This window comes from Phocoena sinus, chromosome 8 (genome assembly GCF_008692025.1).
Source record: "Phocoena sinus isolate mPhoSin1 chromosome 8, mPhoSin1.pri, whole genome shotgun sequence".
Taxonomy (NCBI): Eukaryota; Metazoa; Chordata; class Mammalia; order Artiodactyla; family Phocoenidae; genus Phocoena; species Phocoena sinus.
The window spans coordinates 19,991,871-20,053,134 of record NC_045770.1 but is presented as its reverse complement, the minus strand read 5'-3'; the positions used below and the strand labels follow the sequence as shown (position 1 = coordinate 20,053,134).

The window sequence follows — 61,264 nt, the reverse complement described above, 5'->3', positions numbered from 1 at the left end:
GGACGCGCAGGCTCAGCTACCATGGCCCACAGGCCCAGCCGCTCTGCGGCATGTGGGATCCTCCCAGACCGGGGCATGAACCCGCGTGCCCCGCATCGGCAGGCAGGCTCCCAACCACTGTGCCACCAGGGAAGCCCCAGATAGGTAGATTTTGAAATGGGTTTTTGAAAAGGAAAGAGGGAGGATATTTCAGGCAGGGAAAAATTTGATCAGAGGCACAGAAAAAAAAAGCGTGGTAAGTCATTTTACTGGGCTGAGAATTCACAAAGGGGAATAGTGTATCATCTAAACTGCTAGAGAGCAGGACGGAATCTGTTCTCAATTTGTAGCACAGTATTTGATACATTGGAGCTCAGAAATGTTTGTTAAATTAATAAATTATTTATGGTTATTAGTTTTTTAAGGGTATACCTTCACAGGGCTTTAGTCATACTAGATTGTTAGAGAATGTTTTGCAAATTAAATGAATAGAAAAGGAAAGGTGAGATGCTAGAAAGGCAGAGAGACAAAGGATGAAAGGTAGGTTGTGGCCAGATTGTAAAGTCCTTTGTTGACAGATTAAATTTGGACTTTATTCTGTAAAGGAAGAGGAGATCTGAATCATTCAGAGGAGAGGAGTGGCGTAATGAAATTGATCCCCTGGATCAGCTGAATTGTAGTGTGAGGACAGATTTGAAAGAGGAAAGTTTAGGGAGGGAGACCACTATTGGTGGTCCAATTTCAGTATTTCTAACAGCAACTTACTATAGATAGGTTGTTGGGATACTTGTTCTGGAAATGAGACTAAGAGTGGTTGCAGGCATTTTGAAGTCCTGCCCTTTAATCCCCACCCCCTTCTATTCTGTCAGTGAGCCAGGGACAGCCCAGGAAGTGAGCGTTTCACTGCCAGTCGGTGTGAGGATTTGGGAATCACAGGATCTGCTGCTACTGAACTCGATACAAAGATGTTTTTTCAAATCTTTCTACGTTTCGTCAGCAATCTTTCTACCATTGTAACTGGTTTCCTTTCTGTGGTAGTACACTGGATTCCAGGTAGGGGATTTGCCCCTTCCTCTTTCTCTTTCTCTTTTTTCTACCAGCCTGAACTTAGATCTCTCTGCCTCTTTCCTGAAGAATACTAGGGGCTTCTGAAGTTTTCCAATCTGTGTAGAGCAGATACAGGCGGCAGCACTGCAGAGCTGGGAGTTAAAGGAGATTGAGTCAGGATTTGTTTACTTGTTTTCAGGGAAACAGCCTTTCTGTTTGTATATTTTATACAACATAAAGGGGTGGGATTCAGGGTTTAGGAATTCTCTTGGATCTGCAATAGGAAGAATATTCACTATTTAGAATTTTCTCATTTGAAAATCACTGCTACATGTTCTAATGTAAATGTTTGGTTCTTCTGTTTGCATTCTGGGGGACTGCCTTAAAACCTCTGTTTATTGTTTTGTAGCTTTCTGTTGTATCTACTAACTGTTACATGATTTTATTCTTGAAATTGGCTGATATAGAGCTATTAGACATCATACTGATATGCACTAAAAACTTTAAAGTTATTTAATTCGGGGGTGGTGGTGATGGTGTGACGAACTGGGAGATTGGGATTGACATATATACACTAATATGTATAAAATGGATAACTAATAAGAACCTGCTGTATAAAAAATAAATAAGATTCAAAAACAAAACAAAACAAACGAGAAAACCTCATTGTCCTTCAACCACACATTCCCATTGTTCTTGAAACCTGCTTTATGGGGGGATGGCACCTGAAGAGGGAAAATAACAACCACCCAGGCTCTTATATCTTTCTGATAAATATCAGGCTGCAGTCACTTGTGAACATTTCCCTCATTAGGTTTGGATAATTAATTGCTGAGTCTTGCTGCTTTCTTCTGAGAAAGGGGCAGTATATAAAATATATCTTATAAAAAATATGCTGCATCTGATTTAAGAATAAATGCTCAATTTCAGGGCTGCAAAAAAATGAAAAATAAAAAAATAAATTAATTCAGTAATGTAGTGCTTGCTCTATGTAAGGCAATGTGTTAGGTAATGGGGTGGAGACAAAAACAAGACCCTGTACTCAAGGAGTACTGGTAGTAGAAGTCATAAACTATATTCATCTTTATCACACTAGGTGGAGTAAGACAAATGCCGTAAGAGAGCTAAAACATGCTGTGTGATTTCAGGCTAAGGAGAATCAGTTCTTACTCTATGAAGTGGGAATATTGTGTTTATGAAGCTGGTGACATGGGCACTGCATCTTGAAGGATGCACCACCTTAAGTAGATGAGAAATATCCTAGGTGAAGACAGGTATACGATAATGATGAGAAGAGACTGGAGAGTGGTCCAGTTTGGCTGGAGGAGAAGGTATTAGTGAGAGGCATTACTGGACAGGTAGGTTGGTGTGAGACTGTACAGTGCCTTCATCAATGCCTGGCCAAGTAGTTCAGACCTTATTTGGTAGACAGTGAGGAGTCATTAGTAAAGGTTTTATAGAGGAATATACAACACAATCAAATCTGTGCTTAGAAGATGAATTCAGTAGCAGTGCTCCCTAATGCTTTTACGTTATAGCTCACATAGAAAATGATAATATTTTTACTGCATAGTGGAGTAAATTGGATGAGATCTGGAACCCCATGAGCTGTGTAGAGCTGGAGGTGATTGACATGGGGCCTCAGCCATCCTAAGGACTAAGGGGATCAAGAGGCCCACCAATTAGGAAGCTCTGGCATAGATGATAGCTTCCCTATCTAGTTTCAATTAAGAGGCTGTGATAATATCCATCTAAGAGGTTGTGAGGACCTAAATTATGACAGTAGAAAGGAAGTTACTGCTAGGCAAGAGAATATGAAGCATCAGTGCTTATGAGAACAGGTTCAGGGTGCAAGAAAAATTGGGGGAGCTACCCAGGAGAGGTGGACTGGTAAAAGTCTTTACAAAGGATTTGTCCCAGGCACCCTTGCAAACTTCTGAGCCCTAGTAATATATAATGGCTACCCTATATCATCCCCTTGTCCTCTTCCTGGCCTTGTGTGGGTATAATCAGCAGAATTTAACCACTTATTGAATGTTAGGGGGACAGTGAAGGAAGACAAATTCAAGGCCCACAGAGATTTTGAAGCTATGTTATTTAGCAGGTGGGAAAATTGATTTGGAAGGGGGAAAATGAAAAATTCTCTTTTGACATGTTGAGAGTCACCTGCAAGAAGTAATTGGTGAAAATAAGGGACTAGATGAGATTACCAAGGGAGAGTGCTGAGGTTAAAGAGTAAAGGTCCAAGGTCAGACTTTAGGAACACATTCATGAGGTGATAAGAAGAGGAACCAATAAAGGGAATTACCTTTTGGAAATTATCTATTATTATTATATTTAATTATGATGATGGACTTGAACAGGAAGTTTTATCTGCCTTTTATTCTCATTATCCACATTTTATCATTGAAAAATCTGAGGCTCAGAGTGATTAGTAACTTGCCCAAGGTTGCTAGCTAGTAAGTAGGAAGCTGGCATAAAGCAAACAGAGGAAGCAGGAAAGTTAGAAAAGTGCAATGTCTCAGAAGCTAAGAATAGAAAGGGGTTTAAGGAGCTGTTGCCTACAATATCAAGCACTATGGGAAATATGAAGAATATATAATAAACTGCCACCAGGATGCTATGGAGTACAGAACATATAAACATGTAAATGTTTTCTAAAATGTAAACTGTTTTAAGTTCATGAATCTCTATTAAGACAAATACCCAATCAGGGTATTCAGTTTACTTCTACTTAAGTAAGAGGAGTAAAAGATGTGACCTCAGGGAACTTATTTTAATCTAAGAGTGAAAATAAGATAAATATGCATAATAATAACAAAAGTAGTAAGATAAATACCAGAGGGTTTCCTTTTCTAAGTTTTCAAAGCATCCTCTTTATACCTCTCATCTTGGTGGTTCTCAAATTTTGTAGTATGCCTAAGAATACCTGCTTGCCCTACCTCAGAGATTCTGATTTCTTAGGTCCAGAGTGGGGTCCATGAATCTGCTCATTAGCAATAACACCAGGTATTTCTGTTACAAGTAGACCCCAGGCCAGACCTTGAGAAATAATGCTCAAACAAAACGCTGACTACAGTATAAATGATCTACTTATATGTCTGTTTCCTAGGCAGTGAGTTCCTTTACATCTGAGTTCTAACAATTTTTATCCCTCAGCAGTGCCTATCACTTTGTTGAATGAATAAATAATTCAAAGAAAGAAGATATTACATCTTGTTGATTGGTCATTGAAAGCTACATAAATAATAATAGGTAACATTGTTTGAGGGACTTCCCTGGTGGCGAAGTGGTTGGGAATCCGCCTGCCAATGCAGGGGACACAGGTTCGATGCCTGGTCTGGGAAGATCCCACATGCCATGGAGCAACTAAGCCCGTGCGTCACAACTACTGAGCTTGTGCTCTAGAGCCTGCAAGCCACAACTACTGAGCCCCGTGCCACAATTACTGAAACCCAGGTGCCTAGAGCCTGTGCTCCACAACAAGAGAAGCCACCGCAATGAGAAGCCCATGCACTGCAATGAAGAGTAGCCCCTGCTCACCGCAACTAGAGAAAGCCTGCATGCAGCAACGAAGACCCAATGCAGTCAAAAATAAATTTAAAAAAAAATTTATAAAAAAAGACTCAAAAAATTGTTTGAGTATTTACTATGTTCTAAAAACTTATTATAACCTAACCTGTTTATTATTTATAGCCTTAGGAGCAATAAGGATTATTATTATTCCCATCTTAGGAGGAGGAAGCAGCACAGAGAGGTGGTCTTCCTTAAGGATAATTATTTGGAAAATGGGAGGCCAAGATTTGAACCCAAGCATTCTAGAGCCAGTCAGAGCCTGGGCCCACACTCTTAAGTATTACACTATGCTGCTTCTTAAAGGAAATGGCATTTCAGATAGACTTTGAACAATAGATAAAATTTCCTTAGGGATAGATTAGTGGGAAGGACATTCAGGGTGAAAGTGAATTTTCTTTGGGAAATCAGGAAATAGTTGGGTTTGACCAAATTGTTACTTATAGGAAAGTAGAAGGACTCAAGTGCTCTAAACTCAATTTTTGAAAGAGTTGAAAGAAGTGGGATAATAGATACAATATTATAAAATGTTCTGCTAAAACAATAGTGTCCCTATGTTTTAGTTAGGTTTTCTAGTTTAGACTTCATCACTGTTAAAGTTTTATGAAATAAAATAAAATACTATATTTTGTAGTATCTAATTAATTATGTACTTGACCACCCCTCTGTGTTAGGAAATACTGCCTGTGAACACTGAATAAATATGAAATAAAGGGATAGTTTTCAGCTCTATTATAAAATAATGACTTTTTTGTGGCTTTTGAATTTCAGGTAATTTCAGACCAGGTTTCACTGCATAATTTAATTTATGATACCTTTTTCCTAGAAAATGCCATGTTCATTCATGTGTGTACCATTAAAATAGCAGAAATTAGGGGCTCCCCTGGTGGCGCAGTGGTTAAGAATCCGCCTGCCAATGCAGGGGACATGGATTTGAGCTCTGGTCTGGGAAGATCCCACATGCCGTGGAGCAACTAAGCCCGAGCGCCACAACTACTGAACCCACGTGCCACAACTACTGAAGCCCACGCGCATAGTGCCTGTGCTCCGCAACAAGAGAAGCCACCGCAATGAGAAGCCCACGCACTGCAACGAAGAGTAGTCCCCGCTACCCACAACTAGAGAAAGCCGCGCAGCAACGAAGACCCAACGCAGCCAAAAATAAATAAAAATTTTTAAAAATGGCAGAAATTAAATTGCAGATCCTATTAAATTCTCATAAATCACTATAAAATCTTTGGGATCACATTCTGGTGTACCTAAAGTACTGAGGTCAATGTAATTATGATAATATTGAATGGTGGGTATTTTTTATTATAACAATGATGTGTAGCTATTAGTAATCTGCGCTTAGCATGTAGATTCAGTGTTGTGAAAAGACCAGCGTTGTTCAACTATGAGAAATGACAATAGTGGTAACTAAAGTCCTGAGTTAATTCTTAGGCAGATTTGTACTGCAAGAGCACAAAAAGGATTATTGTGGTTCAAAAATGGAGAACCAAAGAGTTGGTGGTCTGAGAATGAGGAAGGAGAGGAATTTGGGGACTATATTTGGTGTTAGGTTTATACTTCTCTTACCAGTAGATGAGATTATTGTCTATGGAGAAACAGGAATGTTCATAGAAGATTGGTAAAATTTTTGTGCTTTTGATTTCCTCTTCACAGTGTTGAAGAAGTACATGGAAAATACTCATCAGAAAAAAGTGATTTTCAGTAAGCGGAAGAGCCTTCCGTGTATTGCACCACTTTTAACCACGGTGGAGGAGACTCCGCAGATCATCTCTGCTCGAGTCCGGGGACATTTTCCTAAGTGGCTCAATGGCTGTCTGCTTCGAATTGGACCTGGGAAGTTCGAGTACGGGAAGGATAAGTAAGCCTTGATTTTGGAGAACAATTTGGATTTCTTAGCATGGACTGGTTCTATGGAATATGCATTAATATCTGCTTCCTCTCTGAGGCTAACATTGCCATGCACTCCCTTTGATTACAGATGAGGAAACTATAGTCTACAGAAAAAAAATGGAGATTTAATTCTTTTTTAAAAGTTTTGACTTTTCTGCTTTGCAGAATATTGTAAATTTTAAGTCATCTGAAAATTTATGCTAAAAGAGAAGTGTCAGGAACTATCTATAGGACTAGCAAGCTCTATTTCATCACAAGTTCCTGAAGGAAGGGGCAATGTCTTCACCTCATACCACTCCCTTACCCAGTACTCCCCAGACACAATGGCTCTTTCAGTTCCTCAAACCAGGCATGTTTATTTTTGCTCAGGGTCTTGGCATTGGCTTGCTCATCTCTCTTCCCAAGTCTGATTCTTGTCATTCAGATATGAGCTCAAATTTCACATCCTTTGAGCCTTCCCTGATCTCCCAATCTAAAAATGCTACTATTTTTTATATTACCTATTTTAATTCTCTGCATTATCAATATCCAGTATATTTTTGTTTGTTTATTTATTTATTAGCTGTGTTTCCTCACTAGATGGCAGTCCCATGACGGTGGGGATGTTTTCTTGTTAAACCCATATCCCCAATATCTAGGATAGTGCCCTGTACTTAAATAGCACTCGATAAATATATGTAAATAATTGAAAAAATCCAATAACTCTTTAGTGAATTATTTCTCTGTGTGTCTACAGGGGCATAAAGTGATGTGAAGAAACCACTATGGTCAGGAAGAAATCTACTAATCTACTAATTACTAATCTACTGGCTGTACTAATTTACTTTTTCACCAACAGTGCGTGAGTGTTTTCTTTTCTGCACATCCTCCCCAACACTTGTTATTTCTTGTCTTTTCAATAATAGCCATTCTAACAGGTGTAGGGTGGTATGTCATTGTGGTTTTGATTTGCATATGCCTGATGACTAGTGATGTTGAGCATATGTTCATGTACCTGTTGACAATCTGTATGTCTTTTTTTGGAAAATGTCTATACAGATCTTCAGCCCATTTTAAAACCAGGTTTATGTTTTTTTGCTATTGAGTGTATGAGTTCTTTATATATTTTAGATATTAACTGAGTTTGTTTGCCCTCATTTAAAAAAATTTCATACTGTCATAAGCCTTTTTATCTGTGTTGCTACAAAATCTGAATGACTATTACTTTTAATGGCTGGATGATATTCCAGAAATCACTGCCCTTTAAAAAAATATGATAAAATACACATTACATAAAATTTTCCACCTAAAATTTGCCAACTATTTTTGAGCGTACATTCATTAGCATTAAGTACATTCACACTACTGTGCTATCATCACCACCGTCCATCTACTTTTCATCTTGCAAAACTGAAACTCTGTACCCATTAAACAGTAATTCCCCATGCTCCCCTTCCCCAAGCTCCCAGAAACCACTTAATTGTACCTTCTATTAGTTATATCATTCCTATGGGCCTAGTGGGGATCTGATTATGGTCCTGTTGTGTTTCTCCAGCTGTTGTTAGAAACATATCAAGAATTAGGGGGATGTTTAAGATATATTTCTTAATAACCCAGATATTTTAATTTGCTGAACCTGTTGCATCTTGTCTTTACTGAATATTAGACTTTTAAAATGCCACCGCTAGAAGGAAACAAAATGCAATGTTCTTCCACTGCCCTACCCCTCCCCAACCAGCTGCTGCAAGCAGCCCTTAAGATGTTACTTTAAATGCTTAGGGTAATGGCTGGGGGACTGGGAAGGCAGGGGACTGATTTGGAGGTAGAAAAAAAGAAAATGACTGAACTGACCTATGGACACCCACCCTTAGCCCTAACAGAGAAGCTCTACTTTTCCCTATTTTTATCTGGATTTCATGAAAGTTATAATTTGAAAAAAGATTATGAAGCAAAAAGGAAGAGGAGGAGGAAAAGAAAAATAAAACTACTAGTCCACTGCCCAGAGGGTAACAGCCTCTTACAAAAAGCACATGGTATTTCATCTGCTACAGGAGCAGCTTTAGTCAATTGTAAAGCTAAGCAGCAGAGCTACTCAGGGCCTGGGATTGCACCACAGGCCTCTTTTAATATAAAGATCTTTGTGGGGGAAGGAAAATGGGTGGTGTGGTTGGTCCTCATAAGTGTCTACTTTGTCCTTCAAATCAATTTGTTTTCAGAGCCAGCAGTAGGCATTTATAGCAAGAACAAGGTCTTGCCTGCCTCTTGGGTGAGAAGTACAGGTATCTTCAAGTTGAAGAGAAAACAAGTTGAGGCTTAGTTTAGTGGTTTGGCTCCCAACTTAGATTTACTTATTTATTTTCATGGGAGACTTTTCTTTTTTATTTCTAAGAGGCATCATCAGTTATTTTTGTTATCATAATATACAACTTTCTCTTTTGTGGACCCCTAAGTCTCATTCATATCTTTCATGCCTTTTCAATAGAATTCACTTGCAAACACTTTGGGAGGCATTTCTTTAACTTTTTATTTTATATTGGAAAGTAGTTGATTAACAACTTTGTGATAGTGATAGTTTCAGGTGTACAGCAAAGTGATTCAGTTATACGTATACATGTATCTATTCTTTTTCAAATTCTTTTCCCATTTAGGTTGTTGCATAATATTGAGGATAGTTCCCTGTGCTATACAGTAAATCCTTGTTGGTTATCCATTTTAAATATAGCAGTGTGTATGTGTCAATCCCAAACTCCCTAACTGCCCCTCTTGCCCACCCTTCCCCCCTGGTAACTATAAGTTCATTCTCTAAGTCTGTGAGTCTCTTTCTGTTTTCTCAAAAAGTTCATTTGTTTTTAGATTCCGCATATAAGTGATATCATACAATGTTTCTCTTTCTCTGTCTGACTTACTTCACTCAGTATGACAATCTCTAGGTCTGTCCACATTGCTGCAAATGGCATTATTTCATTCTTTTTAATGGCTGAATAATATCCCATTGTATGTATGTACCACCTCTTCTCTATTCATTCCTCTGTCGATGGACATTTAGGTTGCCTCCATATCTTGGCTATTGTAAACAGTGCTGCAATGAACATTGGAGTGCATGTATCCTTTTGGACCATGTTTTTCTCCAGATATATGCCCAGGAGTGGTATTGCAAGATCAAATGGTAGCTCTATTTTTAGTTTTTTAAGGAGCCTCCATACGGTTCTCCATAGTGGCTGTACCAATTTATATTCCCACCTACAGTGTAGGAGGTTTCCCTTTTCTCTATATCCTCTCCAGCATTTATTGTTTGTAGTCTTTTTTTTTTTTTTTTTGCGGTACGTGTGCCTCCCACCGCTGCAGCCTCTCCCGCTGCGGAGCACAGGCTCCAGACGCGCAGGCTCAGCGGCCATGGCTCATGGGCCCAGCCGCTCCACGGCATGTGGGATCTTCCCGGACCAGGGCACGAACCCGTGTCCCCTGCATCGGCAGGCGGACTCTCAACCACTGCGCCACCAGGGAAGCCCTGTTTGTAGTCTTTTTGATGATAGCCATTTTGACTGGTGTGAGGTGATATCTCAGTGTAGTTTTTATTTGCATTTCTCTAATAATTAGTGATGTTGAACATTTTTTCATGTGCCTTTTGGCTATCTATATGTCTTCTTTGGAGAAAAGTCTATTTAGGTCTTCTGCACATTTTTTGACTGGGTTATTTGTTTTGATGATATAAGCTGCATGAGCTGTTTGTAAATTTTGGGGACTAATCCCTTGTTGAGCACATCATTTGCAAATATTTTCTCCCAATCTGTGGGTTGTCCTTTTGTTTTGTTTATGGTTTCCTTTGCTGTGCAAAAACGTTTGAGTTTAATTAGGTCCTATTTGTTTATTTTTGTTTTGATTTCTATTTCTCTGGAAGATGGATCGAAAAAAATATTGCTGTGATTTATGTCAGAGAGTGTTCTGCCTGTGTTTTCCTCTAAGAGTTTTATAGTGTCCAGTCTCGCATTTGGGTCTTTAATCCATTTTGAGCTTATTTTTGTGTATGGTGTTAAAGAATGTTCTAATTTCATTTTTTTACATATAGCTGTCCAGTTTTCCCAGCACCATTTGTTGAAGAGACTATCTTTCCAGGATTGTATAGTCTTGCCTCCTTTGTTGTAGATTAATTGACCATAGGTGAGTGGATTTATTTCTGGGCTTTCTATCCTGTTCCATTGATCTATATTTCTATTTTTGTGCCAGTACTGTACTGTTTTGATGACTATAGCTTTGCAGTATAGTCTGAAGCCAGGAAGCCTGATTTCTCCAGCTCCATTTTTCTTTCTCAAGATTGCTTTGGCTATTCAGGGTGTTTTGTGTCTCCATACAAATTTTAAGATTTTTTGTTCTAGTTCTGTGAAAAATGCTATTGGTAATTTGATAGGGATTGCATTGAATCTGTAGATTGCCTTGAGTAGTATAGTCATTTTCACAGTATTGATTCTTCTAATCCAGGAACATGGTATATCTTTCCACCTGTTTGTGTCATCTTTGATTTCTTTCATCAGCGTCTTATAGTTTTCAGAGTACAGGTCTTTTGCCTCCTTAGGTAGACTTATATCTAGGTATTTTATTCTTTTTGATGCAGTGGTAAATAGGATTGTTTCCTTAATTTCTCTTTCTGGTCTTTTATTGTTAGTGTATAGAAATGCAAGAGATTTCTGTGTATTAATTTTATAACCTGCAACTTTACCAAATTCATTGATGAGCTCTAGTATTTTTCTGGTGACATCTTTAGGATTTTCTATGTATAGTATCATGTCATCTGCAAACAGTGACAGTTTAACTTCTTCTTTTGCAATTTGGATTCCTTTTATTTCTTTTTCTTCTCTGATTGCCGTGGCTAGCACTTCCAAAACTATGTTGAATAAAAGTGGCGAGAGTGGACATCGTTGTTTTGTTCCTGATATTAGAGGAAATGCCTTCAGCTTTTCACCATTGAGTATGATGTTAGCTGTAGATTTTTTGTATATGGCCATTATTATGTTGAGGTATGTTCCCTTTATGCCCACTTTGTGAAGAGTTTTTATCATAAATCGGTGCTGAATTTTGTCAAAAGCTTTTCCTGAATCTATTGAAATGATCATATGGTTTTTATTCTTCAGTTTCTTGATGTGGAGTATCATATTGACTGATTTGTGTATACTGAAAAATCCTTGCATCCTTGGGATAAATCCCACTTGATCATGGTCTATGATCCTTTTAATGTGTTGTTGGATTCTGTTTGCTAGTATTTTGTTGAGGATTTTTGCGTCTTATGTTCATCAGTGATATCTTTGTCTGTTTTGTGGTATCTTTGTCTGGTTTTGGTATCAGGGTGATGGTAGACTCATAGAATGAGTTTGGGAACTCTCCTTCCTCTGAAATTTTTTGTTTCAGAAAGATAGGTGTTAGCTCTTCTCTAAATGTTTGATAGAACTTCTGAAGCCATCAGGTCTCGACCTTTGTTTGTTGGGAGTTTTTAAATCACAATTTCAACTTCAGTGCTTGTAATTGGCCTGTTCATATATTCTGTTTCTTCCTGGTTCAGTCTTGGGATAATGTACCTTTCTAAGAATTTGTCAATTTCTTCCAGGTTGTCCATTTATTGGTATACAGTTGTTTGTAGTAGTTTCTTATGATCCTTTGTATTTCTGTGGTGTCAGTTGTTAACTTTTCCTTTTCTAATTTTATTGATTTGAGTCCCCTCGCTTTTTTCTTGATGAGTCTGGCTAAAGGTTTATCAATTTTGTTCATCTTTTCAAAGTACAAGCTTTTAGTTTCATTGATCTTTGCTATTGTTTTCTTCATTTTTATTTCATTTATTTCTGTTCTGATCTTTATGATTTCTTTCCTTCTACGAACTTAGGTTTTGTTTGTTCTTCTTTCTCTAGTTCCTTTAGATGTAAGTTTAGGTTGTTTATCTGGGATTTTTCTTGTTTCTTGAGGTAAGATTGTATTGCTATAAACTTCCCTCTTAGTACTGCAGGATTGGTTGGAGCATTTAATTCATTTACATTTTAAAAAAATTTTATTTATTTTTGGCTGTGTTGGGTCTTCATTGTTGTGTGTGGGCTTTCTCTATTTGCGGCGAGTGGGGGCTACTCTTTGTTGTGGTGCACGGGCTTCTCATTGCAGTGGCTTCTCTTGTTGCGGAACATGGGCTGTAGCCTTGCGGGCTTCAGTAGTTGCAGCACATGGGCTCAGTAGTTGTGGCACACAGGCCCTAGAGCAAACGGGCTCCAGTAGTTGTGGTGCACAGACTCAGTAGTTGTGGCTCGTGGGCTGTAGAGCACAGGCTCAGTAGTTGTGGTGCATGGGATTAGTTGCTCTGCGGCATGTGGGATCTTCCCAGACCAGGGCTTGAACCCACATCCCCTTCATTGGCAGGTGGATTCTTAACCACTGTGCCACCAGGGAAGCCCCTTAATTCATTTACATTTAAGGTAATTATTGATATGTATGTTCTTATTGCCATTTTCTTAATTTTTTTAGGTTTGTTTTGTAAGTCTTTTTTCTTCTCTTCCTCTTTTGTTCTCTTCTTTTCTGGTTTGATGACCATCTTTAGTGTTGTGTTTGGGTTGCTTTTTCTTTTGTGTGTGTCTATCTATTGTAGTTTTTGGGCTTGCTGTTCCCATGATGTTTTGATATAGCAGTCTATATGTGTACAAGGTTATTTTAAGTTTCTGGTCTCTGCCCCGACTAGAGGAGTTCCTTTAGCATTTGTTGCAAAGCCGGTCTGGTGGTGCTGAATTCTCTTGGCTAATGGCGGCCTCCAGGAGGGCTCACACCAATGAGTACTTCCCAGAACTGCTGCTGCCAGTGTCTTTGTCCCCACAGTGAGCCACAGCTGTCCCCTGCCTCTGCAAGAGACCCTCCAATACTAGTAGGTAGTCTGGCCCAGTCTCTTATGGGGTCACTGCTTTTTCCCCTGGGCCCTGGTGAGCAGAAGACTTTGTGTGTGCCCTCCAAGAGTGGAGTTTCTATTTTCCCCATTCCTGTGGAAGTCCTGCAATCAAATCCCGCTGGCCTTCAAAGCTGGTCTTTCTGTGGACTCCTCCTCCTATTGCTGGACTCCCAGGCTGGGAAGTCCAACGCAGGGCTCAGAACCTTCACTCAGTGGGAGAACGTCTGTGGTATAATTGCTTTCCAGTCTGTGGGTTGCCCATCCAGCGGGTATGGGGTTTGATTCTATTGCGATTGCACCCCTCCTACCATCTCACTGTGGCCTCTACTTTGTCTTTGGATGTAGGGTATCCTTTTTGTAGGTTCCAGTGTTTTTCCATCGATGGTTGCTCAGCAGTTGTGATTCCAGTGCTCTTGCAAGAAGGGGTGAATGCATGTCCCTCTACTCCGCTATCTTTGAGATCCCAAATTAGATTTAAAGGGAGAGGGAGAGACCTGAAGTCAATGGGACTCTTAATCTGTGGACAAGAATAGCCCCACATGGTTGTGAATCTCTGATTTCTTTGTTAGATGCCACTCAAAAGATCAATATGCAGACATAGTAGTGACATGACAAAGGCCTTTCTTTAATTAAAAACTTTTATCAAGGATTGCATTGAAGGCATGCTTATCAGTTTTAAAAATCACATGACTCTGGGCAGAGTAGTAAATATCCTCAGCATTTTACTATTTACCACTCTTCTGGAATGACTTCAGGATCCATGATGAAGACACTCCAGCCTTGCAATTCCTTGACCGTCCCCACTGCAATGATTTTTCCCCCTCTTTGCCAGTTCACTAAGGCCACGTACTGAGGCCACATCCTGCATCTTATTCCACAGAATTGCCCTACCCCTGAAATCTTGAACTCTGAAACTCCACTCGGTGCTCAAAGCCCCAATTTCCATACTCCTCCATTCCCATGAAACTTATTTTCAATCGCATCAAGTTCTCTTCTCCTTACTCTTCTCCATCTTCTCAGTTTATCAGCTTTCATTTAGTTTCTTCTCCCAGGTGCAGATTCCACGATCAATCCCTTCAAATACACTGTCATCACCATCCTCACTTCCTTTGCCTTGGTGATCTCTGCCTCTCCTCTGACCAGTTCTTGTCCTACATTAGCCTCCACTCAGGGCTACTCAGGGCCCAGGCCTGCTGAGCACTTCTAGAGGAAACACAGAACCTTGCGGATTGATTCAATTACAAAATTATAATTTCCAGCCCCAGCTGAGTCCTTGGTACTGCCAGGAAATCTTTAGCTCTTTCCAGCTTCCCACAGGGTCCCTTTCCTGAAGCCTCCGTCACTCTCCCTGTCCCTTTCACTCTCAACAGGTAGACCTGCCTACTTTATAATGGATAGAGGGGCATTTGGATTTGAGCTCCTTCAGCTGCCGTCTTCCCCACCTCCCCGTCTCCCCACAGAGGTACCTATTCCTGGCTCTCATCATCATCAGAGGAAGTGGCCCTCTTCCCTCCTCATTCATGCTCCTCCCCTTGTATCTGTTTCTCCTTCACTAACCCCTCATCTCAGCCTGCAAATGTCCTCTCATCCTAAAAAACCCTCATTCCTTCCCACCTTCCTCTCCAGCAAATACCCTCTCTCCTCCTCTCACCATTTCTGTTTTCCTCCTTCCTGAGGTCTTCTCAGTTCACTGCCATCTGACTTTTCACCCCACCGTGCATGCTATCAGTTCTCAAAAAGGTCACCAAAGCCTCTTAAATGTAAATGAAATGGGTTTTCCAGTCCTCAGCCTGACTTTTCTATAGCATTTGACCTTCCTGACCACCCGTCTTAACATTCTCTGGTCCTGGATTCCCACATAACACTTTCTCTTGATTCTTCTTCTGTCTCTATGATAGCATGTTCTAAAATAATTTTTTTTGCTGCTCACTTCACTTGCCCCTTTGATGTTGATATACCCCAACTTCTGACCTGAGCATTCCTTCCTTTTCTCTCATTGTATGCTTTCTTTGCTATAGTAGAAATAATACATTCTTTAGAGTAAGATGGGGTGGGTTCAGATTTCATTTTCACCACTTATCAGCACTATGATCTTGAGCAAGGTTTTCCACATGAAAAATGGGGCTAATAATATCGATTTTAATGACTGGATATGATGATTAAAGGAGATAATGCATACAAAGAGCTTCATTCAGTGGCTGACAGGGATGGGGACTCAGTGCATTTTCATTCTCTTCTTTCCCTCAGTGCCCTCTCTCTCCACTCCCTTTCCTGCCAGAATAACTTCTTATGGTTCACCTTACTTTTGTGGGTGTTGTAGATCCCAGGATTTGGAGTCAGCACTGGGTTGAGATCCTTGTTCTGCCACTTACCTGTCCTGTGACCCTGGGCTTGTTGTTGCTCTGAACCGTGGTTTCCACATCTGTAATATGGTAATAGTAGTTCCACATCTCTAATCAATGTGAAGGGGGGGATAAATATTTACATATTTGACCCTTGAACAACTTGGGGGTTAGGGGCGCCAGCCCTCTGCATAGTGGGAAAACTGTGTATAACTTATAGTCAGGCCTTTATACCCATGGTTGCTTCACATCTGTGGTTCTGCATCAACCAACTGCAGATCATGTAGTACCATAGTATTTACTGCTGAAAAAATCTGTGTATAAGTGGACCCACGCAGTTCAAAGTCATGTTGTTCAAGGGTCAACTCTATACACACACACACTATATATATATATATATATATATGAAAAGATGTGGTAAAGTGCCTAGCACAGTACCTGGCATGTAGTAAGTGTTCAGTAGATGGTGTTATTATCCCGTTTGCAACTATGGCTATGTCTGTCACACAGAGATACTCTCAAATATCTCTCCCACCCCACACCCATCTCTTGTGCTCTAGACCTGTATTTTCCCAACTGGCGGTGGAACATCTCTACCCTGATGGTTTGCAAATGGCTCAGACTCTTGTTCAAAACTGAACTGTTTGCTTTTCCCCAATACTTGCTCTTCATGTATTCTCTGTCTCGGTTAAAGCATCACCATCCATTCAGGTGTGACATTTTGGACTCTCTCTTTTTGTCACTGTCTACCTCCTGTCAGTCATCTCTGACTTATTTCTGCTATTTGTTCCACTCTAACTGTACTGCTTCAGTTTAGTCTCTTATCTTTTCTCACTTGTATTATTGCCTGAATGCTCCTCTTTCTGTCCCATATTCTACTCTGTGTCCATAGTGACCTTCTTTTTTTTTTTTTTTTTTGTGTTACGCGGGCCTCTCACTGCCGTGGCCTCTCCCGTTGCGGAGCACAGGCTCCCGACGCGCAGGCCCAGCGGCCATGGCTCACGGGCCCAGCCGCTCCGCGGCACGTGGGATCCTCCCAGACCGGGGCACGAACCCACGTCCTCTGCATCGGCAGGCGGACTCCCAACCACTGCGCCACCAGGGAAGCCCCATAGTGACCTTCTTAAGATACGAGTCTCACAGTTTCACTTTCCTGCTCCAAAACTTCATGCTTTCCTGTTGAAGTTCTTTAAGCCTTAAATTTAAGTGCTGGTAGGTCTTGTGCTGACTTGTTTCTCCATCATCATCGCCTGCCACTGATGGCTCTGTCTACACACTAATTTGTTTACTGGCTGTTCCTCCAAGATACCATATGCCTTCAGGCTCTTCCTTTTTTTAAAATTACTTCTCACTAGGATACCCTTCTACTCTTCTCCAGTTGGCAAACATCCTTAAAGGACCAGCCAAATGTCTTCTTTCCTCTTGATCTCTCCCTGATAACCTCATCCTTCCATCCTGTTGCTCCTGTGCATAGGTAACGTTTTTGAACACTTCTCTATTGTTGCAGCAATCATTTTGTATTAGAGTTATTTACATGCCTGTAATTGCTGGGCTTGGACAATGCCTGGCAGATAGTAGGGACTCAAAAAGTGTTGGTTGATTTGAATAAATGAATGCATAGAATGACAGGGTCTAGAAGGATCTTGTGAGATGGAATCTAACAAGTTAAAATTTATTAAAGGTAAATATGGATCAAGAAAACCAGTTATGGGCTTCCCTGGTGGCGCAGTGGTTGAGAGTCCGCCTGCCGATGCAGGGGACACGGGTTCGTGCCCCGGTCCGGGAAGATCCCACATGCCGTGGAGTGGCTGGGCCCATGAGCCATGGCCGCTGAGCCTGCGCGTCCAGAGCCTGTGCTCTGCAACAGGAGAGGCCCCAGCAGCGAGAGGCCCGCGTACCACAAAAAAAAAAAAAAAAAAGAAAAAGAAAAAGAAAAAAGAAAACCAGTTATTACAAGAATGAAGATGGAAGAGATTGGTTTAACAGCAGAATGTGTTAAAAATTAGGGGTTTTGCTTGACAGCTCAGTGCAAGTCAGCAATTTGAGGTGGTAACAAATAAAAACAAGAAAGAAAGAAAAGAATATGAAATATCTTAAATGAGGAAGTTGAGTGTCTTAGTTTATACACAGGGTATTGTGTTTGGCTCTACGTATCATGATTTTATTGGTATTTAGACCAGAATAACAATAATTATTGAAACTATTTTGTTTTTAATGTTTTTTGATAAAAAATTACCAAAATAGAGTGAGAAACCACTAGCTAACATTATCAAGGAAAAAGGGAGAAAGCAATGACAATGAAGGAATTCCCTGGCTGTCCAGTGGTTAGGACTCTGCACTTCCATTGCAGGGGACACGGGTTCGATCCCTGGTCAGGGAACTAAGATCCCACAAGCCGCATGGTGTGGCCAAAAAAAAAAAAAGAAAAGAAAAATAGAAAAGAAGAAAAGAGAGAAATGACAGTGAAAGAGAAGCCATTGAAACAGATAAAAAATTATAGAAGATTTTGTGGGCCTCTATGCAAATACATTTGAAAACCTCAAGGAAATGGATAATTCCCTGAGGAAATACAGATTACCAAAATTGATAGAGGTAGAGAGTTTAAACAGACCAATTTCTGTTGAAGAAAACAAGAAACTTATTGTGAAACTGCTTCTTAAAAAAAGCAGTAGGCCCAGATTATTTCACAGGGAAATTCTACCAAACCTTCAAATATCAGATAGTTTCAGTGTTCTATAGATTATTTTAAAGGATTGAAAATGAAGGGAAGTTTCCCACTACTTTTTATGAATAAAGTATAATATTAATATCTATACATGATAAAGTTGTTACAAAAAAGAAGACAATTATTCATATTATTTATGAATATCCATAAAAAAGTACAAAATATATAGTACTAATATAATACTAATAAATATTTTCTTAACAAACAGAATCCAACACTACATTAAACATATAATTCACTATAATTAAGTAGGATTAATTTCAAGAATGCAAGATAGGTTCATTATTTGGAAATCCATTACTGTCATATACCATATTAATAGATCTCAAGAAAAATAATCATAATCATAGTCATAATCATAATCTTCTCCATAAATGCTAATAAAATGTTTGTCAAAATTCAACATCCATTCCTCATAAAAATACTCAAGATAGTAGGACTTGAGGGATACTTTCTTAACACGATTTTGTACATATATATATATATACACATACATACATATTTATATATGTATTTTATATATACATATATTTATATATGTGAGTATATGTGTGTGTATATATATACATGTATACATATATATACACGTATATATCTACACACAGATATAAATTCATATATTTTCATTTTAGTCCTAAAACCAGTAATATTAATTGGGAAACATTACAAGTTTTTTTCTAAAGCAGAAACAAGGAAAGGATGGCTACTATCTTCACTTCTATTTAATCAGATGTAGCCAATACAATTAGACTAAAGAAATTAATTAGAGGCACACGGATTAGTAAAGTAAACCTGGAAAGCCGCAGAGAATTAATGACAAAATAACACAAACAAATAAAAGGTGAGGTAACAGGATGTAAAATTAACATACTGAAATCACTAGCTTTCATATACACAAATAATAACCAGTTAGGGGGCATAATGGTAGGAAAAACCTCATTTAAAATAGCAACAAAGAAGAGTAAATGCTCAGAAATGAGTTTAACAAGAAATGTGCAAACTTTCAAACACTCCTAAAAGACACAATTAACTAGAAAGATCCTCTGTTCTTGAATAGGATGGATGATTCAACATCACAAACATGTCAGTTCTCCCCAAGTTAATTTTTAAATTTAATACAATCTTAATAAAAATTCCAGTTTTTAAAGGAAGTTAGACAAATGAATACTAAAGTTCATGTGGAAAAATAAATATGCAAGAATAGTCAAGAAAACACTAAAAAAGAAAATTCTCAGAGAGGGGTGGGGACTAGCCCTATCAGATGTTAAAATATACTATAAAGACTCTATAATTAAAACATTGTGATATTGATGCATGAATGGACAAATAGACAAGTGATACAGAATAAAAAGCCCAGAAATGGACCCAAGAACTTACGGAAATTGAGTTTATAAACTCAATAAAATTGAGGGAGAAGGCAGTTTAAACATCCTCTCATGTCAAAAATGATAAAATTATAAAGATGTTATCTCAAATCACTGCATAAAGAGGGCCTTAAAAAAAAAACACCTTTATTTCCTGCAGTTTAAAAAAAATTGTAAAAAACACAGCTCAACCATATTTAAATGTACAGGTTAGTGTTGTGAAACAGATCTTCAGAACTTTTTCATCTTGAGAAACTGAAACTCTATACCCATTAAACAATAGCTCTCCATTTCCCCCTCCCCTGAGCCCCTGGTAACGACCATTCTACTTTCTGTTTCTGTGAATTTGACTACTTTAGATATCTCATGTAAGTGCTATCATATAGTATTTGTCTTTTGTGACTGGCTTATTTCATTTAGATGGTGTCCTTAAGGTTTATCCATGTTATAGCATGTGACAGAATTTCTTTCCTTTTTAAGGCTGTATAATATTCCGTTGTATGTTAAATTTTGTTTATCCTGTTTTTCAGCTGATGGACGCTTGGGTTGTTTCCACCTTTCGGTTATTGTAAATAATGCTGCTGTAAGATGGGTGTACAAATATCTCTTTGAATCCCTGCTTTCAAGACCGTAGCCTTTTAAGACAAGCCTTTAAGAGAAGACCAAGCCTTTTAGCTTGTTATTCATGCTGAAGACATTAAGCATTCACTCTGTCAAGCATATGAGAGAAAATACTAAATAATATTAAACCCTTTTAAAAGCAAAGCACAAACTTTCCTTACAGTGTTTTGATGTTCCATCATTTAGATACATCATTTCTATAGTGTAATTATATGGACGAAAATGATTATCCAGTAAGGATAGTCATCTTACTTGCTTACTTTAGCATAGTTCTGATAAATTTGAAAAAATTTTAAATAAATAGAAAATGTAATATGTATAAGATATGAAGATAACTACCTCTAAAAGTTTTGGAATCCATTTTAATTTGAGAAATGTCAAGCATTCCATATGCTGATATCTTGGCTATAGGTTAAAGACAGAATTATCTTAGGTGTCACCAGCTTAGGGTTTTTCTTTAGCCCTCTGATGTGTGAGCTTTTTGATAAGGGGTAAGGGTCAAGAGAATGTAAGTTGCTCTTTCATTGTTGTACTCCAGGATATACTCAAAAGCTATCAACGCTTAATTTCAAGTTCTTTGACTGAGCAGGTTCTGCTGGGAACCCATCCCATTTCCTTATTTCTGTATTTGAAATCTCTCATTTTGGCCCCATGTTTATCTTCCTAATATTTATTTTTGTATTTTTGCTCCTGTTTAAAGGTACAATCACTGGTTTGATGGAATGGCTTTACTTCACCAGTTCAAGGTGGAGAAGGGCACAGTGACATACAGGAGCAAGTTTCTACAGAGTGATACATATAAGACCAACAGTGTTCATGATCGAATTGTGATCTCAGAATTTGGCACATTGGCTCTCCCTGATCCATGCAAGAATGTTTTCGAACGTTTCATGTCAAAATTTGAACCGCTTGGTAAGCAGCCTTTAATATGCTCAGAATTTGCAGGGGATAGTGATGATTCTTTAAATTATTATGATATATGTCAAGCTATATAAATATTGAAATATATATATTTTTGATATGAGAGGATGTTTAAACTGCTTTCTCCCTTGAGAAAGTTGTGGTGTTTAAATAACTCTGGGGTTTGATTTCAGCAATTACTGACAACACCAATGTCAACTATGTGCAGTACAAGGGTGATTACTACATTAGTACAGAAACCAACTTCATGAATAAACTGGACATTGAAACCCTGGAAAAAACAGAAAAGGTAAACTATAGGTTAAAAACGAATATAATAAACCCTAAAATTTCTCTCCATTCAAAATACTTTTTAGAGTAGCTAATATCTGAAGAAAAAATTGGATCCTTAAACAAAATCAAAGTTACCCACTAATTCACGTCATTGTGTACCCTCTGTCCTGGTTAGAATGGCCTGTGGGGTTGGGGTGTTCCTTAAAGATAGTTCTAGACTTCTTCTTCCTTAGTCCTAATGTCTGAAAGCTAGGGCAAAGGAGAAATAGAGTAGTACAGACTTATTTCTTTTAATCTTTTTTTAAACATCTTTATTGGAGTATAATTGTTTTACAATGTTGTTTTAGTTTCTGCTGTATAACACAGTGAATCAGCTATATGCATACGTATATCCCCATATCCCCTCCCTCTTGCATCTCCCTCCCACCCTCCCTATCCCACCCCCTAGGTGGTTGCAAAGCACCAAGCTGATCTCCCTGTGCTATGCAACTGCTTCCCACTAGCTATCTATTTTACTTTCGGTAGTGTATATATGTCCATGCCACTCTCTCACTTCGTCCCAGCTTATCCTTCCCCCTCCCCGTGTCCTCAAGTCCATTCTTTACATCTGTGTCTTTATTCCTGTCCTGCCTCTAGGTTCATCAGAACCATTTTTTTTTTTTAGATTCCTTATATATGTGTTAGCATGAGGTATTTGTTTTTCTCTTTCTGACTTACTTCACTCTGTATGACAGACTCTATGTCTATCTACCTCGCCAGAAATAACTCAAGTTTCGTTTCTTTTTATATTCCTTTGTATATATGTGCCACATCTTCTTTATCCATTCATCTCTTGATCCATTAGGTTGCTACCATATGACCCAGCAATCCCACTACTGGACATATACCCTGAGAAAACCATAATTCAAAAAGAGTTGTGTGCCACAATGTTCATTGCAGCACTATTTACAATAGCCAGACTTATTTTTGCCAATTCATTTTCTGCCTAGCTACAGGGAGAACTGGACTGGAGATTATCTAGACCCATACTGCCTTCACATTACACATTAATTAGAGATAAAATAAAACTTTGGGCCAGAATTTTAATTCTTATTCTTTTGATCTTTCCTGTGATCTTGTGATCTTGGGCAAAATAAAAAATTCGTACTGGATAATCATTTTTGTCCATTTTTTGTTGGTGGTGGTGGTAGAGTTTTTGTTTGGTTTTGTTCTTTGGTCTTAGTTTCTTTTTCTTTAGTAGGAAAAATAATTTTGATTTCTCAGAGGTGAGACATTAGGACTTAAACTGTAGTTTTTATATCTTATTTTAAAAATATTTGACACATCCCTACTGTCTATGCATCTAAATAGAGATCTTCCCATGTAACATTTAAGTCTCTGTATGGTCTTAAATTTGCAGGTAGACTGGAGCAAATTTATTGCTGTGAATGGAGCAACTGCACATCCTCATTATGACAAAGATGGAACAGCATACAACATGGGGAACTCCTATGGGCAACATGGTAAAGTTGGGATGGGGGTCTTTTAAAAAATAATTGGGAGTTAACTATCTTCCCACACTTCCGTTATGGCCAAGACGTTAACATATATGAAACTTCATTTGAAAGGTTGAGAAAGAAATCTCCGAAGTAGCATTACTGAACTTAAAATATATAATTTATAATTAAGTTCTGTTGTCTTTTTGCACATATGCTTGGAAGCTGATTTTCTATTTGATCTTTTCAGCATGACTCACATTTTTATGTTCCATTATGCTTTTTGGCTCACAAGCATTGTAGGGATGAGTAATGTATTTCTCAAACTTGAATTTTTAGGAAGTACCATATTGTAAGTATAAGAAATTTAGAATGCTACAGCAAAGAGATATAGAGAAGGTATACTGTATATTACATAGGAAGGAATTTATTATTACCATGGGAGTAAAACACTACAAAGTAAGTTAAGGTTAAAGTTTGGTTGCATTCACAACCACTTACATCACATCTCTTTCCTGGTCATCCATATACTTCCCCAGCTGCCTATTATTCTGTTCCAGAAGGTTCTAACGGCTAATAACGATAACCAGCATTTATTGAGTGCCTAGTATGTGCTGGTGTTAACCGTATTTTCCATATATTTTCTCATTTAATCTTTATGAAAGTCTCTGAGAAAGGTACTATTATTTTTATTTTTTTTAAATTGAAGTATAGTTGATTTACAATGTTGTGTTAGTTTTTGGTATACAACAAAGTGATTCAGTTACATATATATGTATATTCTTTTCCATTATGGTTTATTACAAGATATCGAACATAGTTCCCTGTGTTATACGGTACAACCTTGTTGTTTATATTTTTTTAATTAAAAAATTTTTTTTTCTGGTACGCAGGCCTCTTACTGTTGTGGCCTCTTCCGTTGTGGAGCACAGGCTCCAGAGGCACAGGCTCAGTGGCCATGGCTCACGGGCCCAGCTGCTCCGCGGCATGTGGGATCTTCCCGGACCGGGGCGCGAACCCGTGTCCCCTGCATCGGCAGGCAGACTCTTAACCACTGTGCCACCAGGGAAACCCTGTTGTTTATTTTATATATAGTAGTTTGTATCTGCTAATCCCAAGCTCCTAATTTATTCCCCACCCCTTTCCCCTTTGGCAACCATAAGTTTGTTCATTTGTATCATGTTTTAGATTCCACATATAAGTGATATTGTATGATATTTGTCTTTCTCTGTCTGTCTTACTTCACTTAGTATGATAATCTGTATGTCTATCCATGGCATTAAGAAAGGCGGTTATTACCCCCATTTTATAGACAAGGGCAGTGAACCTTGAGAAGATTTAAGATGCTTGCTTAGGCAAGCTTCGGGTGTCTAGTCTGAGTAACACACAAAAACTTGCTACTAGTCACTCCATAAGATCATCTTAATTATTCATCACTGACTACAGAGGATCCTTTCAGGGCATGCACATGAATTATCCTGTACCCAAGTACACATCTCTCTCTGTTTGAAAAGGAATGTGTAAGTGTAAGCGTTAGAAGTTTCTGACTATCTTGGCTGTCATTCTGTCATCTATAACCTACGAATCTTTTTTTTTTTTTCTGTACTCGGGCCTCTCACTGTTGTGGCCTCTCCCGTTGCGGAGCACAGGCTCCGGACGCGCAGGCTCAGTGGCCACGGCTCACGGGCCCAGCCGCTCCGCGGCATGTGGGATCTTCCCGGACCGGGGCACGAACCCATATCCCTTGCATCGGCAGGTGGACTCTCAACCACTGCGCCACCAGGGAAGCCCTACTACGAATCTTTTGTATGGGTTAACTTTTGAATAGGTTAATATATACCTTTGGTAAGTAATTGACTTTGTGGATTGTTCATCTCTACCTCTCCATATTTACATGTATGAGTGTATATGAAAATGAATACTGCAGGTTTGCTTTTTACCAGCTCAAGAAGAGATAGGGTACCCTGGAAACTTCATCACTCAGCCCTCTCTCTTCTTTGTTACCTGACCTCGGGTTGGGATGTATTCTTCAAAGCTGTTATAGGAGACAGCAAACATCTTTTTAGGTAAAATCTTTCAGCAAATGGGTAAACTGACTCAGCAGTATTTTGTCCATGCATCTTTTTTGATCATAAAAAATTTATTTCTGGGGCTTCCCTGGTGGCGCAGTGGTTGAGAGTCCGCCTGCCGATGCAGGGGACACAGGTTCGTGCCCCGGTCCGGGAAGATCCCACATGCCGCAGAGTGGCTGGGCCTGTGAGCCGTGGCCGCTGAGCCTGCGCGTCCGGAGCCTGTGCTCCGGAATGGGAGAGGCCACAACAGTGAGAGGCCCGCATACCGCAAAAAAAAAAAAAAAAAATTATTTCTTAATAAATTAACTCTAATACCCAAGTAGATAACTTTGTAACTAGTTCATAATATGAGAAATACTGTTTAACCATTCTTAGTTATTTTTCTAAAATAAATAGTCATTATATCAGTGATTCTCAGCCTTTAGAGCACCTAAAAACCATCTGGAATGCTTCCTAGCAATGTAGATCACTGGGCTTCATCTTCAGAGATTCTGGTTCACTAGACCTGAAAAAGGGTTAAGAATCTGCATTGTAACTACACTTTCACTCCTTATCTTGGTACATTTTAACAAGATCTCCAGGTGATTTTGGTGCAAGTGGCCCATGAATCTTTGAGAAACCTTGCCACGAATCATCAGAGGCTGTGCTTGTTATTTTGCCTCAATTTGATGTTTATACGAAGTCCTGAAGAGTCTCCCAGAGTTAGGCTCACAGTATTGGGCAGGTCATTCCTTTAGGCATTCAGTTCTCTGCTGGGTGTTTCCTGGGTGTCTGTCTGATTTGCTCATGCCTTCAAGACTTGAAGTTAGGACAGTTCATTAACTAGCAGTGTTCAAATTTAGTGAATCGAGTAATTGTCACTTAATCCAATTGCTGAGACAGAACTTTTTTCTCTTGATCTTCTAATCTCAACTAAAACTGGATTTACTTCTTTCTTACTTGATTATTTGGTTCAGTGATGAATTTTTAAACTGGAATGCAAATGTACATGTAGTTGCAGGGAGCTCTACTAGATAGTATGCGTTTGGGGGAAATTTAGTGATTTTCTTTGTAAATAAAGTGCTTGCTAATAATTTCTACCTTTCCAGGTATTTTAAAAAGGCTTTTTAAAGTTAAAAAAATCCTCTAAACATTAATCCAGCTAGTTTTAAGTACTAATTTAAAATACATAAACAGTTAGATAGTAGTATGGTACTCTTGGAACTCTAGAGTTTGTCTTTCATTTCTTTTATAACTCATCACTGTATAAAGCATGGTGTTTTATTTATAATTGGTTCTCAAAACATATAATGTCCTAACCTAGACCTCCCCATCAGTTAGTTGCTTACTCAGTGTTTTTACTAAGATGTCTGATAGATGTTACAAAATTAATTTTTTAAAAACCAAACTCTTGATCTTTCCCCCTAAACTTTCTCTGCTTAAAATGTTCCCTATGTCAGTTGATGGTAACTCTGTCCTTCCACTTGCTTAAGATGATAACTTTGGAATCATTTTTTATACCTCTCTCACATCCACATCTAATGGGTCAAAAAGTAATTTCAATAATGCCTTCAAAATATATCAAAAATCCGACTACCTCGTATCACCTCCATTGCCACCACTCTGGTTTAGGCCACCATTCTTTCTCATTTGAATTATTGTAGTAGCTTCTTAACTAGTCTCCTTACTTCTCCCCTTGCCCCACTTCAGTTTATTCTTAGCATATCAGCCAGTTATCCTTTTAACCCACCCCACCTCATCTAGAATTTTCTCTTTGCTTACTATGGATAGGGCCACGCTGGCCTCATTGCTCTTATTTGAACACTCCAAACTAATTCTTGGCTGAGAATCTTTGCATCTGATCTTCTCTCCACCTGAAATGCGTTTCTCCCAGATATCCTTAAGGCTATCTTCCTCACTTCTTTCAGGTCTTTACTCAAATGTCACCTTCTTAGTGAAACCTTCCCAGACCACCGTAATTAAAATTGCAAACAGTAGCCCCCATCCTTATACACTCACTTCTAATCCCCATTCCCTGGTTTATTTCTCAATATAGTCCTTCTCATCATCTGATGCATTATATTTTTACTTATTGTATGATTTTTTTTTAGAATTTGAGCTTTATAAATGAAGAGCCTTTTGTCTATTTTGTACACTGCTGTATACAAGTGTTTAGGATATGGTACTTAGGACTCTTACAAGAGTGCCTAGAACATAGTTGACACTCAGTAAGTAGTTGCTGATAATGAGTAGGGAACTGTATGGTTATCTTGTTCCAGAGGAAGCTTAGTGATTGCGAAGCTCTATAAGTTACCTAAGTTCTTCAGGACCTACATTGGCACTTCTAACACTAGGAAGATAATTCAATATGACCTCAATATTTGTTCATTCATTGAGTGATTTAACAAACATATGTTGTTAGTTAATCTGTCAGTAGTTATTTATAGTGTACCTACTAAATGCCAAGTCATTTTTTGGTACTGAAGATGCAAAGATGTATCAGACACAATTCCTGCTCCAGAAGAGCTCAGTCTACTAGGAAACAGATAAATAAGCAGAAAATTATAGTACAATGAGATAAGTACTATGATAGTATAGGATATAATTAAAGCATAAAGGAGGGACACCAAATGCCTTTGGGTGGGGAAGAGTCAGGAAAGGCTACTAGAGGAGTGGGTAACTTGAGGAAGTAGTAATAGTCAGATGAATGATGGCATGAATGAATGTTGATGAGACAGGATGAGGTGGGACCCAAAGTGACCCCAGGGATCTAGAACACTGAAAGGAAGGAGTTGGACATGGGTACAAATGGAGATTGTTGTTTATGGAGCTGGGGAGTGGGAAGAAGGACAAATAGAATTTGAGGATATTCCTAGCTGCTACCTTATCGTTTCCTATGAAGATGGGATTGAGTTCAACTTCAGAGAGCTAGGGGGGAACCATTTGTGGACATTAAAATACAATAGCTGGAGGCAAGAATATACAGTGGAGAAAGGACAGCCTCTTCAATAAGTGGTGCTGGGAAAACTGGACAGCTACGTGTAAAAGTATGAGATTAGAACACTCCCTAACACCATACACAAAAATAAACTCAAAATGGATTAGAGACCTAAATGTAAGGCCAGACACTATCAAACTCTTAGAGGAAAACATAGGCAGAACACTCTATGACATAAATCACAGCAAGATCCTTTTTGACCCACCTCCTAGAGAAATGGAAATAAAAACAAAAATAAACAAATGGGACCTAATGAAACTTCAAAGCTTTTGCACAGCAAAGGAAACCATAAACAAGACCAAAAGACAACCCTCAGAATGGGAGAAAATATTTGCAAATGAAGCAACTGACAAAGGATTAATCTCCAAAATTTACAAGCAGCTCATGTAGCTCAGTAACAAAAAAACAAACAACCCAATCCAAAAATGGGCAGAAGACCTAAACAGACATTTCTCCAAAGAAGATATACAGATTGCCAACAAACACATGAAAGAATGCTCAACATCATTAATCGTTAGAGAAATGCAAATCAAAACTACAATTAGATATCATCTCACACCAGTCAGAATGGCCATCATCAAAAAATCTAGAAACAATAAATGCTGGAGAGGGTGTGGAGAAAAGGGAACACTCTTGCACTGTTGGTGGGAATGTAAACTGATACAGCTACTATGGAGAACAGTATGGAGGTTCCTTAAAAAACTACAAATAGAACTACCATATAACCCAGCAATCCCACTACTGGGCATATACCCTGAGAAAACCATAATTCAAAAAGAATCATGTACCAAAATGTTCATTGCAGCTCTATTTACAATAGCCAGGACCTGGAAGCAACCTAAGTGTCCATCGACAGATGAATGGATAAAGAAGATGTGGCCCATATACACAATGGAATATTACTCAGCCATAAAAAGAAACGAAATTGAGTTATTTGTAGTGAGGTGGATAGACCTAGAGTCTGTCATACATAGTGAAGTACGTCAGAAAGAGAAAGACAAATACCGTATGCTAACACATATTTATGGAATCTAAGAAAAAAAAAAAAGGTCATGAAGAACCTAGGGGTAAGATGGGAATAAAGACTCAGACCTACTAGAGAATGGACTTGAGGATGTGGGGAGGGGGAAGGGTGAGCTGTGACAAAGTGAGAGAGTGGTATGGACATATACGCTACCAAACGTAAAATAGATAGCTAGTGGGAAGCAGCGGCATAGCACAGGGAGATCAGTTCGGTGCTTTGTGACCACCTAGAGGGGTGGGATAGGGAGGGTGGGAGGGAGGGAGATGCAAGAGGGAAGAGATATGGGAACATATGTATATGTATAACTGATTCACTTTGTTATAAAGCATAAACTAACACACCATTGTACAGCAATTATACTCCAATAAAGATGTTAAAAAAAAAGAAATATGGGTGTCATGCATATTGTATAAATCTCTTAACTGCTCTTGCCTAGTTCACAAGTGCAAGGCTTATCTTTTTTCTTAAAATGAATGTAAAACAGTTAAGACAGGACTTTCCATTTTCCAGGTTCTTGCTATAATGTTATTCGGGTTCCTCCAGAGAAAGTAGACCTTGGGGAGACAATCCATGGAGCCCAGGTGATATGTTCTATTGCTTCTGCAGAGAGGATGAAACCTTCTTACTACCACAGCTTTGGTGAGCCCAAAAATAAGGCAAATTTTATTGGGGGCTGCCTTAATGTTTCTGTTGCAGAGGGACTAATTTTGGCAAGTACTGTGTTAATACAGTTTATCAGAGTATGGTGATAAGAGACGAAGGTTGCATTTTAATGCCAATTAAGTTCATTCTGTTTAGTCACGTACTTCTTATCCTAGCCAACTGACTGATTGAAAAGATATTTTAATACAAGCAATTACTAAAAATTTAATTGGAAACACCAATTAATTTTAAAGTTTTTAATTAATTGACTGCTCTAGGAAATAGTTGTCAGTTTAAGAAATCATTGGTCCCTTCCCAGCGCATTGAGTCAAGCTGAGATTTAGTCACCCAGCGCTAACTCCACTTCAGTTCTCTATGGAGAACGGCCTCTCCCTTCAGCCCCCTGCTCCAGGATTACACAATGAGTAACCCCTAGTCATAGAAATCAGTCTCTTTGGTTTGTTTTGTATTATGTTGTATGTCATTGAATATCTAAATACAAAGGAAAAAAATACATTTATATATGTTTCCACAACAGAGACTATGGACTTTGGGTGATCGTGATGTGTCAGTGTAGGTTCATCAGTTGTAACAAATGGACCACTCTGGTGGAGGAAATTGATAATGTGGAGGCTGTGTGTGTTTGGGGACAGGTGGTATATGGGGAATCTCGGTACCTTCCCCTGCTCCAAAATATAAAGTCTTAATTAAAAAAATATGACCATAAAAAATTGACACAATTCAATATTTTAGGTAACTTTAAAGACCACAAATAATAATCATACAGGAAAGACTTTGATTATATTTTGGGGGAGGCAATTCATATTCCATGTAGATTGCTTCAGCTTTTTCTCAGAATATTTATCTTCTGCATCCTAAACCTTTATAGCCAATCTGCTCCTGGATTGTTACCTCCAGTATAAATAGCAAAAGGATTAAGGAATACAGGTCCAGACCATAAATGACACTTTAATATAATACTTCTTTGTTCCTAAACCAAAACAATTTGAAAACAAAGAAAGAAAGAAAAAGACAAAAAACAAGTTGGGGGCATTCAACCCAAGCTATTCTAAGCAGTTCCTGTTTTTATGTAGGAACAGAAAATAAAGATAGCAAAGCTGGGAAATGATGAAGAATTATTTCTGACTGGCATTTGTTTAGGTCAGCAGTAATGTGTCCAAGCCTTCAGACAAGTCCCCAGACTGTCACATTTCAGACAACTCTAGTTTGCCAAATAACATTTTATTGTTTGCTTGAACCTTTTAGGAATGACAAGGAACTACATTGTCTTCATTGAACAGCCTCTAAAGATGAATCTGTGGAAAATCATCACTTCTAAAATTCGGGGAAAGGCATTTTCAGATGGAATAAGCTGGGAACCCCAGTATGATACACGGTTTCATGTGGTGGATAAGCACACTGGTCAGGTGGAGAATTTTGAGTGTATTTACTGTGAAAATGATTGGACATGAAGGCAAAATTTCATGTGATTGACTTTTGCCTTCACTGGGCATTACTTACATAAGACACTCAATCAAGGATATTACCTTCTTCCATAAGTAGGGCTAGTTATTTATTAGTTAGTACAGTGGATTTTGCATATTAGAAAATTGTAGGAAATGGTTTTACCCTTTAAATTATCTGATTCAATTAAAATGACATCTAGGAAATCCTTTTAGCATTTTAGCATGGATTTTTCCATATAATATTTGCTAAAGAGGATATTGTTCATGCAGAGGTCTTCTGTAACTTTTGCAGTGATATTTTTATTAGCTGCTTCTATGATTTCTTGATATGTAAATATGATAGTCCTACCGAAGTCTAAAGCATATTAGTTAAATATCTTTCTATATACTCCTGATTAATAGCACTATTGTATTTGTCTACTTTTAAACCTCTCTAAAGAAATAGTATCCTAAATTTACTGTACCCTAATTTCATTACCAAAAAATCCCATTTTAGTAATGAGTGCATTTTTCAAAGGATTAGTCACTTAATTTATCATAAATTCTTTTTTTTTTTTTTTTTTTTTTTGCGGTACGTGGGCCTCTCACTGTTGTGGCCTCTCCCGTTGCGGAGCACAGGCTCCGGACGTGCAGGCCCAGCAGCCATGGCTCATGGGCCTAGCTGCTCCGCGGCATGTGGGATCTTCCCAGACGGGCACGAACCCGTGTCCCCTGCATCGGCAGGCAGACTCTCAACCACTGTGCCACCAGGGAAGCCCAATCATAAATTCTTAATAGAAGTACTTTCTATTTAACCATGTAGTTAAGAGCCTAAGATTTATTTATCCTTTAAAATATTGGACCATATTTCGTGAGAACTTTAAAGTTAGTTGAAACAGTTGATTGGTCTATATCAAATAGCCCCAGTTCATTGATTAATATGAGATGAGATTTTAAATCAAAGCATATTTGCTTCCACATTCCAAATTCTGGTTTTTATACCTACCAAGCCTGTCATTTAAAGAGGGGGAAGTCTTCTTAATTTGAGCTTTGTGGATCTGTACCCTAAAGGAAATAAAATAAAATATCTATTTTTCACTGTTTGTGTTTTCCTCTGCAGCTTCTTCCAGGGATGTACTACAGTAAACCTTTTGTTACTTTTCACCAAATCAATGCCTTTGAGGACCAGGGCTGTGTCATAATTGATTTGTGCTGTCAGGATGATGGAAGAAGCCTAGAAGTTTACCAACTACAGAATCTTAGGAAAACTGGGAAAGAGCTTGATCAGGTAAAATTCTTTGCTTTGTCATGAGTTGTCAAAATATTTTTGATCTAGCCAAGTTCTGTCTTTGGGTTTGGAATTAGCTGTTTCTCTTGCCTCTTTTGTAAATAGGGAGGGAGAATGGTTTTAAAGCATTGAAGATACAGCTTTGTAATTTATTTATTTAATATTTCAAAATAATTTGAAGTATGTATTTACATAATACCTAATAAATAAAAAGTATGTTAAAGAAAGCCGAGAAATATGTTTTGAAGCACTTGTGATTAGTTCCTTATTACACTTGGGCACTAAACATACTTACATTTCCTGGAAGGAATAGTAAAATGGACTATAATATTAATTCTTTGATTAAAAAAAGTGTATCAGTTCATCTAGCTTGAAGGGATTTACTTTTTCCTGATAACCAGTTCAAGGCAGAATTTTTCCTTGGATTATGTAATGTAAATTGTTTTCTGCTATAGTTTTATTTTAATTAATTAATTAATTTTTGGCTGCGTTGGGTCTTTGTTGCTGCGTGCGGGCTTTCTCTAGTTGCGGTGAGCAGGGGCTACTCTTCGTTATGGTGCGCGGGCTTCTCATTGCGGTGGCTTCTCTTGTTGTGGAGCATGGGCTCTAGGTGCGCGGACTTCAATAGTTGTGGCTTGCGGGCTTAGTTGCTCCGTGGCATGTGGGCTCTTCCCAGACCAGGGATCGAACCCATGTCCCCTGCTTTGGCAGACAGATTCTTAACCACTGTGCCACCAGAGAAGTCCAGAGTTGCAATTTTCTGATTCTGTTTATGACCTTACTCAAAGTTTTGTGTTCTTCCGCCTTTTTGTTTCAGGTAGAAGAGCTCCTTTCAACCTTTCTTGAAAGGCAGGTTTAGTGGTGCTGAATTCTCTTAGCTTTTGTTTGTCTGGGAATGCCTTTGTTTCTCCTTCATATCTGAAGGATAACTTTGCTGGATAGAATATTCTTGGGTGACAGTTTTTAATCTTTCAATATCTTGAGTAAGTCATTCTATTCTCTTTTGACCTGTAGAGTTTCTGCTGAGAAATCTGCCAGTAACCTAATGAGGGTTCCTTTGTAGGTTACTATCTTTTTTTCCCCTGGCTGTCTTTAAAATTTTTTCTTTGTCATTGACTTTTGACAGTTTTAACATAATGTATCTTGGAGAAGGTCTTTTTGCATTCAGATAATTAGCTGTTATCTTTGCTTCAGAGACTTGGATATCCAGTTGTCCAGGTTTGGGAAGTTCTCAGCTATTATTTCTTTAAATAAACTCCTTCCTAATGGAGTTGGATAATTCTTGTAGAAATCTTTCATTTGTTTAGATCTTAGTTCCCTCTCCTCTTCTGTCTAATTTCTCGCTTTCTATCTTCAAGCTTGTTAGTTCTCTCTTCCATATGGTCTGCTCTATTTCCAGTGCTTTCTAACGTGTTCATCTCATTTACTGAATTCTTCAGCTCCAGAATTTCTGGTTGGTTATTTTTCATAGTTTCAATCTCTTTGGTAAGGTATTTCTTCTGTTCATTTGTTTTATTTCTGAGCTCATTGAACTGCCTTTCTGAGTTTTCTTGTAGCTCATCAAGTTTCTTCAGGACAGCTATTTTGAATTCTCTACTGGTTAGATTGCAATATTCCATGACTTTAAGTTTGATTTCTGGAGATTTGTCTTTTTCTTTTTGTGATACTGTGTTACCATGTTTTTTTTTATGGTGCTTAATGAGTTGATGTAGCCAGCACGTTTGAAGTAGCAAACACCTTTCTTCTTTAGGTAAAGCATTTTGTTTTTTCTTTTAATAGATGTTAGCATTTCAACAGGTTAGTTATTAGAGGCCTTTCTTTTGTTCATAAGCAGGTGGCACAAGTTTTTGGTTTCTTGTACTTGAGCTGCCTGTGGCTATATTTGAAAATCAGCACTTTCCACCCTCTACCACCTCTGTGAGAAGTGTTGCCTGGTGCCCTCCCTCTCATACCTTATGCCTCCAGGGTCACTGGTGCTTTGCTGCTGCCAGTGTCACTGCTGCTGCTGCTGGTGTTGCTGCCTCGGGCATCGGGGTGATGGGTACGTCTGTCATGTTGGGGTTGCCTGTGTTGCAGGCACTGCTGCTGTTGGGGTAGGGTGGTAGTGGGGGTAGCCAGGGTGGCTGGGGCCTCTGCTGTGTCTGGAGTTGTTGGGTTCCCAGGCCCCACAGCTGTGGATAGGGGCCTGGGTCGTGGCCACCTCCATGGCTGGAGGGGTCACAGGCCCCGCTGCCACTGTTGCTTGATTCCCTGCGGCTGTGGGTGCTGCTGCAGCCAGGAGGCCGGAGTCATGTGTGCTGCCTCCCCTGCTCTTACTGGGTTCTCTGGGGCTGCAGGCTCAGCTACTGTAGCTGGGAGTCGGGATGATAAGCACCACCTCTGCTTTCCTCTCAGTTCTGCCTCTTCAGTGTGCTCCAGTCCACCCACCTTTAGATGTACAAATGTGTGGAACTCTCTAGCCTTCCAATGTGTTGAGCAGATGAACCTTTCTTGAGTTAACATTATGTTATTGGTTGTAGACTGAAGGGGAGAGACAAAGGGAGCGTATCATGCACTATGACGCCGATGTGTACAGCATGACGCTGATGTGCTTATTTACTAATAATTTTTCTCATGAATGGATGTTGCATTTTATCAAATTTTTTTTGCACCGTTGAGATAATGACATGACTTATCCTTTCTTCTACAAATGTGGTGAGATACACTGATTGATTTTAAAACGTTTATAATAGCCATTGATTGATTTTTGAATGTTAAACTAACCTTCTATTCCTGAAGTAAATCCCAGTTGGTTGTACTGTATTTTTAATATATTTCTGGATTTGCTTTGCTAGTATCTTATTTAACATTTTTTGGCATCAATTTCATGATTAAGATTGGCCTGTAATTTTTCTTTCTTATAATGTCCTTGTTAGTTTTTTAAAATAGATTTAATTAATTAATTAATTTTAATTTTTGGCTGTGTTGGGTCTTGGTTGCTGCGCATGGGCTTTCTCCAGTTGCAGCTAGCGGGGACTACTCTTCGTTGCAGTGCGCGGGCTTCTCATTGCAGGGGCTTCTCTTGTTGTGGAGCACAGGCTCCAGGAACGCGGGCTTCAGTAGTTGTGGCGCGTGGGCTTCATTAGTTGTGGTTCGCAGGCTCTAGAGCGCAGGCTCAGTAATTGTGGTGCACAGGCTTAGTTGCTCTGCGGCGTGGACCAGGGCTCAAACCCATGTCCCCTGCATTGGCAGGCGGATTCTTAACCACTGCGCCTCAGGGAAGCCCCCTTGTTAGGTTTTGTTCTTAAGGTTTCGCTGATCTCATACAGTGAGTAGGAAATTGTTCTCTTTTCTACTCTCTGCATGAAAAGTATAAGATTGGCATTATTTCTTAAATGTTTGGAATAATTCAACAGTAAGGTCATCTGGGCCTGTAAGTTTCTTTATAGGTAGATCTTAAATTATAAATTACATTTCTTTAATAGTATAGGGTTATTCTGATTCTCTATTTCTTATTGTGTCAGATTTGGTAAATAGTCTTTTTCTAACAAATTTATTAATGCCATCTAAAATTTCAAATTTGTTGACCAAATGTTATTCATGATATTCTATGTTTTAAAAAAATGTATGTAGGGTTAATTGATAGCCCCTGTTTTTATCCCTTATATGGTTATTTGTGCTGTCTTTTTTGTTCCTTTAGGCTTGCTAGGTTCTCATCAATTTAATGAGGCTTTTCAAAAGACCAACGTTTTGGCTTAGTTGATCTTCTTTAATGTGTGTTTATTTTCAGTTTCATCAATTTATGCTATTCTTTTCATTTCCTTTTCTACTTTCTTTGTACTTAATGTGTTCCTTTTCTAACTAAGGATATAAAACCTTAGTTTGTTATTTTTCTACCTTTCCCTCCTCAACATATATACCTTTGGGATGATAAATTTCTGTCTAGCAGAGCATCCCACAAGTTTTGATATGTTTTATTACTTTTCAGTTAAAGTATTTTCTAACTTTCACTGAGATTTCTTCTTTGAAAATTATTTTTAAACTTTCAGACAAATGGAAATCTTTCTAGTTATTTTCCCCATTGATTTCTAGCTTAATTTTACTGTATGATTTGAAGTTTATGAAATTTATTGAGATTTGCTTATGGCCCAGAAAATATTATTTTAAAAAAATGTTTTATGTGCATTTAAAATAATAAATTTTGGATGTAGTGTTTTATATATGTTGATTAGGTCATATTTTAAAATAATATTATTCAAATCTTCTTTATTCTTATTGATCTCTATCAGTTATCATATAACATGAAATGTATATTAAAATCTTTTGCTTGGAGTATAGATTTTTCTGTTTCTCGTCATAGTTATGCTAATTTTAAATTTACATATGTTGGTGCTCTGTGTGCATACAAATTTAGAATTGTTTTACCTTCCCGGTTTATTGAATATTTATCTCTAAGTAATGCTTTTTGCCATGATGTTTGCATGCTGTAACTTTCCCATCCTTTTACTTTTAACCTTTCTAAATATGTACCATGTAAGCAGCATACATTTACAAAATCCATTGTGCTAATTCTTTCTTTTTTTTTGCGGTACGCGGGCCTCTCACTGTTGTGGCCTCTCCCGTTGCGGAGCACAGGCTCCAGACGCGCAGGCTCAGCGGCCATGGCTCACGGGCCCAGCTGCTCCGCGGCATGTGGGATCCTCCCAGACCGGGGCATGAACCCATGTCCCCTTCATCGGCAGGCGGACTCTCAACCACTGCGCCACCAGGGAAGCCCCATTGTGCTAATTCTTGACTTTTGATTGGCACATTTAGTTAAACCAGTCATTAATATTTTGAGGTTTAAATATGCCATCTGACTATTTGCTTCCTATTTGTCTCACTAGTTCTTGCTTTCTCTCCTTTCTTGCCTTCTCTACATTAGTTGAGCATATTTTATTATTTCATTTCCACCTCCCCTCCCCCAAACATCACTCCACCCTCTGACCATTAGCTTGGTAGTTATACATTCTTTTAGTGGTTATTTGAGAAATCACAATATGCATCCTTGATTTAACACAGTATATTATAAATCAGTTCTTTTAATACCTTCCAGACAATGCAAGGACTCTGGAACACTTTAACTTCATTTACTCTACACCTGATTTATATGCTACTATTCTTATATATTTTAATTCTCTCTCTATATTAACCCTTATAAGGCATTATTATTAATGTTGTTTTATGTAGTCATAATTACCCATACTACCCATTTACCCACATCTGTACCTTCTCTTGCTCTTAATTCCTTCTAGCCTCTCTGAGCATCCATGTGGAATCATTTTCTTTCTGACTGAGGAACACCTTTTAGTATTTTCTTTAGTTCAGATATGCTGGTGATGAAATCTCTGTTTTTGCTTGTCAGAAAAATGTCTTTATTTTACCTTCTTTCTTGAAGGATGTTTCCACTGGATAAAGAATCTAGGTTGTTATTTTCTTTTGACAATTTAAAGATATCATTTCATTGTCTTCTGATTTCTGTTAAGAAATCAGCTGTCAGTCTAAAGCTTTGCTCCTTTGAAGTTGAACTACCACCCCCGCCGCAAAGATTTTCTCTTTGGTTTTCTGTAGTTAGTACTATGATATTTTTTAGTATGAGTTTCTTTTGATTTATTTTTACTATTTTTTTCCTTAAGGATTCTTTTTTTTTTTTTTTTTTTTTTTTTTTTATCGTATGCGGGCCTCTCACTGCTGTGGCCTCTCCTATTGCGGAGCACAGGCTCCGGACGTGCAGGCTTAGCGGCCATGGCTCATGGGCCCAGCTGCTCCGTGGCATGTGGTATCTTCCTGGACCGGGTCATGAACCCGTCCCCTGCATCGGCAGGCGGACTCTCAACCACTGCCCCAACAGGGAAGCCCCAAACATTCTTCTTCAGCTGTGTATATTCTGCTGTTAAACCTAGGCACTATGTTCCTAAACTCATTGCATTTTTCAGTTCTAGAATTTTGATTCCCTTCTCTTTTTTAATTTTAGTTCTCTGCTACAATCCCAATTTAAAATAATTTCCTCCAATGTATTCAGAATAGTTAAAGTCTGATAACTCTATTCTCTGGATCACTTGTGGTTCTGTTTCTATCATTTGTTGTTTATCTTCTTGTTGTTTTTTAAATCATGCTCTCTTGTAATCTCATGTGCTGACTAATTTTTATTCTATACAGAATACTGTGTTTGAAAAATTGTAGGAGGGATATTTTGAGACTCTGTTATCTTCCTCTAGGGAAGATTTTCATTTGCTTCTGGCAGATGGCTAGGGTACATTATCAATTGAAGATATTCTTAATCTAGTTATAGGGGTTGAGAAAATTTGAAACATGATACAGTTACTGCAAGAGCTGGACTATTTTTGTTTATTTTTACTTCTAGGGTACAGCCTAAGGGATCCTGACCCAAAGAGCTAGAGGTTTATCAAGGCTTCCCCTTCTTGGAGACTTTGAACTACAACTTTTATTTTTCTGGCTCCTCAAAACTATCAAAATCTCTTCTCAGTAGGGCCAAGTGATGGGGGAGTTGGTATGGCAATATCCTTATAAAAGGGTAACATGAAGGAGCCTTGTGGTGATGGAACTGTTCTGTGTACCTTGAGTATGGTGGTGATCATATGAATTTACATGTGATAAAATTGCATAAAACTAAACACACATACACACACACACATACAAACACAAATGAGTGTGTGTAAAATTGGTGAAATCTGAATAATGTTGGTGGATTATATCCATGTAAGTTTCCCTGTTGTAGTGTTGTTATGTAAGAGGTCATCATTGGTGAGACTGGATGAAGGATACATGGGATCTCTCTGCATTGTTTGTTTTTTTTAATGTGGTAAAATATACATAACACAAAAGTTACTATTTTAACTATTTTTAGGTGTATAATTCAGTGACATTAAATACATTAATGATGTTGTGCAACCAACATCACTATTCATTTCCAGAACTTTTTCATCATCCCAGACAGAAACTCTGTACCCATTAAATAACAGCTCCCTATCTCCTCCCTCTCCCTAGCTCTTGGTAGCCCTTATTCTACTTTCTGTTTCTATGAATTTGCCTGTTCTAGGTACCTCATATAAATGGAATCATACAAGATTTTTTCTTTTGTGTCTGGCTTATTTCATTTAGCATAATCTTTTCATGGGTTATCCATGTTGTAACATGTATCAGAATCTCATTCCTTTTAAAGGTTTAATAATATTCCTTGTATGTATATACTACCTTTTGTTTTTTCATCTGTTGGGGGACATTTGGGTTGTTTTCAGCTTTTGGCTATTATGAATAATGCTGTTATGAACACTGGTGTACAAGTATCTGTTTGAGTCCTTGTTTTCAATTCATTTTGGCATATACCTAGAAGTGGAACTGCTGGATCATATGATAATTCTATTATATCTAACTGTTTGAGGAACTGCCAAATTGTTTTTAACAGGAGATGCACCATTTTACATTCCCACCAGCAATGCACAAGGGTTCCACTTTCTTCACATTCTCACAAACACTTGTTTTCTGGATTTTTTTGTTTGTTTTGTTGTTTTGTTTTGTTTTTTGGTTTATAATAGCCATCCTAATGAGTGTGAAGTATTATCTTATTGTCGTTTTGATTTTCATTTCCCTAATGACTAATAATGTTGAGCATCTTTTCATGTACTTATTGGCTATTTGTATATCTTGGTGAAATGTCTAGTCTAGTCCTTTGCCCATTTTAAAATCAGTTGTTTGCTTTTCTGTATTATTTCTTACAACTGCTTGTAGGTCTGCAATATATATCTCAAAATTAAAAAGTTTAATAAAAAATTCTTTTATATTTTCTCAGCCTTTCAGCTGCCTGTTCTTAAAAGCAACTGATGTCCTTAGTGGAAAATTTGCCCCCAATATGTAGTTTCTGTGGGTTTCCTTCTTCCAAATCTATGCCCCGTTGTTCTTCATTACCTTTTTCAAGCTCACCAGCACCTTCAAACAGCTGTTTTAAACATTTTTGTCCAGTTTTTCTATCTGTTCTCAGGGAAACAGTTGATCCATATTGCCTAACTCACCATTATTGGCACTCTCTTTTTGTTCATCTGTGGGTTTGCAAAAGACAAAAATGTTTACATAAATTTAAAAGTGAATTTTTAAAAGCTAATTGTTTATGAAGCTTAAAAATAGCACTAAGTCTTTACTTAGTAAAAACATTTCTGCATGTTATGGAGATGATATGGGTTAGGTATACGGGGGAAAATGGCATAGTTTGTTGCCCATCTTACAATATTTCAAGAGAGGAAGATGTGCTTAAGCCATTCTTACTGTCATAAAAAGTACACTTATTTTATTAGGGTCTCCTGCTTAAGCATCATCTCTGCAGAGATGCTGTGTTGGGGGTCCCCCAAACCACTCTTTGTTTTGATGATTCACTAGGAGGGCTCATGGGTCCCAGAATAATCAGAAAAAAAGAAAGGTACATGGGATGAAGTCTGGAGGAAACCAGGTGCATGCTTTCAAGAGCCCTCTCCCAGGATATACTTGATTCCTCCAGCAACTCGTTGTGACAACACGTGTGAAATGTTGCCTGCCAGGGGAGCCCACCCAAGCTGGCGGTCCAGGGTGTTTGTTGGGGATCAACACATAACATATATGGCCCCTACATGAGTAACCTCAATTACTGAAGTTCTAGAGCCCCATAGAGAAGGCAGGTGTTCATTATGAATCACGTTGTTGGCATAAACTATAAGAACAAATTAGCACCGCGCGCCTCAAGGCCTCAGGCATGCGAACGTACTCTTATCAGACTGAACATTCAAAGAGCTCCGTTCCCAGGTGCTGGCCAAGGACCAGCCATGAAAACAGAGCTTTCCTGAGAATGTGCAGGGTTTGAGCAACCCAGGCCTGCTAAGTTAGCCCATTTCCACACAGAGTTCTTCCTGGACCAAACCTGAGGAAGGAAGCATCCATTTTACTCTCTAGTCCCTCACCCTTCAGTGTGTTTCTTATTGGCACTTATCACTATCTGACTTTGAGCTATATAATCATTTATTTATTTGACACTACTTAAGTAACATATATGTCTTATCTATTATCATTCTTTCTCCACTAGAATATAAGGCCAGAGACTGTTTTGTTCACTGTTGTGTTCTCAGTGCCTGAAACAGAGCTTGGCCTATTGTAGGTACTCAACTGATATTTGCTGAGTAAATGAATGAATGAAAATGATCATTTATGCAATTACTTAGAAATGCCAATAATACTGACTGGATCTCAGTTATTGGGACATGCTGTTATTCTATGAATGACAATTTTCTCAACAGTTTATTTCTCTCTCCTGAACAGGTCTATAATTCAGTAGCCAGATCTTTCCCTCGAAGGTTTGTTTTGCCCTTACATGTCAGTTTGAATGCCCCTGAAGGAAAGAACCTCAGCCCCTTGACCTATTCTTCAGCCAGTGCTGTGAAACAGGCTGACGGAAAGGTATGCCATGAATGGACATTAGACTAAGACTTTGATCCTCTGTAGTGTTTCTTCATTCACTAGTAAAGTCGTGTGGCTATGTAGTGTGGCTGTTCTCCACAATGTTTGGTGCCCAGTAAGTTTTATAACATTCAGCTGAGCAGGGTAAGGTCATGGAGCATGGCTTGCAAAAGAGCCACAGAATTCTGGGTGGGAGTGAGCAGTGTATTTACCTATCCCTTTTGTGTTTTGAAACAAATATATGAAACTTTCTAATGGTTGTGGAATGTCTAAGTATTTGAGATAGGAATTGACCATCCCACCTTTTAGATAATTTGCACTTACATATCATTGTGTAGCTAACAATGTCTCAGCTTTAGTAGAATAAAAGCCCACTTCTACCTCCTATGCCATTTGATAACTTAGTCACAAAACCAGATAATCTTTTATATGTTCATACACATGATGAAAAGAGGAACAATATTAAAAAATGACATAGAACCTCAGTTTTCAAGCCCTGTCACAAACTCTTATAGGGTGTTAGCCCCACGCTGACCTACACTGAAAAAAGTAAGAATTAAGCAATCACTACAAATCCTTTTGTGCCCTCATTTAGATTTTGTGCTCTTATGAAAACCTATATCCTGAGGACCTAGAAGAGGAAGGAGGTGTTGAATTTCCCCAGATCAACTATGGCCAATTCAGTGGCAAAAAGTATCAGTTCTTCTATGGCTGTGGCTTTCGGCATTTGGTGGGCGATTCTCTGATCAAGGTTGACGTGGTGAACAAGACACTGACAGTAATGAAATTCTCTTTCCTTTTCTGAACTCTTAAAAAACCTATTCTGCCCTTTGAATTAATTTCTGGGTTTTTTTAAAGGTAGGTCTTGAGATTTTTTAATATTTAAGCAGCTCAGCCACTTACTTTTATTAAATCTGAGAACCATGGAATCACATAGATTAGGGGTATGTTCTCTCTAGGGAATCTAAATGAACCACAAGCCCAGAGAAACAATTCTATGCTTGATAGTATTTTGAGAGAAATCATGGGACACCTCTATTTCAAGTTGATGGGAAACTATAATTACACCAGTTGTGTTTGATGATAATGGAATCTGCAGCTGCAAAAGCTCCCTCTCCTATATTTAACTCAGTAAGCCTGATTCTTCTACTGTTGGACCATTGCACTGACAGTCAAGTTCATGCTGGGACTGACAATAACTATAGAAAGCTTCCAGTTCATAACCAGTCTTTTATCAAATACTTTTTTGGGGACTTACAGGTTTGGAGAGAAGATGGCTTTTATCCCTCAGAACCTGTTTTTGTTCCAGTACCAGGAACCAATGAAGAAGATGGTGGGGTTATTCTTTCTGTGGTGATCACTCCCAACCAGGTAAATGTATTTCCGTCATCATCAGAAAGAGAAATAGCACTGGGCCTTCTGAGGGTTAGATTTAGTGATACTGTTGATGGTTTATTTTGATTCCACTTTGGCACCTTCTCCCTTTTCTTCCTCTCCTTATTATTTGGGTACCCTTTTATCATAATCAGTACTTTATTACTGTTTTAAAGTTCTATTTTAGAACTATAATAATAATTAACATTTGCATAGGAATTTATTTACAAACCTCTTTCATACATATTATCTTATTTAGTCATCAAAACAACTTTGTGGGGTACCATTTTACACGTAGAATTTGTAACTTAAGGAAGTTGAAAGAGACTTGCATCAGATCTCATAGTGGTAAAGCCAGTATTTAAATCCCAAACTTCTGAATTCTAGTCTAATATTTCATACCACCATCTGTGCTGCCAATTTAAATTGAGTGACCCAAGGGACTTCCCTCATGGTCCAGCGGGTAAGACTCTGTGCTCCCAATGCAGGGGACCCGGGTTCCATCCCTGGTCGGGGAACTAGATCCCGCATGCATGCCACAACTAAAGAGTCTGCATGCCTCAGCGAAGACCCAGTGCAGGCAAAATAAATAAATATTAAAAAAAACCCTAAAAACTAAAATAAAATAAATAGAGTGACCCAAAAATCTAATGTGATAGGCCCTGACCTAGTGTCTCAAAAATGTTGATATCTTTTTTAAAAAAAATATTTATTTATTTATTTGGCTGCACTGGGTCTTAGTTGCAGCACATGGGATCTTTAGTTGCGGCATCCGGGCTCCTAGTTCCCTGACCAGGGATCGAACCTGGGCCCCCTGCACTGGGAGCATGGAGTCTTAAGCACTGGACCACCAGGGAAGTCCCAATAATGTTGATATATAACTTCTTGTCTAGGGCAGTCTTGTGGCAGTAGGTTCACTTTGAGTACCAGCTTTGATCAATTATTACTGGCTACCTGGGGTGTTGGATTCTGAGGCTTTTTAAGGTTTAGATGTGGAAAGTGCTGTGATCAATTAATAATGCCTGCCATGGGCTTAGGAGGACTTGGTCCTCATGCCAGGTACTTGCCACTCCTGTAATTAGACCAGGGCAAATCTCAGTCTGCCTTGCAATGCTACCTTTTGAACAGCTCCGAAGTAACACAAAATGGAGGCATTTCATTTTAGAAGAATTTTTATGTCTCTTAGGAGATTGAAAGGGGCAGGTAAAAAGATCCTTAAACCCAAAGAGATCCTGTGAAGGTGATTGATATAGAGAACTTATTCTTTGCTCTAGATATGTACTTCTTCAGGTGTAATTTCCTTTTCTGTTCAGTTCAGCATTCTGCAAACATTTAGTGAATGAATAGGCAAGGCACTGTGCCAGATGCTGGGGGTGGACATGAAGATGAGTAATATGTAGTCTCTTAGGAATTTTACAGCCCACTGGAGGAAACAGACAGATTTTTTTGTAGAAAAAAAATAAGAGGGAATATTCAGTATTGGCTTTCCTTTTCTAGAATGAAAGAAATTTTCTCCTAGTCTTGGATGCCAAGAACTTTGAAGAACTGGGCCGAGCAGAGGTGCCTGTGCAAATGCCTTACGGGTTCCATGGCACCTTTGTGACCATCTGATGGAACATCTACAAGGTTTGGGAACTAGGTTTTAAATGAATGTGCTCTGTACAAAAGAGAGAGCAAAGTTGCACCTTACCTTTCAAACTACAGACACCTGGTTTTAAAATTTCTATTAAAAATGGAATTCATGAGATAATTATGGTTTTATATTTTCTTAGGGATCTTCCTTGAAAACATTAAGCAAGTGTTGATACAGCCTTTTGAAGAGAGTTTTAAATTTATATTTACTGGATATATCTTATAGGTAATAAGAATACATGAAAGAAAAACTAGACCTGATTATCACCACCAGATAAGTGGGTGACAGAGGTTCCCACACTTGGGAGAAGAAATACAGATAACCATAGCTAGTAGAATATGAATATAGGTCTGAAAAGCCCCTTGTTTTTTCCATTACAGCCTGCCTGTTGCTACTGGTCCTAAGGTACTCACAGAGGATGTCACGCTTGGAGGCTCCTTCTAAACTGGCTATTTCTCTGCTGTCCAGAGCAGATGCCACTGCAGTTGAACCACCAAGTTCCACCTCCTACCCTGCCCCCAGCTCAGCCTTGGGAGGCTGTTGTTTTGAGGGATGTTGTTAAAATCAGGCATTTTCCCCTAATCTCCAGGTGTCTAGTTCTTCAGAGAACCATGAAAAGTTGGTAGTTCTGACCATACGACCCAGCAATTCCACTACTGGGCATATACCCTGAGAAAACCATAATTCAAAAAGAGTTGTGGGGCTTCCCTGGTGGTGCAGTGGTTGAGAGTCCGCCTGCCGATGCAGGGGACACGGGTTCGTGCCCCGGTCTGGGAAGATCCCACATGCCGCGGAGCGGCTGGGCCCGTGAGCCATGGCCGCTGAGCCTGCGCGTCCGGAGCCTGTGCTCCGCAATGGGAGAGGCCACAGCAGTGAGAGGCCCGCGAACCACACACACACAAAAGAAGAGTTGTGTACCAAAATGTTCATTGCAGCTCTATTTACAATAGCCAGGACATGGAGGCAACCTAAGTGTCCATCGACAGATGAATGGATAAAGAAGATGTGGCACACATATACAATGGAATGTTACTCAGCCATAAAAAGAAACGAAATTGAGTTATTTGTAGTGAGGTGGATGGACCTAGAGTCTGTCATACAGAGTGAAGTAAGTCAGAAAGAGAAAAACAAATACTGTATGCCTATATATATATATATATATATATATATATATATGGAATCTAAGAAAAAAAAAAGGTCATGAAGAACCTAGGGGTAAGACGGGAATAAAGACACAGACCTACTAGAGAATGGACTTGAGGATATGGGGAGGCAGAAGGGTAAGCTGTGACAAAGTGAGAGTGGCATGGACATACACACACTACCAAACGTAAAATAGATAACTAGTGGGAAGCAGCCGCATAGTACAGGGAGATCAGCTTAGTGCTTTGTGACCACCTAGAGGGGTGGGATAGGGAGGGTGGGAGGGAGGGAGATATGGGAACATATGTATATGTATAACTGATTCACTTTGTTATAAAGCAGAAACTAACACACCATTGTAAAGCAATTATACTCCAATAAAGATGTTAAAAAAAAAAAAAGTTGGTAGTTCTTCATTTAGTTGGGCAACAGGTGGCACTAGAGACCATATAATCTTTGCATGTCTAAACCCCGTTAGGTTTTTTTTTTTGTTTTTTGTTTTTTGCGGTACGCGGGCCTCTCACTGTTGTGGCCTCTCCCGCTGCGGAGCACAGGCTCCGGACGCGCAGGCTCAGCGGCCACGGCTCACGGGCCTAGCCGCTCCGCGGCATATGGGATCCTCCCGGACCGAGGCACGAACCCGCGCCCCCTGCATCAGCAGGCGGACTCTCAACCACCGCGCCACCAGGGAAGCCCAACCCCGTTAGTTTTTACCAACAGCCCAAATCAGCCTAGATCTGTCATTTAAACCTCACATCAAAATACCATGTTCCCTTTTCCTTCAGTTATACTCCAAGCCCAGGCCAGTTAAACTGTGCATGTTCCATGTGCATGTTGAATGGTGCTGGAGAAGCCCCCCAAACATGTAGTTTGGGGCAGTGTGAACTCATTAGGCTCACGGCACAGTCCTGGACCAACATAGTCAGTTTCTCTTCAGTTTTCCTTGAGAGTTATTATAAACATCACAAACCCTATTCACCTTAGCAAAGGGTTCCATACATACAAATGCCACATGTCAGGGTTTGCATTGTGGCAATAAAATAAAGGTTCTAAGTTTTGTGTCTGTGTCGGTGAGATACAGAGGAATAGCAATAGGTACGGAATAGAAGATGCCTAAACAGAGCTAATATAGCAGACGTGGGAGCTTAGAGGCTGAGATAACCATAAGAACATAAATCCCTTGGTGTTTCACCGAAGTCTTCAAAAAGGCATTGTACTCCCCCAGATCAGACATGGAAGTTTGATCCAGATCTTATTTGGATCTGAAAGGTGAAGAAGACTCCAGTGGACATCTGGGAGGTACATAGGTCTCTCTGATCATGTCTTTCTTCTGTTTATAAACCTTTACTCCATCCTACCACACAGAGAGTAAAGCTCAAACATTTTAGCAGTATAAAAATAAGATTTTGACCGAAGCATACCTGAATTCTGCCTTGGCCCTGCCATCTATACGGTTCTTGAAGGAGAAGACAAAAAAGGATCAACAACATTTTATAATCTAGGTGTATATGCCTGGTAATCCAATGCAGAACGTTCTGGAAATTGAATGAGCATATGACTGAGGCTCAGAGCTTAGGCAGGGCCTGTTCCTTTCCCTAAGTCCAACTCATCACTGGACAGTGTCCAGAGACTCAAGGAAAGGAACTATGTGGTGCACGAGGGGAAAAGGGATTAGGGTGCATCCTAGTGACCTTATCTTAGTTACATCTGGAAAGTTACTATTTCCAAATAAAGCCATATTCTGAGGTACTGGGGGTTGGGACTTCAACACATTTAACTTTGGAGGGGACACATTTCAATGCATAACAGGATGACTGAGGGTGAATTTGGTGAGTACCTTTACATAGAATTAGCTTTAATAAAAGAGCAAGAACTCTGCAAATGCAGTGACATATTTTACTAAAGCAAATAACTAAAGCAATTTCTCAGAAATTCTTTCTACCTTTTACCTTTTATTTTATTTTGATTCTTTCAACTGAATTGGGAACAAGGGAAGTGTTTGTGTAACCATTGATGGTTATAGTATTTATCTCTGATGCAGTCAATGCCTGGGAAACATTGTTTATAAGTGATCCTGGGTAAATAATTCACTTATCTGGGTCTGTGTTTTCTTATCTGTAAAGTGACAGGACTGAACTAGATTTTGAGTTTCCATCTCAAAAATCTCTGGTTTATAATTATTTAAAGTTCATTACAGCCCAGTGGGGGAAAGGAGAAAAATATTTGAAAACGTGTGAGGAAGTTTGCTACACATTAATAATTTAATGCACAACAAACAGCATATATAGCTGGAGACAGGAGACATCTGGGAGAAACCATCATGGGGGCTTATATTTCCACCACGCCCATGATTTTATCCCTCCTTTCCAGTGCCTGGAACAGTGCCAGCCACAGTAGGTATTCAGTAATTAATGAAAGAATGAATGTAGGCGAGAAATGCACTGGTGCATACTGGGAACTATAAGTAGTTTGGCCACCACTTATGAGTAGATGGCGAGGAAACAAGATCCTTTCACTCTGGAGGTGTCTACATTGGACAGAGAATAGCTAACGTGTGTGTTCATGGGTGCATGTGTTTATACTGCAGCAACCCAGAGTGATAAACGGCTCCATGCATGCATATGGATGATAAGGACAGCTCGAGAGTTTCCCTTTGTAAGAATCTTTACAAATAGTCCAAAGGTAGTATCATTTCTTAAAGCCACGTGGTCCCACACGTGCACTCAAATTTCTGCTCCCTTTAAGCTATGAGTAGGCTGGCCCTGGGACTCGTCGCAGAGTAAGCAGCGACTGGAGGTTTCTACAACCCAGGGCTTTCTAGAAGGGAGTGAGAGGGACCTCATTAAGCAGACGTAAAAATGAAGTACACTAAGACCCCACCCACCTTATTAGACCGCTCTAAGGCGGACCCAGTTCTCTGAGCGCTTGCTCTCCCAAGAGATTGAGATAGCAAGAAACGCCTGTTACGGCCTCCAGGCCGGCAGAGGGAGCCCAGTCGCAGGGTGAAACAGAGAGCACTTCTGCCGGGCGCCGTCCGCACTGCGCAGCCGCGGAGGGAGGGGCCCCCCCTCCCCCCTCCCCCCACTTTCTCAGCCTGGCGGCGGGCCTAGGGCGTGAGGCGCTGGAGGGGACGCGGGCTTGCAAAACCATGAGCGCGGCGGCTTCGGGCCCTGGCCGGCGGGCGCGAGTGTCCCGCCTGGTCTCCTTCAGCGCGACCCATCGGCTCCACAGGTGGGGTGTGCCTGCAGTACCAGTGGTGGGGGCAGCACCTTCGAGCTCCGGAACTGGGTCCCGGGTGCGGGAGGGGCACGGGTGACCGCTGATGAGTGGGCGGAGGGCGCGGTGCACTCCTGCGGCCACCAGGCTTCGTTGATGACGTCATAACACCCGCGACCGGCGTCGACCAGCCTTCTGGGGATCGATGTGACGTTGAAAGGTGTTGAACTCGCTCAGGTTGCACAGTGCCAGGCATATCGTAAACACTCAGTACATGTTAGCTACCCATAGCTAATATAGTTACAGCAAGGCGAGTTTTGTCCACTTTATACCGAAGAGAAAATGAACCCAGATGTTCACTTTCCTGAGAGCAAGCAGCGCAGTTGGGATTTGAGCCCAGAGTATTCATACTGCTTCATCGCACTGAAGAGTTGATTTTGAGCAGGGTTTTGCCACTCATTAGCAAGCTCCACTCTCTGAGCGTCTGTTTCCTCTTCTGCAAAATGAGGTTAATAATTTCTACCTAACAGTATTCACCTATCCATTTATTCCCTGGACAGGTATTTGTTGTCAGGTCTTGTGCTAGGTAACAGGGATGCAGCAGTGATCAAGACCTGTCACAGTTTTCTATCTGCAGTGTACAAACTGGCCAATTTTGTGGAGAGTACAGTGAGATAATTTTGTGCAAAAGCTTTGTGAACTGTAGTACTCTAAATGTAAGAAGTAGATGAGCAGGAGAAAGGAAAGTAATAAAGAGAGTCTCAAAAAGAAAGGGGTTATTTAATAGGAAGCTCAAACATATGAGAGTGGTAAGGCCTCATTGAAGATGCACAGTTGATTGGACAGGTATATGTATAAAAATCCATTAAGAAAACGGATTTCTGCCTGGAACAACGGCTGAGTATTGTAATTTTAAAATTTAACCTGCTTTGAATACCCCTGAATGGATTGAAGTTATCGGTAGGCAATAGTTGAGGGATAATGAAGCAAGATTTTAAAGAGAAGATGTACTAGGTCATGTAACAATTTTTCAGGGGGAATGAGATTTTAAGCCACTTGAGGATAAGCGTCTTTTTCTTTTTTAATCACCATGTGCCCTTGCTTCATTTAGCCTGTGCCTAGTATGTAGTAGGTACTCAGTAAATGTTAAATTGAAAAATGGAAGGGCCTTGAGTAGATCAGTTGTTGAAGTCTTGCTGTGGAACAAGGATGTTGAATTTACTTAAGCTAATTTGTATGGTATAGTAGTCTAATTAGGGGGCATACACTGGTTCCTGGCATAAAATTGAATAATGAAATCAAATTGATTTATGACTCTCCGTTTGATGAGCTAAAGAATAGTAAGTTGTGAAGTTTTTCAAAGGCTAGAGCAAACAATAAGCGTAGGGAACAGAGAAGGTATCTGAACATGTATCATGTTGACTTTTTTTTTTTTTTGGTCAGCAAATCTCTGAGTAATGAGGAAAACTTGAAACTGTTTGGGAAATGCAACAACCCAAATGGCCATGGGCACAATTATAAAGGTGAGAGAAAAACTGGTGAAATTTTAGCCCTTTCGGTAATGATGAAAGAGTGTTCAGCATATACAGTCTAAATGAGTATAAGAAACCTTATGGACAGAACATGAATGCTTTGAGCCTTGAATGAGAAATTAAATGGAAGTTCAAAATGAAAAGATCTGTTGCCTTAGTTGGATGTATCTTAAGTTTTACTATGCAATTGTCTGCTGTTATAGATCAAAACAATGAATGGCTTAAATACTTTTTTCCTTGGCCTTAAGAGTACATGACATTCTTTTGGCACCATGTTTCCTTCTAATTAGGTATTGCTGAGGCCAATGTTAAAATTAGATTGTATTCATTGAGTAATAATGAGTGACAAAGGGAGCATATTGGCTCAAGATATGCGGCATGGCAGGAAAATAGGTTGGGTCTAAAACTTTTGACAGTGGTGTTCCAAGAAAGTAATTAATTTATGTAAGGACAAGGGACTTGATTATTTGAGATACAGGTGATATCTCACAAAACAGCTATGTAAGCCATAGAGCATCACAGCATATGGTATGATGGAGTAAAAAGACCAGAAAAGATGTCAGAAGTTTGGGATTTCTGGTTTAGTTATTGCCTAACTTACTTGACCTATGATATCTCTCATTCTCAGTTTGCTCACTTATCACGTAATACCTAATGGTGTTTGTATGGAGCTGAAAAAAATATGTAAAAGTCATTAATTTGTAGAGCACTCTGATCATCAAGATTTTTCAGAAGTTTCATACAAGTACTTGTTAATTTACAGAGCATTACTATAAACTGTGTTTACATTCACATGAGAAAGGAATAAGAATTTTAGGCCCGGTAGTAGTTTTGCTTGCTCAGAAAGGTACTTGGACCAGCTCAGTGTGTAGCTGAATTTCTTCCTGTATATTTTCTTTTACAGGCAGTGATCAAGCAGCATCTTGATCTTACCTAGTAGAGATTACTTCCAAGTGCATCATAAACAGAATTTATAACCTTTTTGGCCTTGGCTAAGCACCTCTAAGTTCCTCTGCCTTGGTTGATAAAAAGATCTTAACTAAAAGATGTTCTGGGGGAAAATATAGCTTTGTGGGGTGAGATCTAATAATTTATGTTAGTAACTTGTGTTTGGATGTCACTCTGTTGAAAGTCATGTTTTTTTTTGGTATTTTGTTTTCTTCCCCATAGTTGTGGTGACAGTACACGGAGAGGTACGTGCTGAAAATGTCTCTGTGGTTTGTGCACGTTGCTGGGCCCTCTTTCAGCCAACGTGATGGATTCTGTGTTGAAAAATTCTGTTCAAATCAGTATCGCTTCATTGTTGGTCTTTGTGTATGGTGAGCTGCTGCCATTTCAGGCCTTTCCTCTCCCAAAATGTCCTCTTTAATGTGCTGTATGTGGACAGATAGAAGAGCAGAACAGTGAAAAGGAAGCCTAGAGTGCTTGGGGTTTCCATGCTGAGATGGATCGTCTCGTGGATGAAGGCCAATGTGGGGACAACTTCTGCACATTGTACAGCCTTTAATAATTCACCAGAGGTTTAAATATGAAGAGCATGTTATAGTAATATTCACCTTTGTTTACTTTTTAGATTGATCCTGTTACAGGAATGGTCATGAATTTGACTGACCTCAAAGAGTGTATGGAGGTAATGGCATGTTGGATGCTTATTTTGTGCTGTCTTCTGAATATAATATTTGATGGCCCCCTTTTCACTTCCCCAACCAAGTATCATCAGAGGTCCTATGACCTGGCAAGTGGAATTGGGTGAGGGAGTGGGGTAGTAGTTGGAGGAACTTCTCTCAATGTTCTCCTAAAGGTGTTTGGATGACTTAATGGAAATTAGTCATGGTTGTCGTACAATGATAGGAATAAATGTAGCGTGCTCATCTTGTATTTTTTGTTGGTGTATCCTGATTTTCTCTGTTTAGCAAATTCTGCCCTTCTTTCAAGACACAGCTTTCTTCTTGAAACTTTCTACTTCTTCTGTGAATTTTCCTTACACCTTTGATCACAGATTTTAGTACTACCCTGTTTTATTCACTTTAGCTTTATTATAAACTCACTGGGGCAGTTCATCATAGGGATAACAAAAAAGAGGTTGTTCGGTAAAAGACTTACTGATTATATCATTACAGAATCCTTGGATTGTAAGAGACCTCAGAGGTTATCTAAGCCAACTTCTTCATTCCATAGGTTGAGATTGAGAGATGCTGAACAGTTAACCAACTGACTTGCCCTAGGTCATGTAGTTAGTCCTTTACAAAGTTGAGATTAGATTTTCTTCCATCCACCTTAGTTTTTAAAATGCCTTCATTTCACCTGTTTACTTTGCTTCAGTTTTGCTCCTTATTTTGTTCTAAAATTTGACATTTGTTTCATAAAAATGCTGTTATTAATAATCATTACTTCTTTCACATTACTTATCTCCCATATATTCAATAAGTATGCCTGCTTTGCGTCAGTCTTTGAGCTGAGTACTAGGAATCCAGTGACGAATGAGACACAGCTGTTAGCCACAGAGTGCTCACATGACTTTTTAAACTTTCTTTTTTTTTAAAATTAATTAATTTATTTATGGCTGTGTTGGGTCTTCGTTGCTGCGTGCAGGCTTTCTCTAGTTGCGGCGAGCGGGCGCTACTCTTTGTTGTGGTGTGAGAGCTTCTCACTGCGGTGGCTTCTCTTTGTTGTGGAGCACGGGCTCTGGGCATGTGGGCTTCAGTAGTTGTGGCATGCGGGCTTTAGAGCACAGGCTCAGTAGCTGTGGTGCATGGGCTTAGTTGCTCCGCGGCATGTGGGATCTTCCCGGACCAGGGCTCGAACCCGTGTCCCCTGCATTGACAGGCGGATTCTTAGCCACTGCGCCATCAGGGAAGCTCTCATGTGACTTTTTATAGCAGGTAAAGAATAGTAAGTGCTCAATAAGTGTTGCTTGAATAAATGGATAGGAGAATGAGTGAATGAACAAACAGTACTGTGCTCAAAGTACTGTAGGAAAGCTGTAAAACCGGAGTGCTTGCATTTACTGGTGACATAAAAAGTATATATATATACACACACACACACACGCGCGCACACACACGGGCACGTGCATGTGCGCACACACAAATACAAGACGACAGCTTGAGAAATATAAGAGACACCCCAAGCAGGCATACAGTTAAATACTAAAGGAGAGGTTCTCTACACTTTTTCCCCGTATTTGCATACCTGAAGGATACCACACACCACACACTTTAGTACTTTTACATGAGTAAAAGTGGCTGATCATGGCATACAGAGTCAAATTAGAAGGAGCCTTGTAGAAGAGGCTTCAATGGAAAAGTTGAGATCTGAACTGGAATTTTCAATTAAAACAAAGATTAAACAAAGGTTTATTTTCTTGATATCCATATGGATATCATTTGAGTTATTTTAAAAGTTGTTTGGTTTAGGACTTACTTTTTTTTATATGATTCTGATTTTGTTCAGAAAATGATTGCTATTGTTGTCATTAATGTACCTTTCTTGGAACCATACCATATGGAAACTTAGATTGTTTCACAAGTGCTTTTTTTATTGAAATAAAGTTGATGAGCAATATTATATAATTTACAGGTGTACAGTATAGTGATTGACAATTTTTAAAGGTTATAACTCCTTTCATAGTTATTATAAAATATTGGCTATATTCCCCATGTTGTACAATATATTCTTATAGCTTATTTTATACATAATAGTTTGTACCCCTTAATCCCCTACCCGTTTACTGCCCCTCCTCCCGTCCCCCTCCCCACTGGTAACACCTGGTTCTCTTCATCTGAGAGTCTGTTTCTTTCTTGTTATATTCACTAATTTATTGTATTTTTTTAGATTGCTTAGATGTTTTACGATAGCTAAAAGTAAAAATTTACAAAGAATAAGGCAATTACAATTCTTGCCATTGACAAAGAAAAACATTATGTTTAATATTCCTAATTCAAGTATTAGGAAGCAATAGTCTTTACATGTTTTTATTTTTTCTTCTAAGAGCCCAAGAGCATTCTTAAATTACACCTTACAGCAGAAATTTAGAACTCCTTACATAATTTTAGTCTCAATCTGCTTTATAAATGTAGTACTCATTGAATGTTTGTCCTAATTAAATTGTGGCATTGTGCTGAAGGTGAGACTGTTAGGGAGAAGTATTTCTAGTAACATTTTGGACAGAATTCAAGAAGTATTAAACTAAATTCTGAATCACAATGGCTTGTTATGAGAAAGCTCCAGTGAATTCTTTATTTTTTGGTTTCTTACCTCTTTGCATTCAGTAATGAGGATATCCAGTCATTGTGGAGAGCTAGGCCTTCCTTTATTTTACAACTTTAAACTTTCTGAGATTGTTTTATAAGACACCAAGTACTTGCGAGTATCGAGTTAGTGACTAAATGATAAGGTAAGGTTTAGAGGCAAAGGTAGGACACTTTGGAATATGAGTCATAAATGGAATTAGTGACGTTTTTCCTTTGTTTTGTCTATAGGAGGCAATTATAAAGCCCCTTGATCATAAGAATCTGGATCTGGATGTGCCGTATTTTGCAGATGTTGTAAGGTGAGTGACTATTTCACTTTATGTAAATAGTAAGAAAGAAGAATCGATTTTAGCATTTTACTTGATTATTGTGTGATTATAAGTTTTAGTGTAATATCTTTTAAAACTAGAATTTCTATTCTCTGTAAGTATTAAACATGAAGTTTTGTTTATTTGTCTTTTGATCTTCTTTCCTTTTCTTCTACAGCACGACAGAAAATGTAGCTGTATATATCTGGGAAAACCTCCAGAAATTTCTTCCTGTAGGAGTTCTTTATAAAGTAAAAGTATATGAAACTGATAATAATATTGTAGTCTATAAAGGAGAATAACTCTTAGAAGTTAATACTATAGAATGATTTAATTTTTTTCCACATTTGAAGAAGATCTTTATCCCTTGGACAATTAAGAAGTCATCACATAATTGTTGCATCTCCATATTGAGTTCTGGAGCACTTGATTTATTGGAATCATTGTGAATAAGACCTGTTTTAGACTCAAATCTATTTTAAAATCAAATTTGTAATGTATTCTGAGTATCATTTGAAGAGTCTTTCATCTATAGATTAAAATCATTTCAGCAAAATGTTTGGTGTAGAATTATATGAAAGCAAAAGAAATCTGTTTTTGTTTTTCCATTATCTCATTTTTAGTATTCATTTTTTTTCTTGGTATAATATAAATGGCAAAAATGTTTATAAGACTTACAGTAGGTATAAAAAATAAAATACAGGTGATCACCAAGTCTAGAAACATAGACAAGATTCTATTTCTTAGTAGATTGAGCTCCCTTGATCACTTCTAGAATATGCTAAAGGTGCAAGTTTATTCAGTGAAAATTAGTCACAAATCATCTGAGGCAATGCATTGTAAATAGATGTACAAGGACTGGTGGGAATGTTGCTTTAATGCACATTGTTCATTGCACATGTGCACAGCTTACTGAACTATGAACTGCTAGTGAGGAATAGCACATTGAACATAATCATGGAAGATCAGTAAACTGCTTATGTATATTTGTCTGTGTTTCCAGACCTTGTGGCTACCTGAACAATTTAAACTCAGAAGGCTGAAGAATAATCACATGTATTAAACCCTGTTAAAATAATCAACATGAAAAGGATATATTACTCTGTGAAGGATCGCTTATATACAGTTTTTCCTAATTAATTCCATTTTGTTCTGATCACTAAATTTATCTGCTTAGTTGAACTATATTTTTCATCCCTGGTATCTTTTTCTGATGCCTAAATCCACAAGAACGTGTTTGCTTTCTTTGCAAAAAGAACTGTTCTCACTTGTGTTCTCATTTGTATTCTGAACTTCTTAAATATAGGGTTTCATTTTTCTCTCCACATAGCAACTAGTACGCAATGGACTCTTAGAACGTTGCTGCCTGAAAATAGTAAAAGGACATGTGTGGTGATTACTATACTAAAAAAATTTTCAAAGGAGTACACTTTTATTTTGGAGAGTTATTAACTACAGGAATTTTATGGTAAATTTTGACAATAATACAATGCCCACTTGATTAAATTTAAATGTGTTTTAGTTATCAACACAATTTTAATGTTACTTATTCATGTATATTTTGTATTGATTACTTGAAAGGCAGGATAGCTCTAATTTGCTAAGGCACTTTATGTTTTAATTCCCACAGCTTCCATGCAAGGTATTATTCCCACTTTACAGATGAGAAAATTAAAATTGAACTGAGTTTAAGCTACTTGCCTAAGCTCACTCAGCAAATTAATAGCAAACTGAGTGTTTGATACTCAGTCTGACTCCCAAGCGCACACTTTTTTTTTAAGGAATTCTAATAATTTACTTGGCTCTCGTCTAAAATTGTTAATAAACTCCCTTTGATACACCCCAGTAACACTTCCTATATCTCTTTTTCTCTCTTTTTCAATTTTCTGTAAACCCACATTACTCTGGAGCCTCTTATTTACAAACCACACTCCAATACAGTTCCCCTTTTCTCAACTGGTTTGCATTTCCGTCCATGCCTCTTTGTCACTTATTTATTTATTTACTTTTTGGGCTGTATTGGGTCTTTGTTGCTGCGCGTGGTTTTCTCTAGTTGTGGCAAGTGGGGGCTACTCTTTGTTGCGGTGTGTGGGCTTCTCATTGTGGTGGCTTCTCTTGTTGAGGAGCACGGGCTCTAGGTGTGTGGGCTTCAGTAGTTGTGGCATGAGGGCTCTAGAGCGCAGGCTCAGCAGTTGTGACTCACGGACTTAGTTGCTCCGCAGCATGTGGGATCTTCCCCACCAGGGCTCTAATCAGTGTCCCCTGTATTGGCAGGCGGATTCCCAGTCGCTGCGCCAACAGGGAAGTCCCTGTCACTTATTTTTAAATTACCCTACATCAATTAGCTTTTCTCTTCTTCCCACCTCTTCCTAATCTTGAACTGTGCATCTCAAGAGTCCATCAGTCCATCCTGGTAGAGTGACCTTTTCTCTGGAGGAAAAGATGGGGGGCTCATTTTTTCTCTTTCCCCAGAAGAACAGCTATCCTGAAGTTGAAATGTATATTCTTCTTCTTTTTTTTTTTTTTTTAAATAGATCATTATTGGAGTATAATTGCTTCACAATACTGTGTTAGTTTCTGTTGCACAACAAAGCAAATCAGCCACATGCATACACATGTCGCCATATCCCCTCCCTCTTGAGCCTCCCTCCCAGCATCCTCCCTATCCCACCCCTCTAGGTCATCGCAAAGCACTGAGCCGATCTCCCTGTGCTATGCAACTGCTTGCCACCAGCCAACTATTTTACATTCGGTAGTGTATATATGTCAATGCTACTCTCTCACTGTGCCTCAGCTTCTCCCTCCCACCCCATGTCCTCAAGTCCATTCTCTATGTCTACCTCTTTATTCCTGCCCTGCAACTAGGTTCATCAGTACCATTTCTTCTTTTTTTTTTAGATTCCATATATATGCGTTAGCATATGGTATTTGTTTTTCTCTTTCTGACTTACTTTACTCTGTATGACAGATTCTAGGTACATCCACCTCACTACAGATAACTCAATTTTGTTTCTTTTTATGGCTGAGTAATATTCCATTGTATATATGTGCCACATCTTCTTTATCCATTCATCTCTCAATGGACATTTAGATTGGTTTCATGACCTGGCTATTGTAAATAGTGCTGCAGTGAACATTGTGGTACATGTGTCTTTTTCAATTATGGTTTTCTCAGGGTATATGCCCAGTAGTGGGATTGCTGGGTCATATGGTAGTTCTGTTTTTAGTTTTTTAAGGAACCTCTGTACTGTTTTCCATAGTAGTTGTATCTGCAACTCATTGTAGTTTTGATTTGCATCTCTCTAATAATTAGTGATGTTGAGCATCTTTTCACGTGCCTCTTGGCCATCTGCATGTCTTCCTTGGTGAAATGTCTATTTAGGTCTTCCACCCATTTTTTTTTTCTTTTTTAGGATTTAAAAAATATTTTATATAATGTTTTTATATACGTCTAGTTAATGTATAAACACAGCCTGAATAAGTACTTTACATTAAATTTAACATTTTCTTTAAATAGACAAAATTTTATATAATACAAAGCCATAAACCTTTTTAAAAAGCATTCAGGTATACAGAATTGTATTATGCATAATCCTTGGTTTATGACACACTCTTGCCACTGATCCATTCAGAACCTCTTTTCAGTCTGTTAGCTGGTTATATTTAATAAGGTAATAAGCATCTATAAAGCCACAACCCAGTACAAAAACTGAGATCTTGACAACTGACATCTAGTCATATGTACTCCGTCCATCCTCCTTTTCCCTCAGCTAGAAGTAACCATCATCCAAAATCTGGGTTCATTATTCCTTTGATTTGCATATATGTATGTATATGTATACGTGTATACAATTTATAGGGAATATATATACACATACATATATATTCCTTAAAACTATATATCTTTATATAACATATTTTTTAACTTTTTCACTTTGTAAATAGAACATTGTACCCTGTAATGTTCTAGACTTAATTACTTAAATATTTTATTTGATATTAATATTATTATTATTATTATTATTATTATTATTTGGGCCACACGGCGCAGCATGTGGGATCTTAGTTCCCCAACCAGGGATTGAACCCATGCCCCTGCAGTGGAAGTGTGGAGTCTTAACCATTGGACTGCCAGGGAAGTCCCTATTTGATATTATTAAGCTATGGTTCATTCTTATTGTTGAGTGTAGCTTCCACCCATTTTTTAATTGGATTGTTTGATTTTTTGATATTGAGCTCCATGAGCTGTTTGTACATTTTGGAGACTAATTCTTTGTCTCTTGTTTCATTTGCAGATATTTTCTCCCATTCTGAGGGTTGTCTTTTTGTCTTGTTTATGGTTTCCTTTGCTGTGCAAAAGCTTTTAAGTTCAATGAAGTCCCATTTGTTTATTTTTTTGTTTTTATTTCCGTTACTCCAGGAGGTGGGTCAAAAAAGATCTTGCTGTGGTTTATGTCAGAGTGTTTTTCCTATGTTTTCCTCTTAAGAGTTTTATAGTGTCTGGCCTTACATTTAAGTCTTTAATCCATTTGAAGTTTATTTTTGCATATGGTGTTAGGGAGTGTTCTAATGTCATTCTCTTACATGTAGCTGTCCAGTTTTCCCAGCACCACTTACTTGAAGAGGCTGTCTTTTCTCCCTTGTATGTTCTTGCCTCCTTTGTCATAAATTAGGTGCCCATATGTGCGTGGGTTTAGCTCTGGGCATTCTGTCCTGTACCATTGATCTATATTTCTATTTTTGTGCCAGTACCATACTGTCTTGATTACTGTGGCCTTGTGGTATAGTTTGAAGTTGGGGAGCCTGATTCCTCCAACTCCATTTTTCTTTCCTAATATTGCTTTGGCTATTCAGGGTCTTTTGTGTTTCCATACGAATCGTAAAATTTTTTGTGCTAATTCAATGAAAAATGCCATTGGTAGTTTGATAGGGATTGCATTGAATCTGTAGATTGCTTTGGGTAGTATAGTCATTTTCACAATACTGATTCTTCCAGTTCAAGAGCATGGTATATTTCTCCATCTGTTTATGTCATCTTTGATTTCTTTCATCAGTGTTTTATAGTTTTCTGAGTACAAGTCTTTCACCTCCTTAGGCAGGTTTATTCCTAGGTATTTTATTCTTTTTGTTGCAGTGGTAAATAGGAGTGTTTCCTTAATTTCTCTTTCTGATTTTTCATTGTTGGTGTGTAGGAATGCCAGAGATTTCTGTGCATTAATTTTGTACCCTGCAACCTTACCATATTTATTGATTAGTTCTAGTAGTTTTCTGGTGGCATTTTTAGGATTTTCTACATATAGTATCTTGTTATCAGCAAACAGTGACAGTTTTACTTCTTCTTTTCCAATTTGTATTCCTTTTATTTCTTTTTCTTCTCTGATTGCTGTGGCTAGGACTTCCAAAACTATGTTGAATAAGAGTGGCGAGAGTGGACATCCTTGTCTTGTTGCTGATCTTAGTGGAAATGCTTTCAGTTTTTCACCATTGAGTATGATGCCTGCTGTGGGTTTGTCATATATGGCTTTTATTATGTTGAGGTAGGTTCCCTCTATGCCCATTTCCTGGAGAGTTTTTATCATAAATGGGTGTTGAATTTGTCAAAAGCTTTTTCTGCATCTATTTAGATGATCACATGGTTTTTATTCCTTAATTTGTTAATGTGGTGTATCACATTGATTGATTTGCGTATATTGAAGAATCCTTGCATCCCTGGGATAAATCCCACTTGATCATGGTGTATGATCCTTTTAATGTGCTGTTGGATTCTGTTTGCTAGTATTTTGTTTAGGATTT

The 61,264-nt window shown here is 38.7% G+C and overlaps 2 protein-coding genes across 5 annotated transcripts; both read left to right on the top strand.

Moving 5' to 3' along the window:
- Window positions 1-890: 890 nt before the first annotated feature.
- On the top strand, window positions 891-46,136 carry BCO2 (beta-carotene oxygenase 2). 4 transcript variants are annotated; one of them, XM_032641422.1, is made up of 13 exons: window positions 891-1,032; window positions 6,265-6,469; window positions 21,140-21,351; window positions 21,534-21,649; window positions 23,033-23,135; window positions 29,692-29,820; window positions 31,090-31,250; window positions 32,389-32,556; window positions 41,875-42,012; window positions 42,608-42,790; window positions 43,273-43,383; window positions 44,884-45,012; window positions 45,400-46,136. In XM_032641422.1, the coding sequence occupies exons 1-12, from the start codon at window positions 945-947 to the stop codon at window positions 44,995-44,997; spliced, it is 1,728 nt and encodes a 575-aa protein (XP_032497313.1). In that variant the 5' UTR covers window positions 891-944; the 3' UTR covers window positions 44,998-45,012; window positions 45,400-46,136. The 4 variants fall into 4 exon arrangements, with proteins under 4 accessions (XP_032497313.1, XP_032497317.1, XP_032497316.1 ...); XM_032641426.1 differs by lacking the exon at window positions 45,400-46,136 and having other exon boundaries at window positions 893-1,032; window positions 42,608-42,705; window positions 44,884-45,389; XM_032641425.1 differs by lacking the exon at window positions 45,400-46,136 and having other exon boundaries at window positions 893-1,032; window positions 43,322-43,383; window positions 44,884-45,388.
- A 3,116-nt stretch (window positions 46,137-49,252) lies between these two features.
- On the top strand, window positions 49,253-56,658 carry PTS (6-pyruvoyltetrahydropterin synthase). The gene is made up of 6 exons (XM_032641968.1): window positions 49,253-49,393; window positions 50,822-50,901; window positions 52,081-52,103; window positions 52,484-52,540; window positions 55,392-55,462; window positions 55,650-56,658. The coding sequence occupies exons 1-6, from the start codon at window positions 49,311-49,313 to the stop codon at window positions 55,771-55,773; spliced, it is 438 nt and encodes a 145-aa protein (XP_032497859.1). The 5' UTR covers window positions 49,253-49,310; the 3' UTR covers window positions 55,774-56,658.
- The last annotated feature ends 4,606 nt before the right edge of the window (window positions 56,659-61,264 follow it).

Excerpts from the sequence above, each read along its gene's own strand:
- PTS (XM_032641968.1), top strand. The coding sequence starts at position 49,311 with ATGAGCGCGGCGGCTTCGGGCCCTGGCCGGCGGGCGCGAGTGTCCCGC. Across the intron at positions 50,902-52,080 it reads CCATGGGCACAATTATAAAG|TTGTGGTGACAGTACACGGA; the intron begins GTGAGAGAAAAA and ends TCTTCCCCATAG. Across the intron at positions 52,541-55,391 it reads ACCTCAAAGAGTGTATGGAG|GAGGCAATTATAAAGCCCCT; the intron begins GTAATGGCATGT and ends TTTTGTCTATAG.
- BCO2 (XM_032641422.1), top strand. The coding sequence starts at position 945 with ATGTTTTTTCAAATCTTTCTACGTTTCGTCAGCAATCTTTCTACCATT. Across the intron at positions 29,821-31,089 it reads TTCTTACTACCACAGCTTTG|GAATGACAAGGAACTACATT; the intron begins GTGAGCCCAAAA and ends TGAACCTTTTAG. Across the intron at positions 43,384-44,883 it reads TGGTGATCACTCCCAACCAG|AATGAAAGAAATTTTCTCCT; the intron begins GTAAATGTATTT and ends TTCCTTTTCTAG.